The sequence below is a fragment of the Gopherus flavomarginatus genome, chromosome 22 (genome assembly GCF_025201925.1).
Source record: "Gopherus flavomarginatus isolate rGopFla2 chromosome 22, rGopFla2.mat.asm, whole genome shotgun sequence".
Classification (NCBI taxonomy): domain Eukaryota; kingdom Metazoa; phylum Chordata; order Testudines; family Testudinidae; genus Gopherus; species Gopherus flavomarginatus.
In genome coordinates this window covers 10,029,349-10,100,813 of record NC_066638.1, presented here as the reverse complement: position 1 = coordinate 10,100,813, position 71,465 = coordinate 10,029,349, and the positions used below count along the sequence as shown (strand labels likewise).

Genomic DNA, 71,465 nt, shown 5'->3' with positions numbered 1-71,465 from the left:
TCCTGTTTCAGGGCTGTCATGTTGTATAGGACACACCTCCAGCGTCACCACTGCAGTACACACAACCCTCCCAGCATTTAGTAGCTTCTCCAGAATGTCTGATCCATTTCTTGGCCACTTCCTCCCATTCTCCAATGTAGACTAGAAGTTGAACAAACTCATTTTACCAGCGCAGATACATGGCCTAAAGGTATTTGTCAGACATATATTTTTGAGTGACAGCTGTTGTGCCCTTCTCTGTGTTGCCATTCAGGCTGTTGTAGGTCTACATTACAGGACCACAATATGAGGAGAAGCAAGAATGAAGAAAAGCAGGGATTCAACTCGTCAGAACCTCCACCTCTAATATTATTACAAACTGCTATTGTGGAAACTGTGCTGATGAAGAACTCCATTTATAGCAAGTGCTATAGGAACGTACATTTCCCACTAACGCCCTGTCAAGTTGGCTCAGATGCTACCTAGAGGGACCCTTAATTACATAGTTCATTCTTCAAGGCCATTAACCATTTACCTCACTGGTGAGTTAATGAATGAAATTAGTGAGAGCAACATTCGCTTATGATGTTCATATCTGCTCAGAGTACATATGTACCCCAAACTTTTGGAGGGGAAGGGCAGGACATTTTAGAAGCAAGTCACAACTCAGATTAGAGAATATCTGCAAACTTGTCATCTGCAGAGCTGGTAACTGAGACATGATCAGAGGTTGTTTAAAGGCAGCAGGTAGTTTAGGGTCCAAACAAGTTTATTATTTTTTTTTTTTCAAATTTAACTGAAAAGCAGTTTGATTCCAACATGTTTCTACATTGTTTGCAGCCCAAACTTTACAGCGCTGCCCTAGCGCACAAGAAATAGAAAAGGAAATAAACAGGAAACTGATTGAATTTTGTTAATGCTGAATAAAGTGCATATTGACAAGCTAATCTTAAATTTATTTAAAACCTGACAATGTCCTTTTAAACCTTTCCCTCTGAATATTCACAGGTAAGATTGGATGCGCATCACACATTCCTTCCATCACATCCCAGGGGTATACGTTGCCAGATTGGTTAGTTCCCAGTTTCAGATAATCTAAAACTTGGACTGACATGAGTGAGAGAATGAACAAGGAAGGTACGCATCAGTCTCTTCACCAACTTGTGAACTAGACTAGACTGTGATTTCTTATTTTAAAGTGTTTTCAGGACAATTAAAATCTCCAGTTTGTTGCACTGGAGTGCATTAGAGCACCATGAAGTCAGAAGAGATGGAAAAAATCTCATATTGAGATTTCCCCTGGGATTTATACCATCCAGCAAATTGCTGGTGCCAAGGCATGACTGGCTTCTGAAGAGCTTCTCTCACTTCAGCTGACTCCTGGGCTCAGAAGAAAGGCCTGTTATGCAAATATGGAATATTTTCAGGACAAGACAGAGGATTTACCTGCCAGAGCAAGAAGTCACTAAGCCGGACCTCTCCAGAGGTTCGTATCAGGAGGTCTGGGTTGGGGGAGTTGTTGGTGTAGAGACATTTATCGAGCAATGACTCTGACACATCGCTGGGAGAAAGAGACAGACAGACAGAGAGACCTCCCATTAATAAGATCACTTTCATAACCTGACAGTGACGACACCATGAAATCAGAGTTACTAGGCCTACTTACAAAGGTATGAGTTTGTGGTTCTGGACAGAGAACACCAGAGATTGAAGAGATCCACAGCACAGACAGTGGCAGTGCAAGCTCCTTCCCCTCTCCTGACCATCTCAACTCTACCCCCTGCTCCAGCATGGAGAGGGGAGTTCAGTCTCTATAATCCATTTGTGACTTGACCTCGCAACTGAGACTGCCAGCAAGGAAGCCAACTGTCAAGGCATCTTTTATGCCATAAACACTGGAACTGAATTGAGACCCTCCAGCTCACTTTTGTTCTGTTCAGGTTCTTGTACCGTACTCATCACCATGTTACCTAAGGCCACATAGTAATTTTCATTCACTGTAAACCAGTCTGATTGGAATCAGTGAATGCCTAAGGGCCAGTAGGGAAAATATGACAAAGTAGCAGGTGATATTTGCAAGGAATCATTCTATTTTTACAATATATTAACTGATGGACTACACCACTTACCAAATCAAGGCGCTGTGGTGTTATTGTCCCTTTAAAATGGCATTTATGGGTGTATTGGGACCAAAAACAAATTTTTGTGTAGCTATCAAAACCTGTAAAGTAAGGGCCTATATACCCTACAGGTTACCACATTTGCTCCCTAAACTAGTTACAACACAGTTCAAATTTATGGCGTAGGTGAGCTCTTAGAATTCCTGCTTGGTGTATCCAAGGCTTTAGCTTCGTTAAGAGACATAGTTAAGATCCCAGACACTACAATTGGAAGTGGGATGGAATCAGTTTAGGACAGCTGCATTGTAACATGGTCTCCTACATGTCTGTAGTCGGAGCATGGACGGGTTATCTGAAACAAGGACTCAGTTCGAGACTGGACATTGCAAAGCAAACTGCTGAATATCCAGGGGAAGGTATTGGCCTTGTCACTTCACAGCACCGGTGTGTCCTGGGTGCACCTCCTCTCTAGTCCTCATGCCAGGAAATTGTAGAGAAGGCAGTGTAGGACAGCTGTTGGGACTTCTCCATGATGGAGGATCCCCTTACAAAAGGACTAGGGCCTTTGCACAAAGGGCATGGAAAGGGGCAGAGAATCTGTCTCAATGTTAAGGTATTTGATATAATTGTGGTTGTTTTTTTTAATGCAGTCCAGCAGCTGAAAATAAGAAGAGGCCAGCATCATATGACTAACCAGCTCTCTGTGAGCCACAAGCAAGCACTCCAGGGACCAGTTTTGGAATCACATCCAGCACCCTTTTAAAGAGCAACTCATTATCCTGTCAAGTGTGGCTAGCAGTGGTGGAGAGAGAGGACTGACTATTTGCTGAAAGACCTTGTAAACCTATCACCCCTGAATTCTTTATCACCATATATAGAACATTCCACAATGAAGTCTTTTGATCAAAAGCAGTCTTGCTTTCCCTGGTACCTTTTTCCAGGGTGGATAAAAATAAATGATTAAAAAAATCCGATTTTTTTAAATTTAAAGTTTTGGTTTTTTTTTATAAAATGCTTTGACGAAAACACCTAAAGATAGTTTTAATTAAGATATATAATAGCTCAACGCTATTTCATCATGGAATAGGGCCTATAAATTCTATAGTATGAGACAATATATTCATGTAATGTTTAAGAAAAGTTTAATAAACGAGTTCCAAAAATTCATGGATTAGGGACCTAATCTTGTGAGGTTCCAGGGGCTTTGTTATAGATTAACCTAAATAATCTTTATCTACCCAAAGGGACTCAATGCTCAGTCTAGATGATACTATCAGAGATGCTTAGTTTTGCAGTTCTCAAACTGTGGATTTGTGTCTAGAGATAACATGCTTGTTAACAGCAAAAATGTTTTAAAATAAATAATATATTGAGGTGAGAAATAACAGACCTCAACCTTATTGTCCCTCTGCAAATCTGTGTTCACACAGTCAATCCCATACCTCTCTCTCAAAGTGCAAAGTTTCAAAAAGTTCAAATGAATAGAAGATTGTTGGGGAGCAGAATAGATCTGGACAAGGAGAAGTCGTCTGGAGATAAATGTGAGAAGGAAGGGACAGGCAGTAGAAACAAAAGTGAAACTGTTAGAACACCATATTCCAGAAGTTTTGAGGTCTTTCTGAGTGTAGCCTTCATTGATTTGAAATCTATCATACCATTCTCTCACCAGAAGGGAAAACCTATAATGGCAGCAGGCCATAAAAGAGACCCAGTTTGGGAATATTTTAATTAAGTTCCTCTACCTGTGGGTAAGAGAGGCATGCATGCAAAATGCAAACAGTGCAACAAAGAAATGCAAGGCCCGGTTGCCCAAATGAAACAACATCATGAGAAGTGTTCCTTCTCAGGAGGAAGCTGCATTGAAGATGTTGAAAGGAACATGTCTGAAGATGCAGGATCTTCAGGTTGGTAAGCTTTCTTATTTCATGCTTCTTTCTTAAGGACTGCCTGTCTTCCTTCTGGACTATTCTTGAATTCTCATGTTTGAGCAAAAAATATAGTTGTTACTCTATGGTACTATCATTTTAAATGCAGCTGTGATAAAAAATATATAGCTGAAATAGGCAGATCTTCCTTTTACAATTTCACCTTTAAAGTAGTACTGAGTATCAGTGAATACGAGTAATACTAAATGAGCAGTATGGTAATAATTAAATAACTGCATTGACTTATTTTGTTTAGGAGAATCCATCCTCAACATACAGCATTCTGAGGACTATCCACTTTCAAGATCACCATCATTTTCTATAGTTTCAGAGTTATGTGCCAATGATAGTGTTTCAGTCACATCATGTATGTCACATAGCCATAGTGTATCGCCTGTAGCAAAAAGAAAAAAAAATCTGCATCGTCTAGAAACAACTATAGATAAATTTGCGATAAGAACCAGATTACAAAAAGAGGAAATTGATGAAAAAATGGTCGTTTGCTTATGCAACAAACTCTCCTTTCCGTATGATCGAGAACTCATATTTAATTAACACAGTTCAGTCATTAAGACCTGGATACAGTCCACCCACCAGAGCAGATGTCGCAGGCAAATTGCTGGATAAAGTGTAGGAAAGAGAAATTGAGCAGTGTGCAAAAGGTCTAGAGGGTAAAATTGTTAACCTAAGTCTCGATGGTGGAGCAATGTCCACAATGATCCTGTTGTATGTGCTTGTGTGACAACATAAGAAGAGAATGTTTTCCTTACAGAAACACTTGATACTTCAGGAAATGCACACACAGCAGGATACTTACAAGAAGTAGCAGTAAAAGCTACAACAAACCGTGAAAAAAAAAATAATGTCTGTTACACAGCTTGGTCACAGACAATGCTGCAAATGAATCCAAGATGAGAGGAAATTTAGAAGAGAGTCCCAAGCTAATAACATATGGTTGCAGTGCTCATTTGATGCACATCCTAGCCAAAGACTTCAGTGTTCCAGAAATAAAGGCTACTGTTGTTGAAATTGCAAAATACTTCCATAACAACCACTTTGCAGCAGCTGCTTTGAAAAAAGTGGGAGAAACCAAGCTAACTCTCCCACAAGACATGCAATGGAACTCAGTAGTGGACTGTTCTGAGCACTATATCAAGAATTGGCCTAATCTGATGACAGTGTGTGAACAAAATCGTGAAAAAAATAGATGGCACTGTCACAGCGAAAGTTCTTAACATTGGGCTTAAGAGAAATGTTGAACACATGCTGAGTACCCTGAAGCCTATTTCTGCAGCCTTGAACAAAATACAAGGAAATAGCTGTTTTATTGCTGATGCTGTTGAAATTTGAAAGGAACTGAGTGAGATCTTAAAAAGAGAAATATGCAATGACAGAGTTAAATTACAAGCATTAAAAAATGAATGGGACAAGCACTACCTCTAGCTCATTTTCTTGCAAGTATTCTCAATATTGGTATCATGGTCAAACCTTAACTGCTGAAGAAGAGGAGTTGGCTATGACATGGACATCCAGCAATCATTCCCCCATAATGCCAACTATAACAAACTTCTGAGCGAAGGGTGAACCATTCAAGAAATATACGTTTGCTGATGATGTTTTAAAGAAAGTCACACCAGTGAACTGGTGAAAGTCATTTAAGCACTTGGATTTAGACGGTTGAAGTAATAATCTCACTTAACAGCAGTACTTTCTTCTGCCAGTGTAGAAAGAATATATTCTTACTTTGGACTAATTCATTCCAAATTGAGAAATTGTTTGGGACCTGAAAAAGCAGTAAAGCTTGTTTTTCTTTTCCAGATTATGAACAAACAGGAAAATGAAGGTGAAGATGACTGAGCTAGCTGCAGAAGCCAATATTTTAAGTTTCTCATGTTGACCTGGCTGACAATCGATTTTTTTTTTTAATTTTTCATTTAACTATTTTAGTTAAAACAATTTTAACAAAACCAAACCTGATTTTAAAAAGCCTGAATGTTTAACAATTCAAAAATTAATATGCTTGTTTTGTTAAAATATTATATGTCTGCTGTTGAAGAAAACAATCCAGAATACATAACGTTGTTGTTTTAGTTAAATAAAACAATTTAAATGTCTGTCTGGTGATGTTCCCCTCCCAATACAGCATGGCAAGAAAATCCTCCAAATATTAATGATTAACCTGTTGAATTGGAGATAGTTCACCTCGCAATGACTTCATAAATATCTGCTTCAATTACCTTTGGTAAATGAAATAACCAAACAATCATTCATTTTCTGATATAGCTGTAAAACTAATCTGAAAAGTTTTCAAAATAAATCACTTTAAAAATGTAAAAATGTAATCACTTTTAAAATGAAACCTACATCTGAGAGTTGTGACAAATATGTATTAAGGTTATAAAAACCAACAAGAATGCACTTTTTTGTAGAAATCCATGATTAAATCGAGTCTTCTTGACTAGTGATTTAAATCAGTTTGATTTACAATCAAATCCACCCTGCTTTATTTCATGCCAACATCCTAATGGTGACATCCAGAAACGGACTGGATTTTAAAGCAATGGCTTTTATGTTGTTGCACCTATGGAAGACTGTACAGTAATCCCAGAAGCTGTGAGGGGAACGTGGGTAGACTAGGCTCATTAAAGCAAGACACATGAGTTACCTAGGTTCAAGTAGTCCTTCTTCCACACCCCAGGCCATCTCTCTCACTGCATTGCTGATTTCATGTCTTGACGTGTATGCAAAGCAGACATTCAGAAAACATCTGAAAAATGTGAAAGAAACTAACTCAAGGAAGGACCCAGCAGGTAACACAGAGAAGAATCTATCTAGAACACTGATGCATGCTTATGGGGAAAAAGGCAGAAAAGGACAATGTGCAGTGTCTGTTGAACCTCCTCTTCCAAGGGCATGGGATGGATACAGTATCTCTGCAACTTTGAATTGTGTACTACTCACTTGTTGTAGTTCCTGGTTGCCAGCACAGCCTCGGCAATCAATTCCTGAATATCCAGTGGCAGAAGTGGCAGGTCCCCAAGGACACGGATACGCACACCATGCTTCTTCAGATTCTCCCTAAACAGAACAACAAAGGCTGAGGAGAGCAGCTGGGCTCTGCGCAACAGCAGGCATTCCATAGCCCTACCAAATTCACAGTCCATTGTCATTAAGTTTCATAGTCATAGCATTTTAAAAATCTTAAATTTCAGTGTTGTGCACGAATATGTATTTAAAATCAGCAATATAAACATGTAAAGTCTACAACAACTTTCCCCAAAGAGTGATGACCGCCCCCCCCATACCATGCCACCCTTACTTTTCTGCTGCTGCTGCTGTCACTGCCTTCAGAGCTGGAGACTCAGCCAGCAGCTGCAGCTCTCTGGCTGCCCAGCTCCAAAGGCAGTGCAGAAGTAAAGGCTGCAATACCATGACCCCCACCCACCTAATAGCCTTGCAACCCTCTTCTGGGGCAGGACTCTCAGTTTGAGAAATGCTGCTATAGGATGAAAGTATACAAGAGACCAGTTTTCATGGTTTGTGATGCGTTTTTCATGGCTGTGAATTTGATAGGGCCTACCTATTGCCTATAAATTACATCTGGCATTCCTAACATCTATTATGGAAGAGGATCATGACATCACAGGTGAAATTAAGACCTGATATAACTGGCAGTGAGGACAGTAGTGTTGAAATTGTTTACAGGCAGCCCGAATTTGACCATCACTAAAGTTCTAGCCATTTCGTCAAGGGAAATTTAAAAATAAAAATAATCCCCAGTTTCCCGACACACAGAAATAGTTCAGTAATTGTCCAAAAAGGAACTAAGATAAGGATCATAGTTGTGGGACTGTGCATTCTTTGCCATACTTAGAGGATATGAAATTTATCACAAGAAAGATTTTTATACAAGTGATCATCTTCCTGCATTTTACTAATCAGAAATTAAGAGGGGTACGGGCAACTAGAATTAGTAGTGGCTATTCACCTATCACTAATTTCCAATTGGAGGGGAGACTACTGCATCAACAAGGGAAAAACAATGCCAACAGGAAACATGCTCACTATATAGTTATTTTGGACAGAAGAGACACTCTCCTAGTAGCGCTATACTGAAATCAACAACCACCTTTGTATTCCGGTACCAGCTCCTGCGTGGAGAATGACAACGCTGGCTCAAGTCCAGTACAGTGCAAACCAGTGCTATAGGCAAGTTTTCAGTCTACCTCAGTCCTGACCTACAGCACCACTCCAATATTCCAGCCCCTCTCTACCTTTACCAATTCACCTAAAAACTGAACTACGCTATCCCAGCCCTCTTTATTCTAACTCTGCCCCCGACAGTTCTTCTGATGTCACAAAAGCCAGGGCTTTCATTTTTTTTGCCCCACGTTGCACGCAGACACAAATAAACGTACCAAGTTGGTGAACATTAAAATGCTTCTCTGTGGCCATCTAAACCCACACTGAATCCAGGTCTCCAGCTGGAGACATACAGCTGCTTTCATTGAGTTAATGCAGATTAACACATCACGACATCACTTTAACACCCCTTACTGCCGTTTCTCCCTTTGCCCCATATTTATTTCACTCTCTCAGCATGGGCTTGAGACGATCTTACTGTTCTTCCAGCAGGCGGCTAAATTTTTGCCTCGCCAGCTCCATCAGCCCATCTACCTCCTCCTTGGAGCGTTTAAAGTTCTCAATGCTAAATGCGTAGACCGTGACCTCCCGGATATCCAGATTCAAGCACCACCGCAGCGTCTGCAAGAGGAAAAACATAGTCACTCAGAGCAGTGACTCAAAATCTTTAGAGACTACTGTACCCCTTTCAGAGTCTGATTTGTCTAGTGTATCCCCAAGTTTCAACTCAATTAAAAACTACTTGCTTACAAAAAGAGACATAAAAATACAAGTGTCACAGCCACAGTGTTACGGAAAAACTCCCAATTTTCTCATTTCTACCATACAATTATAAAATAAGTCAATTGGAATAGAAATATTGTACTTGCATTTCAGTGTATAATATATAGCGCAGTATAATCAAGTCATTGTCGGTGTGAAATTTTAGTTTGTATTGACTTCAGTAGTGCTTTTTATGCAGCGTGTTGTAAAACTAGGCAAAATATCTAAATGAGCTGATGTACCGCCGGAAGACCTCTGTGTACCCCACTGACTCAGAGCCCCAGATCTCAGCAAGTGTGTGAACTTCATGGAAGTTCATCACTACACTAACAGTGACTGGGACAAAAAAGAAAAAAAAAAGTCTACCATGGCCCTAGTTCTATAAAGATTCCGGATTCACCTCGAAGGACCCCGGAAAATAATCTTGGCTTGAACAAATATACCCTTTCTTTACCCTAACTCAGAACCTAAATGCTGAGTGTAACTGAGGGTCTGTTACAGGATAGATTACAGTGTGTTCTAAGAACAGCCAGTAAAACAGGAGTATTTAGGAATATAGGAATTGCCGTAACGGCTCAGACCAGAGATTCATCTAGTCCAGCGTCCTGTCTCCAAAAGTGTCCAGCAACAGATGCTTCAGAAGAAACTTACATTAGGCAGATGCGGGATAGCCCAACTTCCATGAAAGTCTCATCCTAACCCCTAATAGTTAGAGATTGGCATAAACCCTGACTCATGAGGTTTTATATCCCTTCCAGAACCTTAAAAAACACACATTGCCAAAAAAAACCCAAACCAAAAACAACCTCCCCTTCCCCCTACTCTCCAAACTATCAGCTGTTAGAACTCTGGATATTCTTGTTATCCATATAAATGTCCAAATCTTATTTGAATCTCGCAAAGTCCCTGGCCTCAACAACGTCATATGGCAATGAGTTTCACAGTCTAATTATGCACTAGAGTTCTCCAGGTGAAGGAGGAGCACATACAGCATCTGTGGGGTAAGTGGCTGTCTGCAGTGTGTGTGTTTGTGTTTGGGGGTTACTTGCTGTGTGCTGAGCTTGTGTTTGTCAGTCTGTTTGGTTTGTTTGAAGGACCATGTGCTGTAGCTATTCGAGGAAGGACTGCTAGGCACAGATGGCGTTCACCTTTCGAAGAGGGGAAAGGCCTTATTTGCGCACAGACTGGCTAACCTAGTAAGGAGGGCTTTAAACTAGGTTCGACGGGGACAGGTGAGCAAACCCCACAGGTAAGTGGGGAACAAGACCTGGGAGATGGGTTGGAAACAGGAGGGAGCACGGGCTATAATGGCAGTGAGGAAGGAGGATCAGGGCAAAGCTGGGAGGCAAGATCAAACCAGTATCTTAGATGCCTATATACAAATGCAAGAAGTATGGGTAATAAGCAGGAAGAACTGGAAGTGCTAATAAATAAATACAACTATGACATTGTTGGCATTACTGAAACTTGGTGGGATAATACACACGACTGGAATGTTGGTGTGGATGGGTATAGTTTGCTCAGGAAGGATAGACAGGGGAAAAAGGGAGGAGGTGTTGCCTTATATATTAAAAATGTACACACTTGGACTGAGGTGGAGATGGACATAGGAGACGGAAGTGTTGAGAGTCTCTGGGTTAGGCTAAAAGGGGTAAAAAACATGGGTGATGTCGTGCTGGGAGTCTACTACAGGCCACCTAATCAGGTGGAAGAGGTGGATGAGGCTTTTTTCAAACAACTAACAAAATCATCCAAAGCCCAAGATTTGGTGGTGATGGGGGACTTCAACTATCCAGATATATGTTGGGAAAATAACACTGCGGGGCACAGACTCTCCAATAAGTTCCTGGACTGCATTGCAGACAACTTTTTATTTCAGAAAGTTGAAAAATCTACTAGGGGGGAAGCTGTTCTAGACTTGATTTCAACAAATAGGGAGGAACTTGTTGAGAATTTGAAAGTAGAAGGAAGCTTGGGTGAAAGTGATCATGAAATCATAGAGTTTGCAATTCTAAGGAAGGGTAGAAGGGAGTACAGCAGAATAGAGACAATGGATTTCAGGAAGGCAGATTTTGGGAAGCTCAGAGAGCTGATAGGTAAGGTCCCATGGGAATCAAGACTGAGGGGAAAAACAACTGAGGAGAGTTGGCAGTTTTTCAAAGGAACACTTAAGGGCCCAAAAGCAAGCTATTCCGATGGTTAGGAAAGATAGAAAATGTGGCAAAAGACCACCTTGGCTTAACCACGAGATCTTGCGTGACCTACAAAATAAAAAGGCGTCATATAAAAAATGGAAACTAGGTCAGATTACAAAGGATGAATATAGGCAAACAACACAGGACTGCAGAGGCAAGATTAGAAAGGCAAAGGCACAAAATGAACTCAAACTAGCTATGGGAATAAAGGGAAACAAGAAGACTTTTTATCAATACATTAGAAGCAAGAGGAAGACCAAGGACAGGGTACGCCCACTGCTCAGTGAGGAGGGGGAAACAGTAACGGGAAACTTGGAAATGGCAGAGATGCTTAATGACTTCTTTGTTTCGGTCTTCACTGAGAAGTCTGAAGGAATGTCTAATATAGTGAATGCTTACGGGAAGAGGGTAGGTTTAGAAGATAAAATAAAAAAAGAGCAAGTAAAAAATCACTTAGAAAAGTTAGATGCCTGCAAGTCACCAGGGCCTGATGAAATGCATCCTAGAATACTCAAGGAGTTAATAGAAGAGGTATCTGAGCCTCTAGCTATTATCTTTGGGAAATCATGGGAGACGGGGGATATTCCAGAAGACTGGAAGGGGGCAAATATAGTGCCCATCTATAAAAAGGGAAATAAAAACAACCCAGGAAACTATAGACCAGTTAGTTTAACTTCTGTGCCAGGGAAAATAATGGAGCAGGTAATTAAAGAAATCATCTGCAAACACTTGGAAGGTGGTAAGGTGATAGGGAATAGCCAGCATGGATTTGTAAAGAACAAATCGTGTCAAACTAATCTGATAGCGTTCTTTGATAGGATAACGAGCCTTGTGGATAAGGGAGAAGCAGTGGATGTGATATACCTAGACTTTAGTAAGGCATTTGATACGGTCTCGCATGATATTCTTATAGATAAACTAGGAAAGTACAATTTAGATGGGGCTACTATAAGGTGGGTGCATAACTGGCTGGATAACCGTACTCAGAGAGCAGTTGTTAATGGCTCCCAATCCTGCTGGAAAGGTATAACAAGTGGGGTTCCGCAGGGGTCTGTTTTGGGACCGGTTCTGTTCAATATCTTCATCAACGATTTAGATGCTGGCATAGAAAGTACGCTTATTCAGTTTGCGGACGATACCAAACTGGGAGGGATTGCAACTGCTTTGGAGGACAGGGTCAAAATTCAAAATGATCTGGACAAATTGGAGAAATGGTCTGAGGTAAACAGGATGAAGTTCAATAAAGATAAATGCAAAGTGCTCCACTTAGGAAGGAACAATCAGTTTCACACATACAGAATGGGAAGAGACTGTCTAGGAAGGAGTATGGCAGAAAGAGATCTAGGGGTCATAGTAGACCACAAGCTTAATATGAGTCAACAGTGTGATACTGTTGCAAAAAAAAGCAAACGTGATTCTGGGATGCATTAACAGGTGTGTTGTAAACAAGACACGAGAAGTCATTCTTCCGCTTTACTCTGTGCTGGTTAGGCCTCAGCTGGAGTATTGTGTCCAGTTCTGGGCACTGCATTTCAAGAAAGATGTGGAGAAATTGGAGAGGGTCCAGAGAAGAGCAACAAGAATGATTAAAGGTCTTGAGAACATGACCTATGAAGGAAGGCTGAAGGAATTGGGTTTGTTTAGTTTGGAAAAGAGAAGACAGAGGGGACATGATAGCAGTTTTCAGGTATCTAAAAGGGTGTCATCAGGAGGAGGGAGAAAACTTGTTCACCTTAGCCTCCAATGATAGAACAAGAAGCAACGGGCTTAAACTGCAGCAAGGGAGATTTAGGTTGGACATTAGGAAAAAGTTTCTAACTGTCAGGGTAGTTAAACACTGGAATAGATTGCCTAGGGAAGTTGTGGAATCTCCATCTCTGGAGATATTTAAGAGTAGGTTAGATAAATGTCTATTAGGGATGGTCTAGACAATATTTGGTCCTGCCATGAGGGCAGGGGACTGGACTCGATGACCTCTCGAGGTCCCTTCCAGTCCTAGAGTCTATGAATCTATGAAAAAGTATTTCTTTGCATCAGTTTTGAATTTGTCACCTTTCAATTTCATTAACATTCCAATCTGAGCACCCTCAGTGCAGAGTTACACCAACACTTCCTACAGTCGCTTATTATTGGCCAGGAACTCTTAGAAGCCACAGAAGTTATAATAATGCAGAGAACATTGGAAGCCTAGGTAGAGGGAGTACGGATGAGCTACCTTCATGAAATAAACATCTAGCAAAAGGCTCACAGAGGGCTGAAAACATTTACAGTATTTAAGTCAGAGAAGTCAATCCCAGAACAGACCGAGTACTAACCCACCCAAGGAAACCACTTCTTGTAGCACACAAGAGAAAAGATTAATACATAATATAAAACTGCATGTGTCAGTTCATGGCAAGTACACCTGTACTTCCTCTTAGTGGTCCAGCTAGGGCACTGACTTTCAGGCTTCCAGCCTCTCCACCCATCTCTCTCCCTTCTGACCAGGATTTCTAAGCTAAACAGTTCCCTGCCTTCACTGTGTTATTCCCAGCAAAAAAGACAGATTGCCTAAATGAGCCTGCTTGCTTTCTCCTCACAGAGGAAATGTATTCCAAACAATAAAATAACCTAAATGCTTGTTAATAACCTTATCAGAGATTATCCCCCTCCACAAATCTCCACAAGTCTGGTCAGTGTCAGTCCTTCCAACCCTTCCTTAAGGACTGGGGGTCTTGTCTGTTTGCTCAGAATCAAAAGCTCTGAGCCTGTTTAAAAAACAGGATATTTATCCCAAAAACCTTTTTTTGGATGTTGGTCCCTAGAGAACACAGTTTGAACTAGTATATAGGAGCTTTGCTGGAGGTGACTTAAAAGAGCTGATAACTGGAGGAATTACATTAGTCCCCCCACCCCTGAGAAGTTACATACAATCTCACAATAACTCAAACAATTGCATATTTAATCCAATGGATCCCAAAGGTATTGGACTCAATTCAGTAAGGTTTGTCCAGGATATTGTCATATCTATCACACTGTGTATTATGGAATCTTTCACTAAAGGATCTGAAAGTGCTTTATAAACATTATGCCTCACAATCTGTGAGGTAGGTATTATTTCCCTGTTTTACAGATGAGTAAATAGAGATTAAGTGACTTTCCCAAGGCCACAGGGGTCAATGGTAGATCTGAGAACAGAACCCTGGAATCCTGACTCCTAGCCCCTAGGTCTAAATACCAGATTCCACTCCCTTTAAGAAAGGGGACAACTGTCCATGCACTAAGAAAGAAAATGCTGAGGGAAACCGGAACGAAGGATCCAACATCCAAACTGCTTTCACCCAGAAGCACCTATACAGAAGGTCCTCCCCACCTGTGCCAGTTTGTCGAAGCCCTCTGAATGCCCCTGCTGCCTCTTCACGTGGCACTTCTGAGCATAACGGCGGTTCCCATCCATGATGAATGCGACATGCTTGGGCATTGGACCTGCCTAGATGGCAAGAAAAAAAAAAAAAAAGGCTAAACAGACAAGAAAGCTAACAACCAACTTGGATTCCCACCTCAATTAGCTTAACCCATTCAGCTCCTGGCAGTGCCTCTCCTTTAGTATAGAATCCATGGACTCCCTGTAAAGTTTGGAGATGAAGGGGAGACAAGATAGCGACAGACAAAAGAACACAGGCTACTAGATGTACATATGGCTCTTTGGTAACCCAGCTTAGAGTCCATTTGAAGCACTATGACAGTAGCACACACCATTAACTGCCTCTGGCTCTCCTTTACTCTGTTGTGTGACAGAGAACTGAACATATTTAGGATACACGAGAGCCTGGAACAGCACTATGAAGTGATTACCACCTTCTGTCAGTGAAGATTCAGCAGGTATTCTAAGTCCCACAGTGCCAGTATTGTAAGCATTTATAATTTCAGCATTTAAGAGAAACTACTGACCCAACTCATTTACATGGAGAAAAGTTTGACTTTCACCCCTAAAATAGATATTTCCTCCCCTTAATTTCATGAGGCAGCTATAGCTCTTTTTGAGCATGGAAACAGAGATGCTTATGTCAGCAACAGCATAAGTTTCTCGAGACTTGCTTGCAGAGGGTATGGCAGATAGTTTTCATGAACTATTGGGATGTATTATATTCAATATTTTTTTTAAAAAAGAATTGGAATTGTATGAATCTAAAATATTCTGTCTGCAGCCTTCCCACCCCCTCTTCAATTCTCATATGATTTTAGCAGCCATTATTTCTCAAACCACTAGACAGACATGAACACGTAATGCCATTTGAAAACTAGGGTTTCCATCTGCTTTTAGATGGTAAAATAATTTCCAGCTCTAGTGATTCTTACAATGCTGGCTATCAGAAATGAAATGAGAGAAAGGGAAAAAGGATGACAAGATACATTATTTTAAGATTCATTATCTCTTGATCAGACAGCACAACAAATATTAGAAATATGGGAATCTCAGCTTGCTACTGACAAGCATCAATTATGGCTCTGCTCATCCACAAGATTCAAGCCAGTGTAATTTTCCATCCCTGAATACAATTTAGGAATGTACATTCAGTACTAGCATTAACATGTGATCCTGTACAATGGCATTGATTTTATTTATTTATTTATTTTACACACAGAAGCAGTCACAGTGATAGTTCTTTTCTCTAATATGGAGAAGCAATCTTGAAAATGCTTGGTTGTCACAGGTAGCACTGAGGTTTATGTCTTACCTTTATAATGTTGGCACAAAATCTCTCAATGATGGTCAACTCTCCTTCTTTGATCCATGACATGGCCTTACCCACAGCCTCTTTTTGAGGGGTAAGATGAAAAGAGGGACAAATGAATCACAGGAGGATCTGTTTGGGCCCAAAGCAGTAAGAACAGTCACTTTGGAAAAGTAAGCTTTAGTCAGTCACCTTCTAAGAGCCTTCTTTTAAAAAAATTAACTTATACTAAAATTAGAAAAACACAGTATGCAAACCCAGGGCTGGATAGATTAGAAATGGGATATGGAGTCTGTCAGCTTCATACTGCCAGCACTGGATGGAAATAAGAAAAAATGGATACCACCTGACAACTGTTCAATGGCCTGCGTGAAAAGACTTGTTGGGTCTCAGCACAGTTTTCAGAGAATAAGGACACACATTACAAAAGTCACCACCCTGGTTATCATTAATTGGTCATCAGCGAAGACAAGGGCTAACTGATCTTGGAGACTGCACTCCTCTTTTACCCACAGAAGTGCTTACTCCAATTTAGGGGCAATATGCACTGGCAGGAGCCGAGAGCCTGTCCTGCTGCCGCTCATGCTATTTCTGTTCTGTAGAAAGAGGACTTCAGCCACCAGTCATCAAGGCAGAATCTTTCACCAGCACTAAACTCACATCAAATGTTGATAGGTCCCATGTACGTTTGGCTCGTTGATCATGCCTGTGGCAATTTGCTGAGCTCCCAGAGAATCCTTAATTTTTTCCAACTAGGGTTCTGAGCTAGTCACCTTCAGCTAAGGGCAGGCAAAGCAATGATGGAGAGAGAGCCTAAGGGTGGGGGAGGATGGTCCACCTCTAGCTGTTTAATACACACCAATCCAGGCCTTGTTTTGAACCTATCATGGGCCCTAGGTGAATAGATGGGATAGTTTCTTCACCCACTCTCACTTAGATTCCCTCCCCTCTCTGGAGGAGAAAGGAAGTCTGGCCAGGGACTCAGGGCGGCTCAGCCACCTCCCAGAACTTGGGCTTTATTACCAGAACTTTCCCACCCCCTCTCAATAAGAGACCCTGGCTCCCGAGACCTTGGCCTTCCTCCCCAGCCACTAACAATACGACCCAGCTCTCACACAGCCCATGTCAAGGCGCTTTACCAAGGATCGTTATCACTGTGCGACAGATGGGGAAACTGAGGCACGTGGCAGGGACGTGACTGGTCCAAGGCCACCCAGCGGGCTCGTGGCAGAGCCGAGAGTACAGCCCCGTTCTCCTGAGTCCCAGCCTGGTGCTCTGCCCACTAGACCAGGCTGCCTCAGCACCCCGGGGCTTTCCCCAGGCGCGTCAGGCCCCCCCTCCCACCCCAGGCTCTCCCCTAGCTGGGAGTGGGGGGAACACCCCCTCTCGCAACGGGAGCACCCCCAGCGCCTCTCCCCGCTCCCGGCAGTACCTCTCCGCCGCCCAGCCGCTTCTCGAGCAGGGTGACGTGTCCTTCCGCATACGTCATCACTAGGCGCGGATGGCGACTCCCCGCGCATGCGCCATGTGCGCGCTGAAGCTGCGGCCTTTAAGTGTCCCGCCCTTTCATCTTCCTGCCAACGCGGCCCGGGGGTGGGGGCACCCGGCTGAGGGGCACCGGGGGGCGGGGTTAACGGGAGATGGGAACAGCCTACCCCAGCCCCACCTTCCCAGCATGGACACAGCTGTAGTGGTGCGGGGGTGGAGTGGGTCCGTTAGCACAGCCCCCCCAGGAGGGGTGCGCTGTGCCCCTGTCCTGGGTGAGCTGACTGGCTCCACGTTCAAGGGCAGCTCACTCCTTGGTAACAGGGCACCAAGGCCCACCCTGCTGGGCTGGGACAGGACGTTTATGGGCACGGCCCCCATTTCTCCCTCTCTTCACGTGCAAGCTTCGTAACGGGCCTTCAAAATCCTACCTGTGGCCACCCAAATGGCATGCAGGCCTGTCAGTTCCTGCCCCACCTCCATGGGTGTAGTTTAGGGAGATGGGGGCACAGTACCCCCAACACTGCAAGCTTCAGCCAAGTGCAGAATTTGCCCATCCCCCCACATAGTCCCATTGGCCTGATTAGAGCTTCCGCCCCCAAATACAGAAATCAGACTAGGCCTATGCCCACATCCCCAGGCTCAGCACCAAGTGTCAGCTGTTGCAATTCACACACCACTCAGGTGACATTTTAAAATGGGGCCTGATTGTTACTCTGATTTTTTTGGCCACGGCCACATAGGGTGACCAGATGTCCCGATTTTATAGGGACAGTCCCAATATTTGGGGCTTTTTTTTTATATAGGCTCCTATTACTCCCCACCCTTTCTCAGTTTTTCACACTTGCTGTCTGGTTGCCCTACAGCCACACAAATAGAGAGAATACCATTTTCACACACACTGTCCTTTTGTCAGCTCCTCACTGCAGGTAGCTCCTGTCTCTCTTTGCTTCCAGCTAAGGGTGAAACAGGTAACAACTAGCTAGGTTAGGATGCCTAGCAGGCTTTGCTGCTCCAGGTGCCACTGAGCAGCAAAAATGGTTGAAGAACATAGTCCAATTATGTGGTAACAGCCATTAGAGTTTATTAGTAGAGCTCCCTTACAAAGCAAGATCATCACTTATAAAACACTTACAGGACCAGGAAGATAGGGCTTAAGAGCTTAAATCTGATAATAGTGAGAGGAAGCTCACAAAGGGGTGGGGGTTAGCGACAAGAGAAGGGTTTAGTAGCAATATTTTGGACAGGCTGGGAGAGAAGGGAGGGGGTAACAGAAAGGGTACAACCCACTGGGGCTTTATGAGATGGTTTTGGGGGGGGAGCAAGCAATGGTGGGTACAAGCATAAGATGTTCGCTGCTAGAAGGTACGGACTGGGAAGCAAGGTGTTGTGTGTGGAAGACTGCTGCTTCCAGTGGAACAGGGAAGACCACCTCCTCTGCACAGATCTTGACAGATGAGCTTTCCTTACACAGAGGGGCTCAAAAGGAGCACTGCTTGGCTCACCAGAGGAACTCTCATGGGACAACAAACTGAAGTCCCCTACCTATGCATGCTACTGGTTGATGTGCTTCTGTGTGAAGTTTGATGGAGTTGGACCTGAGTTTCCCTCTGTACACAGGGCTATCCTCCTCCACTTTGCAAGTAGCAAGGTTACTAGCTTCTGATTGCTCTTGCCTTGAAGGGTTATATTTGCAGGCACATTTGCTCACCTTACTTCTGAAAACAGTATGAGCCTTTGCTTTCTAATAGCTGCTGCCACCAACCCCTCTCAACCTTTTTGCACAGTACAGAACCTTGGGACCTTTACAGTGGAAGATGACCTCTATGTGATTAGACTGTGGTACCATTAAGGCTGGGGGTCAGGGCAAAAAATATGTATTTAAAAAAGGGGGAAAATTGCAAACAGATTAGGTTCCCCACATTAAATAGCAATTGAGAATAGTCTAAGATAGCAAACAGTTAAAAAGGGCCCTGTGTATTGAAATTAAGAGTCTTGCTTAGTTTGCAGCAGACCAGGTTGAAAACGGTCCCTACCCAACTAAGTTACCAATGGTGCAATCAAAATTATGCTACAAATAGTCAAACTCTGATGGAATCTGTGGGCAGATTGCTGCACCCACATGCAGCCCCATTGACTTCTTGATTAGGTCCTTACCAACTATAAGAAACATTATAGTGGTCTGAGAACACTATAAAGGGAAAATCTCTTTTCATGGACTATTTCCCTCCTAGCTGCTCCAAGCATTTAATCTGCAAACCACTGGGGGTGGGGTGTGTGTGTGTCTATGGATGGTAATGAGACCACTGTTATAGCACCTTTCATCCAAAAACACTTCACACAGCCTCCGATTAGTGCGTTAAAATGCAGCCATCTCTGGAGTGGAGGGCAGCAGACAGTACTGAGACCAGGAACTTATTCTTACCAAACCTACCAGGCAGGGTAGATAGGCCCTTGAATATTTTTTAAAACTCTGATAGGAAAGAGACATAATTTAAAGTTCTGTGCTGCATAATGGAAAGAGAAAGGCTGAGTTGATGCTGTTAGGACTCAAACCTGTGGGTAAAGAGTCTACTTTGTGCCCGGTGGCTGTCTACATTACATGCAAGGAGCAATGGAGGATCACATCCTGATGCAAGTGGATGATTAGTACATGAGAATTAAAAGCCCTTGTACTTTCTCAATGTAACTGCACATCATACTTTTATTTAAAAGATTTAGATACAAAGTTTAGTGGGCAGTAAAGTTAATTGGAAAATAATTAAAATGATTAAGACCAAACCAAAATCTCTGTGCTGGGAATTATTCAGATTTGGAGTCAGTCAATTTGTGGATGGGAGTGATGCTTAGAGCTTGTGCAAGAAGGATGATTAGTGGACAAGGCAGACCTGAGTTCCGTTCCTGGCTCACATTTTCTGTGCTGCTTTGGGAAAGTCACTTAATCTACTGTGCCCTTCTGTTTCTTATCTGTAAAATGGGTTAACGTTTCCTTCCTTCAGAGGGCATTGGGAGGATAAGAGCAATTAGGCTTTGTCTACACTAGCACTTTTGTTGGCAAAACTTTTGTTGGTCAAGGGCGTGGGGGAAAAAAAAACACCTGACCGACAAAAGTTTTGCTGACAAAAGTGCCAGTGTGAGCAGCACTATGTTGGTGGGAGATGCTCTCCTGCTGGCATGGAGTGGCTTCATGGGAGATGCAGCTCCTGCAGACATAGCCTTAGTGCTCAAATATGACAGTGATGAGGGCCAAGTAATTAAGTCACTGTGGAACAGAAACAAGAATTCCTGAGTCCCAGACCTCTGCTTCTGGACTCTTGGAGCCAGTTATCATTCAGGTAGTGTCTGTAGCTTTGGGAACATGCTTCTCAACATGACAGATCTCTGGTAATGAAAGGAAAAGCATCAGCTGCCATTACTCATATTCTTTATTTTGCAGAAAAGAATCAAACATTTTGCATGATTGGTACAAAAATGAAAAGGAGAAAAAAAATGCAATGAGAATTTTTGATCCCACTGCAGACATTTCAGCAGGAAATCTGCTCTCCAGAAAGCACAGTCCTGCAGTTCAGACAATCCCAAAAATCATACACATTCACCCTCTTACTCCCTCCCACCCACCCCTTCCCACTTCATAAAAATTCAAGAGTTTGACACAAACAAGCTTTGGTTGCTAGCAGTAAACATGGAGTTACATTCTTCCGTCTGACAGTAGACAATCTTGTAGCCACTTTACTCCCAAGTTTTTGCACCAGGGGAGAATCGTCCCTCCAGGGATATTTTATCCTCCTAACATTCAAATGCTCCTATATTTTTGGATAGGACTAATACTTAGAGCTTCCATAAAAAGGATGATTAGTGAACAGGGCAGACCTGGGTTAAGTTCCTAGCTCAAAGAGAGCCTGGCAGAGTCTACCTGCTGTCCCATAATGCATAGCATCCATCGCCTGCAAACCGTGCACAAGCAGAGGAGGTGAAGTGTCTTGCAGCAATTTATCTGCAAGATCATCAAGGAATGGAAAAAGCCACAGCAAAGGTCTTCAGTCTGCAGATGGAGGTACATAGAGTACTGTAGTGTACATGGAAAAGGATACTGCAAACCATGGAAAAAAGGTGGCAAGATGCAATTAAATACTGAAAAATTCCATCTTCTCTAGCGTGGCTTCCCCTTACAAATCAATCACTGTTTTCTTGGGAGGCAATTTGCTCTATTGACATCAGAAAACCTGAGGGCTTTATGATTCACTTTCTCACCAGAGCCCAGGGTGGGGCTGGTGACCCAAGTCACCTCCCTGCACAGGCAGAGCATACAGAGAGGATCCCATCTCCCTGGTCCAAAAACCCATCAGATGCTTTGGCTATTTTTTTTTTAAGTTTGTAAACAATAATCAAGGAGAATATTGAAAGAAAGTGGAGAGATTTACATAGATATTTACACATACTAGACATCTAGCAAATCACCAAACGGATTACTTGGAAAAGTTCTACACAATTCTTCAAGACAGATACAAAACTAGAAGGGGCAGCATTTACCCATTGGCACACGTAAGGTGCCAAAGGATGGTCAACAGTTCCCTCTGTGGGTGGCACGGGGGTACTGGAACCCAGGGTTAGAGGCACACAACCCAATGCATTCTATTGCATTTACCCCGTTCAGATAGAGAAGTTAGCCTGAGGTAGATTTGTATAGATCCCATAACTATTTAAAAAACAAACTTCCTTTTTTTTCCCCTCAAAAGGGCCATCACCACTTCACCATACTCACTACTGCAGCAGGGCAGAAAGCCAGCATGAGAACTTCCCTCCACCCAGCAAGCCTAGCTACAGGCAACATTGGAGACTGTGGAATCTCTCATGGGTGGCTCTTGTGTGTACCAGGGTTATAACAGTGTGTGTTAAGGAGCCTTGTGAGGCTAACTGTTCATTATCACAATAAATATCTGACTTGCTAAAGGCAGGCAAGTACGTTTTGTGACCAGCCCAGTCACTTTTCACAATGATTTAGCAGGGCAGTGTGTTACAAACACAATGCTTCCTAGCCCCCCTTTTTCATTTGGGCCATGATTCATCTCCCATAGAAGGGAAGTTTTGCCATCAACTTAAATGGGAGCTGGATCTGCTCTGAGAAGTGAACATTTCACTCCAACTGTTTTAAGCGCTCCTGCTCTCCAAATTCATATCCCAGCGGCAGAGGGAAGCCTTGGAGGGGGAAAAACTTAAGCAGTGCCTCTGATTCCCCCTAATCTCCACGTGGTGCCTGTTTGAAAGATTAGAGATCTCTCTTTCTCGACATTTCCTGCCCTGATCTAATTCTATTCTATTACTACCTAAAACTTATAGTGGAAACTGTACACACATTCTGAAACATACCACCATGTCAGCATTATCCTGTACCGGGGAGGGCCAGGCCCTGTGGCTGAATGTAACAGCTCCTGGCTCGAGGACAGGACTCCATAGTCCCACCCAGAAGTTGTTGGCTAGCATTTGAGGAAAGTGGAAAGGGGAGAAGCAGGGGTGCCAGGCAAGAGAAAAGGGGAGCAATCGTATCTGAATCTGCTACAAATTTGGATGATAGGGCTGGCTTTGGGAACTCTTGCAGCATACATTACGTGCCCAGCTCCATTCACATCCCCCAAGGAGGTGCTGGAGTCAAAGCACATTACACTAGGTAGAGATGGTTGGACCAGAATGGCTTCCTCTTGTGGAGAGTTGTTATTGTAACATTTATTCTGATTACATTGCATGTTTCCTAGAAATGCAAACAGTCCAGGTGGGGGTAAGGAGGCAAGAACCTCACAGCCATGCAGAGAAAAAGGAGTTTTTAAAAGAAGGTATTTATGTTATAGCTTGTTTAGGACCTTAATATATGCACTGAAAGGCTTTTGCTCTCTCAGAGAGAGGAATAACCAGAAGCAAGGGCAGCAGGCTTCCTTATGCCTCCAATCCCCCAACTCCCAGGGCTGGAGTGACATCCAGTCAGTCATTGCCCCCTATTTCTGATGTGAAGTCGGGCACTGAGCTAGGTCACTGGGGATCTATACAGGAGAAAGTCACCAGCAGAACAATGAGTGATAGTAGTCATCAAAAATTGGATTGGGGCAAAAACTAGGGAGACAGGAATGTTTCCAGCCAGTAAGCGGAATTGAGAACGGACAGGAGTGGGGAGAGGAGATGGGAACATGGCCAGGCTGGGAGGGAATTTGGAGTTCGGTACCAAAATACAGATACAGGCTGCTGTACCCTCCTCTGCAACATTGACTGACTTCTCTTTAACCACCCGTGGACACAAAGTCCCAAATTCCATGTAAATACAGAGAGAGGGAGAAGAGAATCTATTAAAAATACAGTTTTAAAAATAATCAGTCCACCTGACGAACATCCAGCGAGGTAGACCTACAGTTTAAAATACAACCTTTGTTCTATCTTTGTGCTGTTAAAAAACAAAAAAACAAAATTCCACTCCGTCCAGCACTGGAGCTGCAGAGGCTGTTCATCCCTGAGATTGCTCAAATACCTGAGAATAAGTTGCAGTAGTTATGTCCTCTCTCTCTCTCTTTAAGATTAAAATATACAAAAATACAAAAAAAATATTTATATTAAAAAAAACAAAGACGACAAACAAACCCAAAGATACGTCATACGCGCACATCCTAGTGCAGGTTTCACATCACATCAGCTTCAGCATGGATGGGGTGCGGGGGGGGGCCTTGCATTGAAAGGGCAGCTTTCCATGGGAACAAATAAATAAAGGCAGAATAGAGGGGTGGAGGAAGGCAAAGTGGGGAGAGAAGGCAGCAGTTTTTAACTGACAGAAGGTCACCCTGTTCCTACAGGAAAGCAAAGGACCGAGCCTGCAGCCCTTATGCTCTAAAAAGGGCATTACAGGTGCATATGGACTGGAAGATTGGGCCCTAATAAAGAGAGGAACAGAAGCAAATTGTATACAATATAGGTCTGATTCAAAGTCCATTGAAGTCAATGGGAAGACTCACATTTTTTCACTGTGCTCTAGATCGGCCCCTATAGGCACAGGGCGACATTAAATATATTCCACTGTTGGTGCTCTCCACTGTAACGGCTTTAAAAACAGTGTGTGCGTGGGGGAGGAAATATGGCTTCTTCCTCTGTCGGACCCTGAATTGCAGCCCCTGGGCAATGAGGACCCACCATGATCGATTCCAAGACACGTGCTTCCGTGCCTCCTGCCACTGAGGCAATGCCGCCGCTCGCGTGCCAGCCTGCACGCTGACAGACAGCGAGTGGCAGATTCTGGCAGGGCTGGAAGACCACCTCCCCCAAATTTTGCATCTGCCCCATTTGTTACAGTTTTGGTGTCGCCATGATTTCCTTCCAAGTAGGCCACGAGTTGCTTTGATCTGTCTCTTGCTAATATAGCCAGACATTTAAAAAAAAAATCAGCATTGCATTACAATGGCTCAGGAAACCCTGAATCTAATTAAATGCTGGGAGCCGAGGTCCGAGCTCACTGACATCATTTTAGAAGGCCCAGGATTGGCCTCTAGAAAAAGGCCTTTTCATGCTGACTTCTATCAACTCCTTCCCCTCCCCCACAAACTGGGAGAGGAAAGGGATATAGATGAAATCTGGGTGGCTCTGAAACGAAGGGCCTTCAGAGGGGAGCAGGTCCCAGCAAGGCTACAAACCCCTCAGTCCAGCCTGGAAAACCTTAAATAAAGTAAGAGGCTCTTCCCAATTATTTCAGGGCCAGCTAACACTTAATCGAGAGGTGTGCTGTTCCACCATTCCTCTGCAGGGGGCGTGCTATTCCACCATTCCCCTGCAGGTCTCAAAAACCCCGGACAGTGGATATTCCTGGGCAAGCAGCAATCCTGGGTGAGATCCATTTGGCTCGCCTGTGTCTAGAAAGAACAGATTGCTCACTAGTTTCTAGCTTGCCATGGAGAACCGGTCTCTGTTCTCCTGCTAGGATGGAGACACTGGTCCTGCTCCACCCAAAATGACCCCAGGGGTTCACAAACACTACTGGGAGTTTGTTTAAAAATGTAAAAATCACCAAACACAGAGACAGAAACTAGAGCAGCACGTGACTTTTGGTTGGAGGAAGCGGTTAGGTACAGGGTTACGGGGCTGCTCCTTCTCCCAATTTTGGAGCTGGGCATCTGGACAGAGGGGTAACTGGGTTCTTCCCACTCAAAGTGGGTGTAGGGAGGATGAGATCTGTGCTGGGATTTTGTAACCAACATACAACCATCCCAGTCCCTCTGTCCGGATACCAGCGCTATAGCCTGGCAGGTTGTATCCTATAGTTTGAGCTGCTACCCTCCCTCCCATCCCTTCTTTATACCAACCCCCCTACATCATGACGGCAGAAACTGCTCGCTGCTCCCCCTTCGCTGACCGATCCCTTGCTGAAGCCTTTTGATCCTGATGGAAATCTCCCCCCCCCCCATCCCCCAATCCCCCACCATCATTCTCTGGTTTCAGGAAGAAGGGATGAGCTGTGCATTTCTTCTTCCTCCCGGAAGTAGGCGGGCTTTCCCTGAGAGCTGGGTGATTGCTGTGCTTTGATGGGGCAGTTGGCAACCATGTGGGTGATGCTTTGGCAGAAGTGGCATTTCTTTGGCTGCGGCGGCAGCTTGCATTCTTTGGCATGATGGTCCAGCCCACCACAGTTGTAGCATCTAGGAAGAGGAAGGGGAGAGACGGAGATCCGGGGAGAGAAGTTAGTGTGTCAGGGTATGGTCATTCCAGCTGCCAGTGCTGCTTAAAGCTTTCCCAGTTGCCTCACCTTGTTATGCCCTGAGCATAAGCTGCAGCACATGGGACCCTCGTGGGTGGGGAGAACCAGGTGGTTTCCCAGCCCTGACTGGTGTCCCCATGACGGCAGTAATCAATGTATGGAGATGTTGTGGTCATCAGACTGGGACAGAACTCACATCCTCCTGCTCCAAAAGTGGAGGAAAATCTCCATAGAGTCTGTGAGAGACAGCTGACTAGTCTGGATTCCATCCAGGAGAGTTAATGGGGGCGGGGGTTTTCTAAGTGATTGCCCACCTGCAGAAAATGGCTAAGTCACTGGGGGGAGGGGGGAAGAAACCAGGGGTCCAGTTTGGGGGATTGCCCCCCCCAAGCAGAGGTGGGGCATGGGGGCACAGTGTTTCATGCTGCTGGGCCCCCCCATTTCTACAAGTGCTCACTGAAGCTGAACACTGCCTCGTGGGTCCTAGTGCCAGTCGTTCTCCCCTTGTGTGTGCTGGGAGACTTCCTGTTTTTTGTGTAAAGGGGTGTGGGGGAAATGAGGGAAGGGGAGGTGAGGGAGTGGGGAGGGGGGAAGAGGCAATGCGGAAGGAAGGGAGTATATAGGAGTGAGGGGACAGAGATGGAGAAGAAGAGGACGGGGGAATTACAGGGGGAAGCGGGAACCTGGCATGTGGAGTCCCCTTGGCAGCAGCTGGGGCTCCCCCGTTAAGCAGGCCCATCGAACCCTCACCCTGAGAAGCCCAACCCCCCTACATCTGGACCCCTCCAATGAGTCCCGTAAACACAGACCCCCATCCCACTGATCCCCAAGCAGCTGCACCTAGACCCTCACCCTATCAATCCCACTCCCCCAGAACCCAGAGCCCCCCACACCCAGACCCCTCCTGCCGATATGGTCCACTGAAATCATAAAAAGATACTAATCAAATTCTGCCAAGCCTACTTTCAGTGTATTTTTCTGACTTTTGTTCACATTTTCATTTTAAGTCCTGCATCTCTATGATCAAATTACCGAAGCCGAGAAAAAAAAAATCACAACAAAACCAAACCAAAAAAAGACCCCAAATGGATTTAAATCCCCTTGCAGAAGCCAGCCACTCATCAGAAATGGATGGCTGCAAACAGGCTGTGCTTTTCACAGCCTGTGAAATAGACTTCACACCACCACCAGGGGGCAGCACTTTCAAGCAGCCGTGCTGATGCCAGCCTAGGATGTAAGGGAAGTCCCTGAGGAACCCCCTTGCAGACTCAGGGTGGGAGGGGAACCTCGCCTCTGGGCTGCAAAGCTGCTGTGGGAGACTTCGCTCGGCTGTCTGGCCATTTCCTGAGCAGTCATGGATCTCACAACGCTGGGCTTTTACGAGAGAAAATTACCCCTTCCCTCCCCCAATTTGCTGTGTGGCTACAGCTCCATCCTGAACACATGCAAACAGAAAGGGAGCATTGGTCCATACCATTCAGCCCTGGGTGTTTTTGACCTCTGGCCTTTCACTTCTGGTTTTCTGCCCTCTCCCAGAAATCTGCATCTGACACTCATTAAAAACTGAAGGAAGCCTCTTTCAGGGGAAGGCCACTGCCCCTCCTACCCCCAGGAGCCCTGTGGCAGGAACCCTCCTGTTCCCAGTGGCGCTGTGATATTCAGCCTCATGCCTTCCCAGCTGTGTCCCAAAGGCCCAGCAGCCAGATGGGGACTCCCCAGCCCAGCTCCTTTTTTTTTAATCAGCCCCTTTAATATCAGTAACCCCCAGCTCCACTAACAGTTCTGTGTTTGTCCTGCAGAACTCCCCCGCAGAGTCACAGACGACACACATATGAGGTGTCTGTCCATTGGGGCCTCGTGTAGAAGCTATACCGGTGGTCTCTGCTGGTTGCCACCAGTATAGAACCGGGGTTACCTTGGTGACCTCCTCAAAAGCAGAGTGGCAACGACCTGCCCTTCTCCAACAGGGAAATTTCCTTGCAGAAGTGGATGCCTTTGGGTCTTGGATAAACTGCAGAATCTTAGCCCGGGCCCCAAAGGAGGCAGAAGATTCTGGGGCATGTTTGGAAATGAAGAGGTGCCAAGTGACCAGACGCAGAACAAGTGTTTCAGAGGATGCAATGATACAAACAGAGGGGTGGGTGGACGGCAGATGAGTGGGGAGGGTGTTACCACATCAGAACATAGTCCACAAACCAGTCTTGACTATGTGTCTCCTACCACCCTGCCCTCTGCCATGAAGCTCTCCTCCATATGGCTCAGGTCAGGTGCTAGGCTGATCACAAAGCCCTTGGAGATCAGGTGCTGCTGTCTGATCACTGTGCATCCCTTGCCCTGCTGCCCTTACCTGTCTCCTTTCGATCTGCGTTTCTGGAGGTTCTTCCCCTTTGGTCTCCTCTCGCTCCCAATGCAGAACACGCCTCCTGGGCCAGTCACTCGGATGGACTCCAAGCCTTTGGATGACTTCTTGAAGGTGAACTCGACTGCCTCGCCTTCTTTCAGGCTGCGGAATCCCTCCATGTGGAGCTTGCTCTAGGAGGCCAGAGAAGGGAAAAAAGAGTTAGACACTGTGAGAAGACCCAGTTTCCTGTGGCATGGCGAGAAAAGAACCACATTCCCCAGGTTGCAGTCCCATTGGAACAAGGGTGTTCTCTTTCCACCGTGGAGCTTGACAAAGGATGGACAGACACAAGGATGCCCGAGTGCTTACTTCCCCAGAGACACTTCTGGAAGATACGCTGACCTGAAAGGGTTGCTTCATAGACCAGTGGCTCTCAACCTTTCCAGACTACTGTACTCTTTTCAGAGTCTCATTTGTCTTATGTACCCCCAAGTTTAATCTCAACTAAAAAATTACTTGCTTACAAAGTCAGACATAAAAATACAAACCTGTCACAGCACATTACTGAAAAAAAATCGTTGACTCATTTTTACCATATAATCATAAAATAAATCTATTAGAATATTAATATTGTACTTACATTTCAGTGTATAGTACATAGAGCACTGTAAAGAAGTCATTGTCTGTATGAAAGTTTAGCCTGCACTGACATCGCTAGTGCTTTTTATGTAGCCTGTTGTAAAACTAGGCAAAGATCTAGATGAGTCGATGTACCCCCTGGGTCAGAACCAGGGCTGTCAAGCGATTAAAAAAATTAATCGTGATTAATTGCACTGTTAAACAATAATAGATTACCATTTATTTAAAGATTTTTGGATGTTTTCTACAATTCAAATATATTCATTTCAATTACAACATAGAGTGCAAAGTGTACAGTGCTGGCTTTATGTTTATTTTTTATTACAAATATTTGCTCTGTAAAAACAAAAGAAATCATATATTTCAATTCACCTCATACAAGAACTGTAGTGCAATCTCTATCCTGAAAGTTGACTTTGGAAATGTAGAATTATATACAACCCCCTCCCCCGCATTGAAAAATAAAACAATGTAAAACTTTAGGGCCTACAAGTCCAATTAGTCCTACTTCTTGTTTAATCAATCGCTGAGACAAACAGGTTTGTTTTTATTTGCAGGAGATAACGCTGCCTGCTTCTAGTTCACGTCACCCGAAAGCGAGAACAGGCATTTGCATGGCACTGTTGTAGCCAGGGCTGGTGCTACTGTTTAGGCAGCCTAGGCAATTGCCTAGGGCGCCACGATTATTTGGGGGGAGGCATTTTGCCAGGGGGGCGGCAGGCAGTTCTGGTGGAGCTGCCGCAGGCGTGCCTGCGGACAGTCGGCTGCTCACGCGGCTCCGGTGGACAGCCCGCAGGCATGACTGCGGCAGCTCCACCGGAGCCACAGACCAACGGACCCTCCGCAGGAATGACTGCGGCAGCTCCACCGGAGCTGCGGGATCAGCGCGGGGGCCAGCGAAATGGCCGTGCGCCTAGGGCACAAGAAACCCAAGCTCCGGTCCTGGCTGTAGCCAGCATTGCAAGGTATTTACATGCCAGATACGCTAGAGGTTCATATGTGCATGGGCAGCGGGTATAATAGGCCCGTGGCCGCTGGACTTCTGGTTGCAGGGTTTGGGAGGGCATGGGCAGAAGGGGCACAGCTGGGGACTAACCTCCCCAGAGTGGGGCTCCACTCGCCACCCATATGTCCCTTGATGCTTCAACCTCCATCCCAGAGGGCATGCATCCATGCTGATGACTGGTTCTGCTCGATAATGATCCAAACCAGTGTGGACCGACGCATATTCATTTTCATCATCAGAGTCAGATGCCACCAGCAGAAGGTTGATTTTATTTTTTGGGTTCTGTAGTTTCTGCATCAGAGTGTTGCTCTTTTAAGACTTCTGAAAGCATGCTCCACACCTCGTCCCTCTCAGTTTTTGGAGGGCACTTTAGGGTCTTAAATCTTGGGTTGAGTGCTGTAGCTTTCTTTAGAAATTTCACATGGGTATCTTCTTTGCATTTTGTCAGATTTGCAGTGAAAGTATTCTTAAAATGAACAACATGTGCTGGGTCATCATCTGAGACTTCTATAACATAAAATATATGGCAGAACACAGGTAAAACAGAGCAGGGGACATATAATTCTCCCCTAAGGAGTTCAGTCACAAATTTAATTAACTAATGCATTTTTTTTTTAACAAGTACTATCAGCGTGGAAGCATGTCCTTAGGAACAACGGCGGAAGCTTGAAGAGGCATATGACTCTTTAGCACATTTGGCATGTAAATATCTTGTGACACCAGCTACAATAGCACCCTGCGAATGCCTATTCTCACTTTCAGGTGACCCTGTAAATAAGAAGCAGGCAGTGGTATCTCCCGTAAATGTAAACAAACTTGTTTCTCTTAGTGAGTGGCTGAACAAGAAGTAGGACTGAGTGGACTTGTAGGCGCTAAAGTTTTACATTGTTTTGTTTTTGAATGCAGTTATGTAACCAAACAATATTTGTAAGTAGCACTTATGAAAGATTGCATTACAGTACTTGTATGAGGTGAATTGAAAAATACTCGTTTATCATTTTTACAGTGCAAATATTTGTAATCAAAATAAAGTGATCACTGTACACTTTGTATTTGGTGTTGCAATTGAAATTGATATATTTGAAAATGTAGAAAAACATCCAGAAATATTTAGTAAATTGCAATTGTTTTTCTATTGTTTAACAGTGCGATTAATCACAATTATTTTTTGAGATAATCGCCTGAGTTAACTGTGATTAATCGACAACCCTATTAAGAACCACTGTCATAGACAGCTAAGAATACACAGTTCATCAGATGGTGAGTTTATGCTCCAATACGTCTGTTAGTCTATAAGGTACCACAGGACTCTTTGCTGCTTTTACAGATCCAGACTAACGCGGCCACCCCTCTGATACTTAAGAACACACAGTTCGTTGGATGGCTCCCCCTGCTGGCAGTCTCAAGTCAATAGGTCAGGTAGACTGAACAGCTTTTACTCCCAGAGGGGGTCCCTTTAGGATCCGAACTGAGACACAGACATCATGACGGGAGACCGGCACTGCCCAATCTATACCTGTTCTTGGGTTTTAGTTTCCGCAGCTCTCTGTTTAATAACCTGGAGCCTTTGATGAATGCAGATACACACAGAGCCACAGAGGAGATCCATACCAAAGACAAGATTTTGGCAACAAATCTATCGTGCCATGAAAGTGATTACAGACCCCTTCCCCCAGACCCTTGCTTGATTTCACCTGCTGCTTTCCATTTGGGGAATTAAGGTTGCAATCCTGCAAGCTTCCAAGGGCCCCAGATGTTAGCTAGAATCATGGGTTTCCAGCAGCTTCCAGGATCAGAAAGTTGCAGCGCTGGTGAGGGAGTTATAGCGCTGCAACTTAGAAGGTGTACACATCTGCAGGGCATCACCAGCCCTGCAACTCCCTGCATACCAGAGGAAGCCTCTCTGGTAATCAAGCAGGTGTCCTTCCCCGCGGTTTGCTCTCGCGTTCCCCTAACCCCCGTGCAAGCAGATCTCCTTCCCCGCGGTTTGCAGGGGGGTTCGGGGAACGCGACAGCACACTGCGGGGAAGCAGGTCTCCTTCCCCGCGGTTTGCTCTCGCGTTCCCCTAACCCCCGTGCAAGCAGATCTCCTTCCCCGCGGTTTGCAGGGGGGTTCGGGGAACGCGACAGCACACCGCGGGGAAGGAGATCTGCTTGCACGGGGGTTCAAAAAACACCGGAGCAAACCGCTGGGAAGGAGACCTGCTTGGGGGGGGTGTTCGGGGAACACTGGAGCAAACCGCGGGGAAGGAGACCTGCTTCCCCGCGGTTTGCTCTCGCGTTCCCCTAACCCCCCTTGAAGCCGCCCAACAGCGCTGCAGTGTGGCCACATCTAACACCACTTGCAGCGCTGGTTGCTGTAAGTGTGACCACTCTGCAGCGCTGGCCCTATACAGCTGTACTAATACAGCTGTAACAACCAGCGCTGCAAAATTGTAGATGTAGACATACCCTGAGACACAGACATCGTGATGGGAGACCGGCACTGCCCAATCTATACCTGTTCTTGGGTTTTAGTTTCCGCAGCTCTCTGTTTAATAACCTGGAGCCTTTGATGAATGCAGATACACACAGAGCCACAGAGGAGATCCATACCAAAGACAAGATTTTGGCAACAAATCTATCGTGCCATGAAAATGATTACAGACCCCTTCCCCCAGACCCTTGCTTGATTTCACCTGCTGCTTTCCATTTGGGGAATTAAGGTTGCAATCCTGCAAGCTTCCAAGGGCCCCAGATGTTAGCTAGAATCATGGGTTTCCAGCAGCTTCCAGGATCAGACCCTCCATTGTAAAACAGAGTCCTGCACCGAACTGCCCAATTGCAGGTTTCGAAGGAGTGAACTTGCTAATGTTTTCACGAGCAGTTTCTCAGCGGAAAGGAGCAATAAAAGGAAACTTTCCCTGGGGCTGTTTTCCAATATGACATGACAGAGATGATGCAAAAGGAATTTTATTTATGAATTCAGCTTGTCCCAGTTCTGCGATGCTTTTCATCCATGCGTTTTACAGAAAGATGCTCCACTGGAGTGAGATTGCTGGCCAGGAGCACAGCTGAATCCAAATTATACATGTCATTTTCACCACAGTTCTGTAGTCAGTGAAACAAGTAGCCCACAATAAATACACAACTGTTAGGATGAGGATGGTCTATGCTAGTTGATAATCTCTGCTATCAGTCAGACAAGACTGGTTTCATTGTCAGCTCAGTGAAACCAAATTCAAGAATCTGATAGACTTAAATTTCAGCTGTTCACATAATGGAGAAGAAAACCATTAATGGTATGAAAATAATTCATCCTACTAGATTTCATCCATTCTAGGAAGCAAGATCATGAGGAGTTCTAGTGGAAGGAATTCAGGCATTTGTACTGCTTTCACTATTATAATATCTGAGTCCCTTGGACAAGACTGACACCCTCAGCCATACCCCTGCCCCCCCTCCAGCTGGTCCATGCCAGAGGGGCCACCAGATGATGCAAGGCTGTTGATACCAGTCTGTATGGGCCAAGGAGATATTTACCAGCTCATATGGAAATGTCTGCTTTTGGGAAGGGGGAAGGGTGAGTAAAGAGTTAATTTGCAATTTGTTTGGAGGAAGTGTGTGTGTGTGTGTGTGTGTGGGGGGGGGGGGTGTTAAAATAACCTTCCCAGCATTTTAGCAACTCCACCTATCCTGCAACAGCCCTGTGGCTGTTAAATGTCCAAGCTGAAATTAAATGTCCAAGCTGAAATTTTTTTATTGAAAACTACCTTGTAATTATGAAAATAATACATACTAAAATGAGAATGCAAGGTAAAACAGGGAAAAAATAAAAGATGCTACACTTGATTAAGTCCTCATGAATTTAATTAAAGTACTGTTTTTATATTCCTAACAAAAAAAACAAAAAAAACCAAAAACAGCCCTGTGGCTGGCGATCCCCAAGCCCTGCTCAGGCAGTTCCCCTCTCCCTCCAGCAGCCTTGCTTTCAGCTCCCTGCCCATCTGGTCCTCACGCTGCTCTTTGCGATCAGGATTTAAATGAATGGAGCATTCCCACCATTCATGTGTTACTCAGTAACCCAGGTCATGTGATCTCCCACAGCCCATTCTTTGCAGATGGTAGGAAAATACCCCACATTTAGACTTACACACACCCTAAGGGAAGAGAATTCACATCTTTTCCTCTCCCTCTCCTCACAGGGAAACACCGCGCCCTCCCATCCATCCCCCTACTCTCTCTGCACACGACGGCAAGGACTTGAATGTGGAAAAAAATACTAAAATCAGGAAGGAGAGAGATTTTTTAAAGATAGATCTTTACTGCTATTCAGGCCAGGATGAGAGGGTTTGTGGGGGGCAATGGGAAAGGGAAGGTGGGGGGTGGACAAAACTGGAGGAAGGACCCTCCAAGTTCAAAGGAAAATTTACTCTTTTCTTCTGGGCTTTTTATTTCCCCAACTCCAGCCCTGCCACTCCTTCCACAAGGGTTTTTCCCATCTTGCCTGCCCTCCAGACTCCCCTGCCACTGCACCATTCCGGGGCTGACTCTGGGAAACCCTCATGGTAATAAACAAGGCCCTATACATGAACAGACCCATCCTCACAGCCACAGAAACAGGCTTTAGGAGGGAAAGAGAACCACTTGTGGCCTCAGGCTGGCTCACCAGGACAGGAAGTCACAGCAGCCTGTGTGTTGGGGCAAGGGGTTTCACAAGTGGGTGAGGTCCCCTTTAAATGGAATAAAGGTATCTCGCCAGATCCAATTCATGGTGTCACCATCTTAAAGAGGTGATCAGGGACCAGAACTGCAAGCCACTCAGGGTCACTTGTTACTCCAGGAAGGGGCGCACAGTTTGCTGATCCCAGCCAGCATCTGTACGCTTAATGCTTAGCTGGAAAAGGAAATTAACGTCCCTCCCTGGTGGCACCGAGCGAACCCCAAGTCAGCTTTCCCTGCAGCATAAAGAAGCTTCCAAGCTGCACTCGTACAGACTCAGAGTCCACAGTAAAGTAAAATTCCCTCCCACGAACTTGGAACACTTTTTATATTGGGGAACTGTACCCCCGCTTACCCCTGTCCACACCCCCAGCCATCCCCTAGAGCTGGGGCTGAAAGCAGGGCCATGGCTCGGGGAGAGTGAGGGAATGTGGGCAGGGATAAGGGGGCTGAGGCTGGAGCCACAGCTGGGGTGGGCACGGGGCCAGTGGCTGGGACCGGAGCCCACAGCCAGGATCCCACATGCGGGGCCAGCAGCTGGAGCCCCACGTAAAACCTGGGGGTGCTGCAGCACCCCCTGCAACCCTCGTTCCCATGCTTATGCATCCAGCTCCTTCTGAGCATACTGCTCACTGAGCCTGGCTTGGAAGACTTGTGACCCTCACCTCATGGTGTCAGGAGCTGGAGCGAGCTCCTGCTCTCCCATTCCCTCCCTATGCTGCCAGCTCCAGGCTGCTGAGGAAGAGGAGTGCAGGCTGCTATGGGCAGATTGTGCCTTGCCTTCATGGCAGGGCTCAAAGCAGCTCATTTAAGCCTGACAGGGTTTCATTTTCCCCCTACCAGGCAATCCTCCTCCCCCTTCTTAAAATGCCTCCTCACAAGGCACTGCCTTTTCCCTTTGGATGAACAGGCAGCAGCTTCTCAGAGCACAGACTCAAACAAGATGATGAATCAGCAAGACTTCACTTCAGGGCATTCTTAGGGCCAAGAAGGTGCCTAGCGAGTAACCCGCCAGTCCAGACAATCATTCACGCCTCCCGCCTGTGCAGTGGGCCTCTCACAGAGAATCACCTCCACAAGGTTAAAGATCATTCTAGATTCCACCTCCTTCTTTGTGAGAGTTGGGATGTTCCCCCCAGACTCTAATTAGGGCAATTGCATCCTGCCTTCCTAAATTCCTCTTGAAGCATCATTGAGGAAATGATGCCCTTCACTTCCTGCCCCAAAATGCATGTGTCTCTGTTGAACAGATGCCGTGTTTCACTTGAGAAGTGGATGTGTTTCAGTAATTGGTGAAGGGAACCTTTGCCTATCAGGACCCTTTGAGATGAAAGCTGATGCAAATACAAGATCTTTATCATTAGATGTTTATATGAATAGGAGCAGCAGCTGTGTTTACGCTGGCAAAGACAAAAATCCTCAGGACTCTGAATCTTCATGCTTCTGGGCAGAAACCGATCAACAGCTGGGGTCAGGAAGGAACTTCACGACACAGTGAGTTGCATTGTTTATTTGTGTACATTGCCCTGTTCTTTGGATGCCTTCCACCTGAAGGCAAAGTCCATCATAATTATCAATTTTGGCATCATAGCACCCTTTGGAGCTGGGTTTTATCCCCTTTTTACAGGTGGGGAAACCGAGGCACAGAGGCAAAGTAACTTGCACAAGGCTACACAGCAAGCACTGGCAGAGCTGGGAACCCAGGTCTCCCCACAACTTGCTGCATTGCAGATCCTTCAGCTAGACCTTTAGAAAACCAGCTGCTCTGTCTCCATCACTTTTCTTGTAACGAGGGCTTGCCTCTGTGTCCTTGGGCACAATGGCTCTCCTCTGCTGTGTTGTACTGGGCACTGCCCTCCACGTCCCAGAGATGGCTGCATTTCACCAGCACGGAGCGGGTGCAGAACGAGGAGGAAGAGCCACCCAAAACATGACATAGCCCTGTTTATTTTCCAGGAGAGCTACAGATAAACCCCCAACAAAAGGCAAAGGAAACCCCCTCTCCCTGGGGAGGGGACAGAAACAACAGGGCAGGCGGGCATGGACTCACCCTCTCCACCCCCTCCCCGCTTGGGCCTTTTGAAGTGAGCTGCTGAGAAGCTGGTGGTCCTCAGAGCATCCTCCCCTCCCCCCTTCCCAAAACACACACATTGTTCAAATTCCTCTGTTATCAGATAGGTAATCAAAGTGAAGCCCATTGAATTAGCTGCATACCTCCTGCATCTGAAAGGAAGGGGCCCAAAGCCCCCTCCTCCTCCTCTCAGCCTGTCCCACACCACACACAAAGCAGGAACATTCCCAGGCCTCGTCCACTCCCCCCCCACCCCCAAAAAAGGGTGGAGGGGGAGGAGTAGGAGCCTAGAGAGATACTGGAAGGGGGGAGGGGACGGGCTCTGCTTTTAGTCACCAAGGCTGGACCCAGAGAACAAAGAGCTGTCCCTGTCCACTGCTCCCGCTGGTCAAATTCCAGGACTTCCAGGGTCTCCATGGGGGGAGGGAAGCTGAAGTGGACACTGAGAATCCGCAGGCTAAAGGCAGAGCTCTGTGTGTGCGAGCGTGAGCGAGCATGTGTGAGCGTGTGTGCAAGCGTCAGCTTGAGACCATGAGCCCTTCCACTTCCTCTCCAAGAACCCCATATTCACTGCTCTCTCCTCCTTGCCGGCTCCCCACCTCTATCTGCCCCCTCACCCCCCACATACACAGCCCAGCCCAGCCCGGAACGGTTTCACATTCGTAGACGATGCACTCGCTGGAACACGGCCTGTGCTATGAACTAGGACTGTACAGACAACTCTCTGCTCCCCTGGTTTTCCCAGCAGAGCCCCAGAGCCACAGCTGACAGACCCTACCCTGCCTCCCCATACCCCACAGCAGCCTCCTGTCCTGGGTCTTTTGGAAAATGGGTCACTAGGCAAACAAGGAACCCAAACAACACGGCTGCAGTACATCCTGCCAACAGCGAACCGGGTAGTTTCTCACTATGATGCCTGGGGCTAAGATTTCTTCTCCTACCCATGATGTGCTCTGTTCTTTTTATTGGCCTAGTGTCTTCAGAAGGTCATATTGGAAAAAAGATAAGTAATGGGGCTCTCCCAAACTCCACTCACTCGTGAGGTCAAAATGAGAGGTCATGCTCAGATTGCCCGGTCTCCCTGCGGGCAACAGGGTAATACCTCAATCTCACACTACGCTTCATTCCGGAGTCAAATAGGGAACGCTGACATTTAAAGAATCCTTGTTACACTTCAGAGTCAAAATGCAATGCAGTTAATAGGGGCAGCGGCTAATGCAGCTCAGAGCTGTTTTTCCAGGTTCTCTGAAGATGCATGTAGACATCCCTGCATCATTTTCCCAAAGCGCCATAAGGGTTAGAAAATTGGGGGTGGGGTGCTGTTTGTAATGACCACCATGATTCAAGGGTTCAAGACAGCTACCCGGACAGAGTATCAGCACCCTGATCTGGTGCAACTGGCCCAATCCAAAGCCTTGGTGCCTTCAGCAATATTGACTACTCTCCTCCTGGCTCTCCCTTCCTGGCTGACAGCATTCTCAGAGTGGCCTTTGCCCCACTCCTCCCTGTATCTGTTGGGGTCTTCTAAGCTTCTCTCCTCAGACTCCTCCCTCATCTGCTCCCACAATTTCAGCCATCACCTCCGTGCAGATAATTCCCAGATCTACCTGATCTCCTCCCCCATCCAACTCCTTGCTAAGACATAGCTCTACCTAGGCATCTGCTGCACTCACCCCACATGGGATCTGAGAACATTCTTGGGCAAGGTCACTGACATTTGGCCTTTCCTCACTATCCCACCCATCACATAGCCAATAACCTGCCCCCCACCTTTCCCCTTAGCATCAAGGTCAAGCACTTTACCCTTATCTCTATATTTCCCCCCGCCCCTTACATCTGTCCTCATCCTCCCTCCTCTTGCTCCTCAAACACCTCCCAATTCTCTCCTGGTGCCTCCAGTTCTTGTCCACCCAGGACCTGCCCTCTCCCCCTTAACAGGCCAGGAAACGGATTATCCTTGTAATCATGGCACATGCTCCCTTTCCTGAGCAATATGAGAGGCCAGGCCAAGAAGACCTTGTGCTCTGCAGGAGAGAGGACATGTCCTACTCATGTTTCGTAGAGTGCCGAGGACCGTTTCAGTGTTATAAAAGTTAATAATTTCAACAGCTGACACCAAGTCATTTTAAAGTCCTCCTCTTTTGAGAAGGAATTTCTACAGGTTCTGCTCATGTTGACATGCTAAGACTTTCTGGTTGGCTGAACACCCATCTCTGCTTTTCCTCCCCAACACCAGGGAGTTCCCTGTCCCTGAAGCTTCCTCACCTCCAAATGCCATCACCACCGTTCTTCCAAAGAGAGATGAACTCTGCTGGGAGGGAGGCCCTGCTACATGTCTACAAGTCGCTCCACTCTGTGTAACTTCCAGTGCAGGAAGATGATCACGCCCAGGTTTCCTACCGTGGCAGAGCGAGAAACAGGTGGGCCACCAGAATTACCCAACAACGACTGCTTTAAAATAACAGTTCAGAGGCATGGTAGAATCACTCTTAAGGATGAGAAGAGGGAGCATCAGTGGAAGAGAACATTGCCCTGCTGTTCCACAAAGCACTGAGGTTCTCATCCAAGGAGGAGACCGTTTATCCTGTGACAATCCTCCATCACAATATTCACTGATTCACTCAGTGAGTTGCATACAGTTTACGGGAGGGAAAGTTACTTGGCCACTGCAGAAGGCCGAATTCTGATGGAACCTGTTTGGAGAGAGAACCACCTGAGTGCAGCTTAGAGTCTCAAAGAACATGCTGCACTCACACAATACAATGCACATCTTTACAGAGAGAAAACGTTTGCACGAATTCAGTGCTGCCTTGAACAGCAGCAGGATGCTATCCTTAGGCCATGTCTACTTGGAACTTCATGGATGCAGCAGGGATAGAAATCAAATCCTCGTGCTCCAAAAGCACAGGCCACTGCCACTTGAGCTAAAAGGAGAATCTCCACTAACTATTAGTGGTGCAGGGCCTATGACACATGGAATCGATCAGCTCTGAGTCCATCCAGGAGGACTCAGCAGCGTGTGCCGCTTGTTACAATACACAGAGTGAGAGCCTAAGAGGCACAGGCAAGCGAAGACGGGAGTTTCAGGGAAACCAGAGACACTCAGGGAAGCTGTTCTACACAGCAGGAGCATCTCCTCCAGGAGGGTGGGACTGCGTGAAGGAGTGGTCAGTGCTAGGATGAACAGGGAAGGGAAGGCAAAGAGGGCCATGAGGCCATCTGGAGAAAAGGTCACTTCAGGTTTAAAAAGCCAAAGATGGCAAATTTTGAAGTGGATCCTGAAATGAACAGGGAATCAGTGCAACTATGTGGCTATCAAAGGGTTTAATAATCAACTCAGTAGGAGTCCTCCCAACCCTCTGATGGGCATCACAGTGTTATACAAAGACGTATCATGGAATTAAAACCGATATCTTAACAGGGATTAAGGGGCTCAGTCAACTCTCCCCCTTGTCCTGCCCTCCCCCTGCCAACTCCCCCCAGCTGCATGGGAAGTCTGAGCGTTCCCTTACTATTGGATGCATTGGCTGGCGATCAAGAGCCCTCAACTCACAGAAGCACTTCCTATTATACTGGATCAGCACTCAGTGATGTGTCAGGGCCCCGTGGCGCTAGGTGCTGTACAAACGCAAAACAAAAAGACAGCCCCTGCCCTGAAGAGTTCACAGTTTAATCTACAAAAGCAGCTCTCTGCTCACTGTTGATTTCCAACTGGCCACTAAGGAGAGGTCATTTCCCCTCCATTGAAACCAAGGTGCTTTCTTCATTTAAAACACAAAACAAAAACTTTTAAAAATTACTTTAGAGAGTCCCGCTGCAGTGGAAACAAACAGCAGCCTGTGCTTCTTTGACTGGGGGATCTCAGAGCACCTTACAAACACTAATTCTCACAGCATCCCTCAGAGGCAAGGTTTGTTCCCACTTCACAGATGAGGTGCAGAAAGGTAAGTGACTTGCCCCAGACTGCAGAGCATGGCAGAGGCAGAGGTGGCAATTTGACTCTGAAGTCCAGTCTGGTGCTCTAATCCAACCATTTATCATGAATTGACATGCATTCAAGAGGTGCCTTTTAATGCTAGAGGGTCATCTTTGTTCACCGCCTTACAACAGTACAGTCATCCCCCAAGGGCACGGAGTCAACTCGACACAAGGAGACATTCTTGGGAGCACAGCGCTGAGAACCTTTCAGCTAATCAAGACATCATTAGCCCGGCCATGTGGGGGCCTCGAGCAATAAAGTCAATTGCATGACTTATCTACACAAGAAAATTGCATCAGTTCAACTTAAGTTAGGCTAAACCCATGCAAAACCCGTTCTAGACACTTGGACCACATCTATATGTACAGCGCTGCACAGTGGTGAGGATGCTTTCCTATGTTAGCGGGAGAAGCTCTCCTGCCGAGATAGCGCTTCTGTCAGTGTAACTTATTAGGGGGTAGCGTGTTAGTCTGTATCCAGTCTCTCCTGCTTCCCCTTCCTGCTGAGGTGGCGTACGGGGGCCGATTAGCAGATCGATTTATCGCATCCAGACGAGACATGATAAATCAATCCCCCATACATCGAACACTACCGGCCAATCCGGGGGGTAGTATAGATGTACCCTAATACTGCAAGGCAGGCATATATTAAACCAACTGACAGTCAAAGTGTAGTACTGGGAATCAGCCAGTGGGGCTCTGTTCTTGGGTTTCCACCGACTTGCTGCATGACACAGGGCCCTCAGTTTACCGATTGAAGATGATCCTTCCCTATTTCACGTGGAAGGGTGCTTTGCAGAGGGCTGACAGGCTTCGGGATTAAATGGGCCTGTGTAAATCCAAGTTATAGATACAATCAACCCGTTAAAATCCTTAAATTAAAAAAATAAATATGGAGCGAGCGAGAGCGCGCGCATGCACGCAAAGTGGGTCTCTATCTAGCACAGGTATGTCTAAGGCTACGTGAAAGCTTATGGCATGCAATTTTTTGATGCCATTTTGCTCCCGCCCCATTGGAAAATGCCAATTTCAGAACCTGGCCCATAGGAGAGGTTGGTTTTGGTGATTTTTTTCAACTCAAAAAAATTTTTTGGAAAAAAACCCTGAAATTGTCAAAATGTTTTGCTTTGCTGTCGTCAGAATAAAAAAATCCAGTTTTCTGGTTCAAAAGAACTTTTCATTTCAAAATGAGCTAATTATAGAAAGAAAAAAAAGATCAAAATGTAAACAAAACATTTTGATTGACCCAACCTGAGGGATTTTTCCCCTACATTTTTGGTTGGTGACAGTTTGCAATTGACTCTTTGGCCCCATTTAAAACATAAAAATTTTTGGAATCTTGAAAGTTTTCATGTAACAAGGAAAGTCCTTCCCTGTCCTCAACTCTACATCAGCATTGTCCTCCTTCTGTCCCCCATCACAACTGGTGGTCATGTTCTGTCCAAATTTCTATCAGAAACTCTGCAGGGACCCATTCTTAATTGTCTATCAAGGGCCAAGCATTCTTACAGCGCTCTGTACACAGTGTCAATCATTTACTGAACGCTCTTATGGGGACAGGAGGGAGAGAAATGAGCAGAGAACCTCTTGACGTAGCCCCTCTGTTCAATGGCCTACAGAACCAAGACAGCTTTGGTAAGCTCCACCGGCTTGGCCAGAATCCCAGAGCCTGGTCTTAGCCCTCCTTATTCCTTTTAAAACAGGGTTCCAGAATCAGTGTAGACAGGGTCCCACCACTGCCTCTGAGCCCCAGCTTGGAGCACAATGATGTGAGCTAGAGGCAGCATGCACAGTCCTGCAGATGGAGGCAGAAGGGGAGCTACACTCAGGGTAAATACAATTCAGTCTTGGCAGGCTCCCACGGGAGCTTTTCAATGGCTTTCCCCCCCCCCCCCTGCCAGGAAGTGTGGGTGAGCAGATGTCATGCAGGGTATCTGTAGGTAGTCAGCAGAGCCTCTGATTACCCAATCCCATTCCCAGGGAGGGGAGAGAGATAGGAAGAGACCTAGGAGAGGAAGGAGGCTTTCATAAGAATTGTGCCAGTTGTGAACCCTAAATGCCTTCCCATCTCCTGCTGCTCAGTCACCAGGGTAAGAAACAGAGACAGGTGAAGGACAGCACTCCAGCTGTCCTGGACAGCCAGGATTCCTACCTACTTCTCCCCATTTCTTACAAGGCGCACAAAGCCTGGTTGGGGGTGGGGGGCGGGGAAAGGCAGAAAGACTCTTCAATCTGGGGCTAAGGCAGGGCTATTTCCCCTACGCAGCCCTGGTTCATGCTCGAGGGAAACATACACAAAAGCTGTGTCAGATCAGGGTTCAGGCTGGTTTGGAACAGCATGGCCCTGCCCACGCTGGTGCCCAGACTGTACCAAGACCAGTTCAGGGAGGGAGGCAGGCCGTGCTTGTATGGCATTTAGAAGAGGAGATGGGCTCAGACTAATGATCCAGCTCTAAACACCCCCTTCCCCCTTAACCATGCTTAAAGTTCAGATCAAAGATCCCCCTTTGAGACAAAGGACAGCGGATAAATGATGATAAATACCAGAAATGGCTTTCAGACATGCCTCCTTTCTAGTGTCAGCAGCAACTCAGGGTGCAGCCGATTTTCTGACAAGGACATTCAGAAAGCCACAGGAGAGACCTATGGGGCCACAGCTGGCCCAGCTTCGTCACTCAGTGCAGGATTATTCCCTGCAGTGGGGAAAATGCTAGCCCAAGCCTGCTCGAGTCAGAGTGGCAAAGCCCCTCGAAAGATTGCTTTCTTACGACACCTGGGCACACATCACATTCTTGGTCTCAGAACCAGAAAGTAGTGCCTCCTTTCCTTGAACGTGTTCATCACCTCGCTTGGGGTGGGTAAACTGAAGAGGGGCTTGTTTCTTTACCACATCCTCTGTTGTAACTTATTCCACTTATCCAGTGATTCTCAAACTTTTGTACTTGTGACCCTTTCACATAGCAAGCCTCTGAGTGTGATCCCCCTTAAGTGCTGGAGGCAAAGTGGGGTTTGGGGTGGAGGCTGACAGCTCATGACCCCCCATGTAATAACCTCATGACCCTCTGAGGCGTCCTGACCCCCGGTTTGAGAACCCCTGCACTTATGACATATTTGTGGAGTTCATGCTTTGCACTAAGAGCTTGCCCGGGTGCCCCTCCACTGCAATAAAACATCTGGCCCATGTCAGCTGACTTGGGCTGCTGGGCTATAAAATTGCAGCTTAGATGTTCAGGCTCGGGCTGGAGCCAGGCTCTGGGTCCCTCCCCCATCACGAGCCAGAATGTCTATACTGCAGTTGCGTAGCCGTGCAGCCCGTGTCAGCTGACCCGAGTCAGCTGTGGGTGTTTTATTGCAGCACAGACCTATCCTGTGAGTCCCAATCAACTCGCACAGGTTTGTTCATTTTAGGACCAAGGTGTCAGAATTAGTCACCTTGATGGTGGGCTCTGAAATTTGCACTGCTTGGGCTAGCAGGACAGTGACAGTAGTCCACACTGATCTGATTCCATGTTGCCAACTCACAGTTTTATCTCAAGTCTTGTGAAACATGTGTTTTTCTTAAAGCTCCAGCTCCTGGAGTCAGGAGATTACATAACAATTTCAGATTTAATTTATGTCAGGTAAGTTTCCCACCCTCCTGGCTGCGGAGAAACGTTTGAAAACGTGAGCCCTTCAGGCTAAAGAAACAGAAGGCAAATAAAAAGCATCCTAAATATATTTGAAAAATCATGACTATTTTGGGATCTGACTCATGATTTTCTATGAGGCCGGAGGTATGGTTAACCCTCTAACATAGCATAGGCTACATAGCACAACTGGTACCACCGACAGATGTGCTTGTGTGCATATAGAATCAAGTTATAGTCACACTAGGAAGAAAACAAGCAATGTTAACCACAGTCTGCCTAGCCTAGATCAGACCTGTGTGTAAGATCAATCCATTCAACACAACACACTTGTATTTTTGGCCCCGGCACTCGGTACTGAAGTGTTGCCACCGATTCTCTTCCATGGCTAAGGAATGATTTGGGTGTTTTCCTGCTACCCAAGTCAGTTTGTCAACCAGACTAATTGATTAGGGTATGGATCATAGAATATCAGGGTTGGAAGGGACCTCAGGAGGTCATCTAGTCTAACCCCCTGCTCAAAGCAGGACCAATCCCCAACTAAATCAAGCCTGACCTTAAACTTCTAAGGAAGGAGATTCCACCACCTCCCTAGGTAACCCATTCCAGTGCTTCACCACCCTCCTAGTCAAAAAGTTTCTCCTAATATCCCACCTAAACCTCCCCCACTGCAACTTGAGACCATTACTCCTTATTCTGTCATCTGGTACCACTGATAACAGTCTAGATCCATCTTCTTTGGAACCCTCTTTCAAGTAGTTAAAAGCAGCTATCAAATCCCCCCTCGTTCTTCTCTTCTGCAGATTAAACAATCAGTTTGGTCTGTTGGTTAGAAGTTGGAGGAGAGAAAACTTTGCATCTAGGATCTGGGTCTTGCTGGCAATGACTCTTGTAGAAAAAGGTTTGAATTTGCATGCATGCGGATGGAGGGATCATTTATGTGAATAGGATTTTTAACGTCTCTCCTGAATCCTTGGAAAATTTTCCATTGCCAGAGGGAATATAGAGCTAGAGAGAGAAGCAGCTTCTTTCTAAGGGCTTGTCTACACACAGACTGAGACAGAAATAAGTACACCACCACTTTCAGTTCACATCTTTAGCTATTTTGGTGGGAGTTGTGTGTCAAACACTTTTATTTTGGAGTAAGTACCTTACTTTGAGTAACCCAAGGGCTTGTCTGAATGGGAAAATTGTAATTGATATTCTGGTCAGAATAAGTGTCCACATGGGGAATTTTTCCCGAATAGTGACAACATTTAAATGCACATCTTTCCTTATTCTCAAATAATGCTCAAACCTCTAAGCTATCCCGCCCCCCAAACATGCTCCCAAACCCTGCCTTAAAAGTCAGCCCTACACCAAATTTTTTTTTAAACGGATTCAAGTTAAATGAAGGTAGGGCATCCTTGTTTCAAAATAAGAACATCCACACAAATACATACTTGTACCTATGTTGGTGCATGTTACCACTGATCTACTTATTTCTGTTCCAGCTTGGGTGCCGACCTGGCTGACTTTTAAGGCAGGGTTTGGGGGCAGGTTAGCTCAGTGGTTTGAGCATTGGCCTGCTAAATCCAGGGTTGTGAGCTCAATCCTTAAGGGAGCCATCTAGGGAACAGGGGTAAAAATCTGTCTGGAGATTGGTCCTGCTTTCAGCAGGGGGGTTGTATTAGATGACCACCTGATGGCCCTTCCAACCCTATGATTCTATGATAATGGAGGTATTAGCATAGGGCAGAGGTTCTCAGACTGTAGGTCAGGACCCCAAAGTGGATCACAAACCTGTTTTTAATGGGATTGCCAAGGCCAGCTTAGAATTTCTGGGGCCCAGATCCAAAGCTCAAGCCCCATTGCCAAAAAAAACCCAAACCCTTGGGTTTCAGCCCTGGGCAGCGGGGCTCAGGTTACAGGCCCCCTGGCTGGGGCTGAAGCCCTTGGGATTGCACCCCCACCAGGGATGGTGAGGCTCGAGTTTTGGTCCCTCCTCATGGGGCAGCAGGGTTTGGGTGGGCTCAGGCTTCAGTCCCCACTCCTAGGGTTGTGCTGTAAGTTTTGTCGCCAGAAGGGGATAACGGTGCAATGAAGTTTGAGGATCCCTGGCATAGGGGTACCTGGACTTTATGACCCAACAAGTCCATTCCAGATCTCAAACACATCAAACCTAGAAAAGTCTGGATTTGAGCCTTGGTCTTAAAAAAAAAAAAAAAAAAAAAAAAAAAAAAAAGGTGTAAAGAGATTCCATTTGCTTGGAGTCATTTTATCTTGGAGAACATTTAAGGGCGTTTTCTCTCCCCACCCCCTGGGGGGTTGAGAGTTTGTGGTGGGGGAAGGGAGATGCCTCTAGTGATCAATTTAAAATTTAGACAAAGACAGGAGCTCAGAGCTCCTTTAGAAATGGGACAAGGCTGCTCTTTTTGGATAGTAAATATCAGACGCTGTATTTCACTGGACCCAAATTGGAGCCCGGGTATATGAATCACACACTACATTGCCTTATTAATCCCAGCAATACTTTGGGATGCATTTTCCCATTTGAATAGCTTGGCTATCAGCAGATTCCCTTACAAGGACTCCAAGGCTAATTCGGCACATTGCAGGATTAGCCTCCAAGATGCCACCAAACACCCAGTTCACTCCCTTGCAGAGTCCCATTGTGCTCAGTGGCAATCTCTACACCCCATAATTCCCAGTGGATGCAGCTTCAACAGTGGCAAAGTTTGGACAAGCACATCACTGCGTTCTCTAACCCTGCTCAGGTTGAGAACCACTGCCCTAAATGTTCACGGCAGGGGAACACCAAAGGGTCACAATACAGCCAAATGCAAATTCATGTCAGAATTCGAATGCCTATTTGGGAATCATTTCTCCCTATTAGCGAGTTATAACCACGAGTTAAGATCACGAGCTGTTCTTTACCGTTCGCCAGACATTAGCAATTTCCAGATCTTTTTCAAGCACCAGGAGACTGTAGAGTCAGTAGCTGGGGCCACCAAAACACAAAATCAGCTGTTGAAAAATCCGTCTTGGTAAGATGCCCCTTGTTAATTCTGGGCATGATCTCTGCCAGGTTATTTACACTGAATAGTGTAGGTGTGGGCAAAATATGGCCCGCGAGCTAGATCCGACCCATCTAACATTTCTGTCCAGCCTGCCAGGTTCTTTGGCTGCCCCCTAGCAATCTCTGGACCACTAAAAGTCTCACAGTGCAGTGAAGAGCTCAGGCAGGCTGCCTGCCTGCCTGCCATGGCCCCTAGCTACTCCTGGAAGCGACCGGCTGCTGCTGGCATGTCTCTGCACGCCCCTGGTGAGGGGTGCGGGGTTGGGGGGATTTCAATCCCTTGCTCTTCCAAGGGTCCCTGAGGGACCATGAGTGAGTCAATTTCTGTGCCTCATTTCCCCCGCATCTGTAAAATGGGAATAATAATATTCCTGTGTCTTGATGGTCTGTTTCAAGCCTGGCATAATGGGGCTCTGATCTCAGCTGCAGCTTTTAGGTGCTATTGTAATACAAACGATCTGAGCCTCACCTCCACTACAGCTTCCACTAGCAGAGCTGTATCTATTGGGAATGACAAAGCTAATAGGACTACTCACTGGAGTAAAGTTACTCAGGTGTTTAAGAGCTTGCATGGTCACTGGCTTCAGACTCATGGAAATTTAAGCACAGAGTAGCTGTAGGCTGAGCTTTATGTGAAATGCAGGGCCCCCCAGATGAGGGACCCAACATGCTAGGCGGTTCCTGCCCCACAGAGCTTGCTTGCCCTAGGACTGGTTTTACTCTTGGACCAACCTGGTGGCTTGCTAGAAAGTATGGAGGTTTTCCAAGCCAGCACACTAGGTAAGGGACCGTGCACATCACAACAGGAGCAACTTCGGCAGCAGGTTCTAACGGATGTGATCATGAGAATGGCTGGGACAGCATATTCCACAACTGGGTCAGGAAACGATGCTCCAGTCAAAGCGTAATAGAGTGGCATGGTTCTGTCCGATTCAGAGCAAGAATGGGCAATCCCATGGTAAAGACACCTGAACCCTGTCTACACTACAAGTGCCATTAATGGACCACTGCAGGCCTCAGTTTTCCGGCTACCAATGCACCCATCTACACCAAGGGTTATCAGGTCTATTGCACTTCCACTGGGGGTACCAATGGTGGAAGTGCCAGAGTAGACAGGACTTAAACATTTGTCTCACCGTGCTGTCTGGGAACGCATGGAGTAAGAGTATCAGCGGGGGAGCCGTGTTAGTCTGGATCTGTAAAAAGTGACAGAGTCCTGTGGCACCTTACAGACTAACAGATCTTATAGACTAACAGAGTGAGAGTAGATGACATGATTGTACAAGCCACGGCAGCTCATCTACACTAGCGCTCCATTGCTAGCACCGAGGAGCTCCTCTTGCGCAACGTCTTCATCAAAACGCTTACGTTAGACCCCACTGGTGTCTAGAGCAATACAGCTGTCCACAAGTAACACCAGCTGTAATTTAGAACAAAGACCAGAAAAGAAGACAGAGCTATTTGTTCAGTCTGAATAGTAGAAACCGCTCCTGTGTTGGTCTTGTGGTAAAGGCGCTGGGCTGGAACTCTGAACTGACAGCTCAGCCTTGGTCTCCAGTCACGGACTTCCCTTGAGAACGCGGACAATTTACAATCTTGCTGAGCCTCAATTCCCCCATCTGCAAAATGGGGATAACAGAGCTACCTTTCCCCCGCCATTTTATCTGTCTTGCCTGTATAGACTGCAAGCTGACTGGGGCAGGGAGTGTCTCTATGTGTCTGTACAGTGCCTCACACAAATGGACCCCAGGATCAGCAGGAGTCACCAGATGCTACCATACCATCCAGTTCTTTTTCAATTAATACTTTGCCCTCCTGTGGCACATCTTACACAGATCCTCAGTGCTCTCAGAGAGCGAGAAATTGGCAGAACGAAAAATGGAACCCAGAAGTCCCGACGCGCAGTTCCCCATTGCTCTAATTATTAGACAACCCTGCCTCCTTTCCAGAGGACATGCCTGTCTAACCCATGATCTGAACTGCAGGGGAAAAACTGCCATTCCTGGAACCACAGGAATGGGATTCAGATGCCCACATGATACAGTATCACAAGGCCCTGCCAGGAAGAATTCTCTGGAGGTAAAATTTTAAAAAACCACAACAAACTGGCCTAAGTGCAATCCTTATTAGATAGCAAGAACCAAAGTCTTTCTAAATTCTTATCACTTGAGTTTCTCTGGATATGCATTAGCATTCCCCTTTGATAAACATGCTGAGAGGTTCCTCCACTTCTCTGTAGCTTCTCAACACTTGTGTATCCTTGGCCAACAGACTCATTTTTCCACAGTAACGTTGCTAATCCAATGCATGTATTTTCCACTCTTCCCACAAGGGCAGTATTCAGGGGAGGGACTATTTTCCCTAGCAGTGGAAGAACATCTTTGGCACAAAGCTGTGATAAATCCAGCACTGATAACAATAGGCCCTGTGTTTAAGGGCCTGAACTTGTTCCCATAGTAAGTTATTTAGGTGGGGACCACATCTTCATGTGTATACGGTGCCCAGTACAACGGGCCCAGGATCCTGGCTGGGCCTCTGCACTCTACTATAATACCAGCATTAAATAAGTCAGACTGAGTTTCGCTATTGATTTTTCAGGACATATCCTGCTCCCATCCAAAGCTGATCTTTAGGAAGCCACGGTCAGCCTAGAAATTAGCAACCCGAAGAGGCTCTGGATTAATTCTCCATGGGATCCACCACCCTACCCCCCCCCCCCCCCCCCACACACACACTTGAGCTTTTAAATTAAAGTTCAGCCTCTACATGGAGCCTCAAGATCAGGGGAGGTGGGAATTGCTTTATATGGAGTACAACATCCTGCACTTCAAACCATGTTACCAGTCAAACAGTGTGCTGGAAAGCTGAGGGTCCCCAGAAAGCTGCAGAGTCGCGATTCTCTGGCTAATAGGGGCCCTGGTATCAGATCAGTAACAGTAAAGTACATAAAATACCAGGGGATTATTAATCCTTGTGATTTCCTTGGGAAACGTGACTCTGAGATTAGGGGGGATGGGGGGAGGGAAGATTTAGGGACCAGGATGATTTTCCCAAGGTGGCTGTTTTAAGGGACGTACAAAAAGTTAACCATTCGGGTTAGTTTAATTCCCCCCACCCCCGAGTTAACTATTCTCTTTCTGCTCTCTCCTTTTGGGAATTTAATTTGGGGCTTCCAGACATTCTTCAGGCTTTTCTCTGAGCCTGTTTTTTAAACACCTTTCTGTTTTAAGACTCGAGTGGGTTTGTTTTTATAGTACACTGAGCTTACTTTCACTAGTTTTATCAGAGGCTCTCAAAGCTCTTCCCAAATATCAACCTCATCGCATTCTAAGAGGCAGGCAGACAGTCAGACACCCTGGCAACAGATGGGATATAAAATCCTGCAAGAGAACAGTTCTGTTTTTACAGATGGGGAAACTGAGGCACAGAGAAGGGAAATGACTGGCCCGAGCTCACCGAGCCAGTCAGAGAAAGGCAGGAGAAGAGCTCGGGACTCCCAGTTCCCTATTGTGGCTAAGGCACCCCACTGACAGCCTGGAGACAAAAATCTTTAGCCTCTCACAAGAAGGGCAGCAGTGCCAGCCTCCTCGCAATGCCCCGCCAATGTGCCTCAGTCCCATGCTATGAGAACTATTTTGTGACTTGGGAAAGGAGTTCAGCCTCCATGGCCCATTCAGTCCTCAGCCAAGGCTGCGAACCATGGTACTTTAAAGGCAAACGCCCTAATTGGTGTTTCAATTCCCCTTCTGCTGGTAACTCTTGCTGCCTTGGGGGCTAGTGGGAACTACCCTGGGTGTACACCCACTTCAAGTGCCATGTGTCTGTGTTTTATTCTTTGCCCCAGGAGGCTATTTCATGGGTTCCTTTCTATTCTGGGCTTGAATGGTCTTGCCAGATGGATCCAACCCACCGCTTCTGGGGGGAGTGCTAGCTGCTGCTGGGGATGCACCACTCTAGTCGCCTTTCAAAATAAAACTCACAACTAAAACCTGCTGTTGAGACTCTACAGCTGGTCAGGCCCATGAGCAGCTCTCTCATCAGCGGGTGTAAATCAGTGCAGTTCTGTTGTCTTCAATGGAGTCTGCTGATTTGCACCAGCAGAGGAATGGACCCAGCATTTCAGTTCTTGGCATCCTGGTTGAAGACCAGCTTTGCTCCTATGTGCTTCATCCCCTCTGCCTCCTCAGAGGCCCCCAAATGAATCCATCTCCAGTGCCCGGGGAAGGCTCTGAGATTTAACCTGAATGCCTCATTTTAAGCTCACAAGGCAGCCCTGGAGGAGCCCTGTTAGTCTCCTGTCCTGCAGAGATTTTAATCTCTTTGTGATCAGATAAAGGGGGAGAGAGAGAGGGAGACTCACCCCCTGCCGGGAAGGGCCATTCAAACCTGGTTCCTGTAATAAAGTGATTTAATAGATCTAAAGAGGCCAATTCCCTTCTTTCTCCCACAGTTACTTCCTGTGGGTCATCATTCACATATGTAAATGAAGAGGGGAAGGAACGGGTTGTCAAGGACACTGCAGCCAGTTAAGCTGGTTTGGGGGCATTGTGCAAGTACCCCATGGCAGACTGATAGCACCCCTATTCTCAACACCTCCCCAGACACCTCATTGCTTGGATTTGTCCATTTGTCTATTCTCCTCTGGATACTTTGGATTGTGGCCCATCACTGACTTGACACCCACACCATTCCTTGGAGCGAAGGTCTTGAAATATACAGCTGTGTAGCACTCAAGAAGGGTGTTGGGTTGACAGCCCCAACGTCCTCTATTCATGGCACAGCATACACAGCGGAAGTAGGAGTTTTCTTTCTGCTTCTGAAATGTGCCTCAACCTTGTCCCAGGGGATGACTCCTGGGAATGAAAGGAGACATTAATTCTCCATGCAGCCCTTGGCTTCTCTGCTGGGGCCGCCAACGAGCGATCCCAATTTGTGCCATCCCAATTTTGGGATGTTTTGGGGGAAGCCAGACAACTGGACTGAGATCCAGATTAAATTAACAGGCCAAGCAGCCACTGGCTAGTAATGACCTTCAACCACCACCAACCTAGGGCTGGATTTGAACCAGTGACCTTGAGATGAACGGCTCTATAGACCTTCATCAGGCGGAAGCCATCTAGTTGCCCCACAGGCACAACTCCTTCACCTCAAAAGCTAACCTGGAAGTGCTAACACACAATTAAAGCAGGAAGCACATGAGCTGAGGAGTAGCTATTTGGGCATCAAAGTTACCTTTGAACCCATTTCTCCCTTCCACCCTCCCCCCCCCGAAATAATCCAGTCACTTACATCAGTTTCTTGAACATACCAGCTCTTCTCCAACTCCCTCTAAGTTTATGGCTACATTAGAGAACTTGCAGCTGCACCACTGTAAACTCTTCAGTATAGAAGAGAGCTCTCTCCTCACCTCAATTAATCCACTTCCATCAGAGGCAGTAGCTAGTCAGCGCCAGAAGCTTTCCCGCCGACTTAGCGCTGTCCACACCAGCACTTAGGTCGGTGTAACTTATGTCGCTCGGGGGGAGTGGCTTATTCACACTCAAGTGACATAAATTACACTGACATAAATGGTAGCGTAGACATAGCCTGAGTCTGCAAATGTCACAGGAACTGCTCAGATAAGAGGTTCTCAACCCACGACCCAATCAGCACACAGCTGCGGCCCATGTGACATCCTCAGGGCCAAACAGGTAGTATATATATTGTATGGATGTGGCCTGCATAACAAAGAGAGGGCCCACGGTGGTAAATAGGTTGAGAACCACTGGCTCAGATTCAGGGCCAGCTCCAGGCACCAGCACAGCTAATGTGGCCAATGAAGAGGGGCGGCACGCCTGGCTCTTTGGTGGCGGGTCCCTTAGTCCCTCTCAGAGGGAAGGACCTGCAGCCTAAGTGCCGCTGATCGCTACTTTTTTCTTTTCTTTTTTCTGTCACTTGGGGCGGCAAAAACCCTGGAGCCGGCCCTGCTCAGATTAAGTGCTCCCAAGATCCCATCCTGGGTGATTTAAGGAAGTTTGGTGGCCTTATCCTAGACAGTGGGTTGTGAGAGATACAACAGGCAGACACACCCGGCTAATTCTTTTTTGTGCAGGAATGTTAGTGACTGCAATCAGAAAACTAGACAGTCTGGGGGCAATAAATGCTGGGGAGAATAGAGCATTCCTACCCAGACTCCATTAGCCAGGGGTCACACTGAATATCTCTCTCTCTCACACACACACACACACACACACACACACACACACAAAAGATCCAGTCATTTCTTCTAACAGAGAACTTGGCACTGTCTTTTAGTGGATCCAGTGACCAGTCCCGGGAACCGGGTTTTCCCAGCCAATCTGAATCCATCTCCTCCAAACTCAAGGAAATTTTTATCATGCGTCTAAAGGCCTGCGTAATCAGAGCAAAAACCATTTCCTTTCTGTTCCACACCACGCCACATCCCTGATTGCATTTTCCCAGGCTAAGAGAATTCAGTTTTCCATATTCTTTCACTTTGGGATTTGCCATATCACTCCATCAGTCGTGACCACAGGAGCCATTCTCTCCTGGAACAGAAGGTGAAAGAGAATCCAGACCCCACCTCCATTCAGTCTTGTGGTTCCAACACACAGCTTGCTCAACAGCAGGGATAAGTTATAACCAAAACCCTGTATCTGAAACACTCCGAACTCTGCGAAAGCTCTGTTCTGAACTCTTTAAACAATGGCACTCCGCCTACCCCTGGAAGGAACTCTCTCTTCTGGGTGTGTGTGTCTCATGACATCCAGGATTAGGGTGACCAGATGTTCCGATTTTATAGGGACAGTCCCGATTTTTGGGTCTTTTTCTTAGATAGGCTCCTATTACTGACCCCTGATCCCGATTTTTCACATTTGCTGCCTGGTCACCCTATTCAGGAGCCATCAATATGTCCACTTCTAAGTCCTGCTCTTTCAGTGGTTTTCACATGATTGTTTAATGTACATTAAATGATCAACTCTATTGCAGGATATTACATTACAAGCACCACACCAACTTTTAAATGAAGAGATCAAGCATAAGTTTCGTTGCTGCTATCCAGGAATAAATAACAAACGTTGTTTACAACAACAATGAACAATCCATGTTCAACTACCCTTCAGCCCTACTATTAATCAGCTACACTATGTCCATACTGGCTGGGCAGACTGTGTTTAACCTGGGTCAGCCTGAATCCCAGGTTAAGGCCTTTGAAAGATGCAGAACCAGAACAGAAATCATGCAGACAGTCAACATCTCTAAGGATACGTCTACACTGCAAGTTAAGGTGGATTGTAGCATGGGTAGTTTTCCCTGTGCTAGCTTTAATCTAGCTGGCACAGTGTAATGTAGACATGATGGCATAGGCTAGCATCCAGAGTATAAACTGATTGAGAACCCTGGGTGTATACCCTGGTTGCTAGCCCATGTGCATTGTCTATACTACTACTGTTACCCATGATCGCTAGATTAAAGCTAGATGGGTGCACCTACCCGTGTAACAATCACACCTTCACTTGCAGTGTAGATGCACCTTAAGAAAAGCAGAATCAGCCCTCAGGGTGTTCCCCAGAGACCACCTATGCCACAGGGTAAGGCACAGATTCAGCAAAGCATTTGAGTCCCATTGGCTTCAATGGGATTTAAGTACATGCTTTAAAATGCTCCCCTGGATCAGGGCTTAAGCCATGCTAGCTGCAACAAGGCTCAGAAATGGTTGCGGACCTGGGGGCTGGAACAATTTGTATAGTGGGGGGTGCTGAGAGCCATTAAACCAAATTGGAAACCCTGGATATAATGAAAACCACTTCAAGCCAGGGGGTGCAGCAGCCCTTGTGGTTGAGATAGACTAGCAGAGTCCCTCCCCGTCAGACAGGGATATTTTAAAAGCTGGTTCCCCAGAAGATGCTCAGGAGGATTTCCCTAGGCTGGCATTCAACCAGATAGCAGGTTTCATAAGCCTGTCATATGCAGATGCAAACCGAGACCCAGCCTGCACTACAAACTGTTTCCACCCCATTCCCTCTGTAACATGGCTGAGGACTTTTTTGGGGCTGGGGGGCTGTTAGTTTTTTCTTCCTCTTTAGACCAAAGAGGAAGGAGAACCCACTACATTGTGCAAAGAAACTGTCTCAGCCTAGGTAGTGCCAGAGTTAGAACGTGTCTCTGACAAACCCCTTTTACAGCACATTAAGGACACAGCTGGGTTACACCAGAGGGATCAAAAGGTGGATTATTTGTAGCACCTGTGTGGACACCGTCAATGGGCATCACCCATTGTTAACAGCCACAGCGTGGGGGCTGGGTTGAACCAGGTTCTCTCCTGGATGGGACCTAATCATACCTACGTGTGTGTGTAAAAATCATTTTCGAATTGGGTGGGAAGCCTATTCTAACACACTGTATTGCCCCCCGCCCCCCATAGCTCAACTCACTTCTTCCTCCATCCGCTGCTCCTCCTCCCACAATCCTTGCAGGTCCCGGGACATTATTTCTACTGCCAGTACCCGAGGGTAGCACTTTTCACCCCACTTCAAGCAGGAGGGTGCCTGCCTACAAACCCCTCTCCATCCATCCATCCATCTCCCACCCCAGCTTCTCACGCCTAGAGCAGCTCCCTGCCCAGCTTTGTGGGCTCTCACATGAGCCACGGTGGACAGAAAAGGGAAGCGAGCAGGTATCCCTTTCTACCCAGGCTGCAGGAGGGTCCTCCGGAGGGGAACCTCGCCCTGGCTCACCAGGCGCCCGGTCCCCATGGGGCTGGGGAAGTGGGAAGGGAGAGAGGAGGCGAAAACAATCACAAGGAACAAGCGCTAATCCCAAAGCTCCCGGGGAAAGGCCGCAAGCCCTGCAGGCCCAGCGTGGTATAGGGAGCCCCTTCCCCGCCTCCCACTCGTGGAGCTGATGAAACTGGCCTGAGATGGGGAGGGCTGCTCAGAAACAGGCTAGAGCCACCCCCTCCCCAAGAGGCTTCACAAAGCAGGAGCCCAATGCAGGGGGTTCCCCCGTGTCCAAACGCACCTCCCCGACCGCTGCATTTCTCCCCTCCCCAGCACAGGGGGCCGGAATGCCCCCTGCCGCCCCACTCAGGGCGGGCTGCCCCCAGGGCTCTGCCTGGGCTGAAATCTCTGCTAGTGCCTCCTGCCCCCCCAGCACCAGCGTCCTAGGCCTTAAACCGCCCAGCCTCACCGCCCTGCCTTGGGACCAGCGGAGGAGGCTGAAAAGCCCCTGGACCCACGTCGGCCTCGGAGAAGCCTCCTCCCCCCGCTCCCCAGTTTTACCTGGTGCACAAAGACATCCACGGGGGAGTCCAGGGCCATGCCCTCCTTGCTGGTCATGGAGAGGAAACCGAAGCCCATCCTGACGTTGAACCATTTGCAGATCCCGGAGCCGTGGAGGGGCTGGGGTTCCTCGTCTGGCTTGGGGGAGCCTCCTGCGGGCTCCTCGCCCGTCTTCGCACAGCCACCTGGAAACATACAAGCCAGACCCACTGAGCTAAGGGCGAAGGAACGAGGAGAGCCGCCTTCGCCATAGTGCGGAGTTGGGGACCAGCCTCCGGGGCGCCCAAGGGAGCATGATCGAGCTTCCCTCTGCAGCCCCTGCCCTTCCTTCCCCCCCGGAGAGACCCCAGCACCACTGAGACCCCTGATTCCCTGGGAATCTCCCTGGCTGTTGCTGCTGCCTCCAACCCAGCTGCGCGCACCAAGCCAGGCAGCTCCACTCTAGCCTCGGAGAAACCGCCAGAGCCTTTGGGGGCGGGGAGCCTCTCTCACCCCAATTCTAAAGCAAATGCACCGCAGTAGAGTGTAAATAAGACACCGAACCCCCACCCCGACATGAAGTACGGGACACCCACGTCTGATGGCAAAGCGGGCCTGCCGCAATCAATCTCCCATCTCAAGGGGGATGATTTTGTTATGCTGATCGAAGCCAGTTGCAATTAACCTCGATTAGATCCAAGAGACAGAGGGACCGAACCCCCAAATTCCCGTCCCCTCCTCCCCCGAATGGTGCGAAATCAAAGAGAAATCCCCCCCGAAAAGTTTTTGCCTCTCGAATCCAGCTGATTGCACATTTTAAAAGCCACTCGTTCCACTCCCGCCCCCCATCCCCAGCTGCTTAGATTCGCCCAGTCTTCACAAAATCCAAAAAAATGCCCACAACTTCTCAACTCTCACCCAAGAGGAAAGCACATGGTGCAGCAACGCACTGATTTCATTTAATTCCCCCCCCCCAACGCTGGAAAAAAAGGGGGGGGGGAGAAAGCCACCATTCGTTTAGTGAGTTGCTAAATCCAATGCACCCAGGGGTAGATTCTTTCCACAAAGCTGAAACAAACGAACCACCACCGATCGTTCGGGGTAGCTGTGAATTCCACCCCTCTACCAATCAGCCCATCTGGAATAAAGCAGCACCGAACCTGCAAACTGCTGGTTGGAGACAGAACCCATCCTGCACCCCCTTGGCAAAATCCCGAGCTGCGTCCGGAATCCCCTCCACTCCTCCTCGCTGCAGCCAGCCTGGAGGGTGTCACCACAGCCCAGCCCCCAAAAAAAGATTCAAACCCGAGAGGAGGGGGGAGAGAAAGGTTTGCTACATCTTCACTCCAACAATAGAGGTGGGAGGGCCCCAGGGCTTTCAAAGGATCCCAAATTCTAAGAGACAATAGCAACCCCTAGAGCCATGCCCCCTCCTTCTCTCCCGCCTCGACAACACCCCTGAGCTCGCCCCCCCCTCCCAGAGGTGGGGAGGGGAGGAGAGGGGGAGTCACCTTCTGCCATGCTGCCTGCCGTGGGACAGCCCTGGTTAATTTCACTTTCCCCCTTTCCTACTTCATCGAGCCTGCTGAATCCGGGGGGTGGAGGGGAAGGAGGCCGCCTTGCCTAGCATCCCCGGCTCTGTTTTATCATAGTGTGGGTTTCACATGTCCCCTTCCTTCCCCTCCCCCACATGACTCAGTTACTTTCCCCCCTTGCTAATAATTATACATTCCAAGAGGGATTTTTGTTTTAAGGGAGGAGGAGGCTGCCTGCGAGTGCAAACCCCACAGCGGGCCAATCACGGATAGAAACCACCTGTCAAGACAAAAAAAATGGATGACCCCCTACCCCCCTGCCCAGACCTCGTTTGCACTCCACTCCACCCCCTTCAGGACACTATTAACTGCTGTACCCTCCCTCCCGCCGCCTCTCTGCCTATAGTCAGTTTGGCTGGGAGATGATCAGCAGGACTTTAGCTGACCTGTTTAAAATGAGAGCTCTCCCGCTTCATTCCTGCTTGGCATGTTAAACCTTTCTCGGACAATTCCCTCCCCCACGAAAGTAGAGAGCAGTTTGTCCTACTATTAGGGATAGAGGAAGGGAATCGCGAGAGACCCACTCCAGAAATACTCAGTCAGGGGCACTTGCTCCTAGGAGGATCTGAAATGAATGGGGTGTGTGTGGGGGGGGGTTGATTGGCCGTTTATTGCTCTCTGGTGGTGTATTAATTTTAAACCACCTGCGATTGGAGTCATCTGGCTTCCCAAACTTCGGATTCGAGCAAATTGAAATGACCCAACCCTGCTTTTGAACAACAACAACAACAACAACAACAACAAAAGTTATTAATTCAATGCTCGGCTTTAAGTTAAAAATTTCCCAGGAAGATTTCTTTAAAAACAAACAAACAAAGGCTTAAGGGGGGAGAAGAAAACACAAAGGGATGTTTTATGCGGGGGGGGGGCAAACATTTTTTTGTTCGATACATCACGTGGAAAACGAATGAAGAAATCCCGCCCCCTTAGTTCGTTGGTTTAAAATCAAAGGCTGGTGGGAACAATTTGGGGAGGACGGTTCACTTTTGTAAATTTCATTTGTGCCCACGGGCTATATTTCACCCTAATGAGAGGGTTATAACGCCAGTAGCTAGAAGCCACGTTCCCCAGCCGAAGAAAAACCACGGATGTTAAAATGAAAGTCCCCCCAGTCGAATCCCCTTGAAACGGTTCTTTTGGCCCCACTCGGAGTTGTAAAATTTTGAAACCGTTGCATAACAACCTGGGAATTAAATCTATTCCAATCACTCTTTAAATAAAGTATTTTCAGCTCTCATCCCTTCCAAAGAAGTTAGGTAGGGCACGAGTATTTTTGCCCCCCTCCATGTAAAGTTCAGTGATAAACACACAGTGATATAATTCCATCCCCACGGCAGCCGGGCCTCTGGGGTGGGCAGGGGGATTTGGAAGCGAAGCCCCAGAGCTGGTTAAAAGGCAATCAGATCAAATGAGATGCGATCAATGCTCCATTGGGGCTGATGGATGGGATTGGAGACCCCCGGGGGTGGGGGGTTCGGGGTTCCCGGGCGCACAGCAGAGGAGAGACCCCTAAGGAAGCGGGTTCTTGGCTGGGAAATCCACTTGCTCCCCGGGAAATGCTGGATCCCGGGTTCCATTCCCCCTGCCCCGGAAGGGGGGCGCGTTCTCTAGCTCTTTGAACTCTAGGCTCTCCCTGGCCAGCGTATTTCGCATTACATATTTGGAGCGGAAATGACCCATTTGGCTATTCAGGGAGGGGGGGGCGCGCTTTCTTCACTCCACTGATATTGGCTTGGGGGAGGGGCTAGGTAGAGGGGGTCTGCATTTGGAACCGAGGGTCCCGATTTGCATGGCCTGAAGGGGTCGGGGCTGGAGGGAGCTGAGCTTTCGCAGGGGTGGGTGACTCCAAGCTCCCGCTCCTCCTCTGGGAGAGAGATTTCATGGCTGGCCCAGGACAATGGCTGAGTGACCAGTGCAGGCTCCCAGGCTCCATTTCCGGCGCTCAGTTCAAACTGGACAATGCCAGCGAGCTATTCCCCCGGAGCAAGGCTGAACTTTTAAAGGGACAGCGCCTCATATCCCAGCTCCGGCCAAACCCACCCCAGCCGTCCTGTCCGCGCCTCTTTTATTTGTAAAGGGACTCCTCGTTCCTGGAGACAATGTAGGTGATCTCCTAGCAGTTCCTTCCAAGACCTCGTCCTGATTTCCTGGGGGGCACCCCCAGACCGCGGAAACTGGTGTCTCTCTCTACCCCCCCATAACAAACCTGCCATACCCGGCTCTAAAATGGGGTCCCTTCGGCTGCAGGCTGCTTCCAATGCACAGAGGTGCCCGTGGAACACGGTACGGTCTACATAGGGACTGCTCAGAGAAAACACTGGATCTTTCCATCCATCCCCAGCGCTCCCTCTGGTTCAACCCACGCTCCGTCCCTCTGGTTTCTCTGACCCCAAAGCGCCCAGAAAGGGCCCTTTCTCTTGCTTGTTTTGGGGGTAGGAAGAGGGACTCCCAAACTAGAATTAGCGTTTTCCCTTCCCCCAATAAATAGTAATGAATTGTAAATTACAAACGATTGGCACCGAGGAGTGGTCGTTCCTGGCGGCCAGGAAACCCAAACTCTCACCAGGTCACTTTTATGGGGATTGTTATTTTTAATTTTCAAACGGCGAGGAGCCGTGTTGGCTGGAGATTTCCCATCAGTTCGTTCACGCATGGGGAATGGGCGCTAAGCGGAGACTCGCAGAACAGCGAAGTGGCTCCGCTTTAGGGAAGCAGCGCTTAGCTGCGCGGTGTGTAAGAAAAGCCAGTCCCGCCCCGGGCACTGATCAGCTCAGAGCCATCGGCCTTTCCTCGCCCCGAACCGGCTGCGATCCGTGCAGGGAACGCGAGGAAGGGGATCGGGGGAACCTCCACCCGCCCTTCCCTCTCCGAAAGAGGCCCCCAAGCGCCGGCTGAGAAGAGGGATCAGACCCACAGCGGGAGCAGGCAGGAGGCCCAGCCGCCCACAGCAGCGGGGTTTGTAGGGACCGCGGAGACACTGACCGCGGGGGGGACCGCGGAGAGCGGGACAAGCTGCGAGAATTTCACTCCCGGTTCGGAGGGGCCGGGACACCCCGCAATTGAGAGCCTGGGGCTGAGTCTCCGAGGCTAGCGCCGAGCGCTCCCCGCTCCTCCCTCGGCCCAGGCTGGAGGGACTCCCCGGGGAGGGGGACTCTGAGAGCCCCGCTGACCCCTGCTGCCTTGAGTTACTCGCTCCATTGGGCAGCCCGGCCCCGCCACCCCGGTTCCTGGGGATTTCTCCTCTCCCCACGAACTCCTGGGTGAGGTGCTGCTCCTAAAGCTGCCCCCACTTTCCTTTCCTGAAGGGATCCTGCTGGCGAGTTTGGCCAAGACAACATCTGGCGGCTCTCTGGGCTCTGCAATCACTCACTCTGCCTCCGGTTCACATTCAACTTCACCGATTTGCCAATTGCTTTCTGAGCCGACGCTCACCCTGCTGGAAGGGAAAAGTGGGGAGGCTTTAAAACAGTGCTTCCGGCTCAGCACCGTATCTGTCTGTGGGCTACCAGCCAACCCCTCCGGTAGCCCCGTGCACCGGGCGGGCCAGCATCCTAGGCTAGGATGGGGGGAGACAGAGAATTCAGGCTCAAACTGGAAGCGCTAGGCTCTGTCCAGGGTGCTGACTTGGTGGGTATGGGAGGCCTGTCGCTGTCTCTGGTGCTGAAAGGCAGATCGGACTCACTCTGTCCAGGGTTCTGAGTGGGGATTTCATTTTCAAGACAAATCCAGAAACACACACGAAAAATTATTCAGTTTTTTTCCCTTAAACTGAATCTAACTTGTTAAACGTTCCATGCCCCGCCCCTCTTTTATCTGGCGTGTCCATAATTATGAGGGAAACCACAGTCCAGTTGCGTTGCCAGAATCTCACATTGAATCTATTTCCCCATGTTAAGTATTCTCACACCTTCTTGTCATTATCACTACAAAAGTTGTTTTTCTCCTGCTAATTCCTCATCTTAATTCATTAGCCTCTTGGAGTTGGTTGGGTAACTCCCACCTTTTCATGTTCTCTGTATGTGTATATATATCTCCTTACTATGTGTTCCATTCTGTGCATCCCATGGAGTGGGCTGTAGCCCACGAAAGCTTATGCTCAAATAAATTTGTAAGTCTCTAAGGTGCCACAAGTCCTCCTGTTCTTTAATCTCAACGTAGTTATCTTTAAATCTTGCCTTGATTGTTATTTCTAATACCATAGTTCCATTTTTGCAGCCAAGGCAAAGCTTTCTTTAGGTGTTAACTGGTGTCTTTGGTTTTAGGCAGTGGCTGGAGTCTGTGGAGTGTATTTTGATCATTGAAAAACTACTGGTACTGCTCAATATTTCTGAGACAATCTAAAATAATGGAAAAAAGGCCTGAATAATCCCCCCCCATTATCCCCTTATTTTCAATTTTTGGATGGAATATCATGTAATGTGACTCGAGATATTAGGACAGCTGAACAAGTGTTACGATTTTAAATAATTGTTCTGTTGCATCACTGTTATAATATTTTAATAATCTGGGTTATTAATAAATATTGCCCAATTAATGGATACCTATTTAGGCACTACTCGCAAAGTAAGAGGTGTATTTAATTTGCAGGATGCACAAGGCATGTTTATAAGAACCAGCAACACGTGTCTCACCTTGCAACCTTTCAGATGCATCTTCCCAGAGCAGATAAGCAGGTAGGGAAATGCTGTTCTAGGGAACTGATCAAACCTTCCCAGCAGTGATTCAGGAGGGTGCTTTTATGACAGTAGATTTGTGAGGCAATAAAACTTCCAGAGGGGAAAAATGCCCGTGACTCTTTTGATTTGTCCAGGGTCTAGTTAAGGGGGAAATATGCCCCTTGACACTATGATAAGAAGGACCCATTCTTCAGTATGAAAATGAAGGACCATTCAGAAACAGCTCTCGTGTAACTCAGTCAAAGTGAATGGATTTAGGCAGGGATGGTTCTGACCCTTATGTTCTCTTCTCTCATTCCCCCATCACTATCAGGAATAAGTGTATCCTAGGTACAGGGAGAGACTGACACCAGCTACTTAAGCTATAGAGTCGTTTTGCTCCCTGGCATGTTGTTGCATTTGTAACTTGTAGCTGACACTGTCATAAACAGATAGCTAAGGGTTAATGTCTCTTTCACCTGAAGCACCTGACCAGAGGACCAATCAGGAAACCGGATTTTTTCAACTTTGGGTGGAGGGAATTGAGTGTCTGAGTCTTTTGTCTTTGTTTTCAGTCTGCCTGCTTTCTCTGAGCTTTGGAGAAGTAGTTCTACTTTCTAGTCTTCTGTTTCTAAGTGTAAGAACAAAGAGATCAGCTAGTAAGTTATATGGTTTCTTTTCTTTGGTATTTGCATGAATATAAGTGCTGGAGTGCTTTGATTTGTATTCTTTTGGAATAAGGCTGTTTATTCAATATTCTTTTAAGCAATTGACCCTGTGTTGTATCATCTTAATACAGAGAGAACATTTGTACTTATTTTTCTTTCTTTTTATATAAAACTTTCTTTTAAGACCTGTTGGAGTTTTTCTTTACTTAGGGAAATTGAGTCTGTACTCACCAGGGAATTGGTGGGAGGAAGAAATCAAGGGGAGATTTGTGTGTTGGATTGCTAGCCTGACTTTGCATTCCCTCTGGGGGAATAGGAAAGTACTTTTTGTTTTCAGGATTGGGAACAGAGAGGGGGAGTCTCTCTGTGTAGTTTCACAGAGCTTGTGTCTGTGTATCTCTCCAGGAGCACCTGGAGGGGGGAAGGGAAAAAGGATTATTTCCCTTGGTTGTGAGACTCAAGGGATTTGGGTCTTGGGGTCCCCAGGGAAGGTTTTTCAGAGGGACCAGAGTGCCCCAAAACACTCTAATTTTTTGGGTGGTGGCAGCAGGTACCAGGTCCAAGCTGGTAGCTAAGCTTGGAGGTTTTCATGCTAACCCCCATATTTTGGACGCTAAGGTCCAAATCTGGGACTAAGGTTATGACAGACACGGATCAAGGAACAATAGCTACAGTGATTGGGAGAGAAACTATAAAGTACAAGGGGACCTACTGACCTGCCATGGGGAGGCGACACCTGATGGTCAGAGCATTCATCCTCCTAGCATGGGGGAGATGGGCCAATCTGTGCCGGACAAAAATATATAAACATATCAGAGTGAAGGCTGGCTCAGGGACTGCCCAAGAAATCAGTGCTGGAGGCTGGGCAGGGCCTCAGGGAGCCCAGGAAGCCCCTGTAGTCATTCTTTACCAACAGCTTCCACTGCTCATCTTGGAAGCCACGCCAAGCCTTCTTGTGATGGGGCCAGGCAGGACAGCAACCTACTGCACTGGACCACAGAGCACAACTCAGCAGGAGGATTGCTGAAACCTTCCAGGCAGTGCTTAATTTGTGTCAGGGCTGAGCCCTGGCACCTCTGGGCTTGGCAGTTCATAGCCCTGGCACCTCTGGGCTTGGCAGTTCATAGCCCTGGCACTGGGCGAAGGGGTCTGTACCTCTGATGGGTTGCCACTGAGTGGAGAACTCTTTGCTTGTCTGTCATATCCCTTTGTCTGTCAGTCTCTCTGCTTAGACTGTCACTAACTCTGTATCTGTACAGTGCCAACCCTGGGATCTAGGGTGGCCTCTAGACACTACTGTAATAAACGTCATCAATAATTAAATGAAGAGCAACTTAACCTGAACCTAAGCTTAGTGCTCACATTAGGGTGATGGACCTTAGCATAGGAACTTACATAGACAAGACAGAACTGGCTTTCTCAGAGCTCCTGAAGGAATGGCTCACTGGTACTGCATGCTGTCTGTGTAACCCCTTCCTTTTCACAGCCCCCTTTTGTCTCTAATAGAAAGCAACCTTGAATATAAATATGCATTCATTAAGCTTTCTAAATGATTAAACTCATTATTGCCTCCTATGGCTTAATCTTGCATAATGCCCAGTGCTCTGACTCATCTCCAAGAAAGTGCTTTAAGCATGTGCTTAACTTTAACCTTAACACTGATGTCCAGGGCCACTGGGGGCAGGAGAGGAGCAAGTGTGGCAATTTTCCCCAGGCCCCACAGGGGCCCCCACAAGAGTTTTTCAGGACCCCTGGAGCAGGGTCCTTCACTCGTTCTGGGGGCCCCGGAAAACTCTCACAGGGCCGGGGCCCCTGGAGCTTCTTCTGCACTGGGTCTTCAGTGGCAGTTCAGTGGTGGGGGGTCCTTCTGCCCCGGGACCCACTGCCAAAGTGCCCCGAAGACCCACGGCGGGGAAGTCTTTCTGCCCCGGGACCAGCCGCCAAAGTGCCCGGTCTTCGGCAGCAATTTGGCAGCAGGGGCCCCACCACCACCGAAGACCCCAGGCTCCCTGAATCCTCTGGGCGGCCCTGTTGACTTCAAAGGAAACACTCGCATGCTTAAGTGAAGGGCCGGTAAAGGGTCAGGGAGCTCAGCCCCTGGCAGGATCCAGCCTCTACATTCTAACCTTGGAACTTAATTTCCCCTTCCTTGGTGCCTTGTACATCATTATCCTTGTACCTGGCTTGACTCTATGTGTCTGTCTGCCTTGGAACTGTTAGTAAAGCCTTTGTAATGTCTTGAGAGAAACCTCTCTCTTGACAGTAAATATTTTTTAATTTGCTATTATGGTTTCATGTACATGATATACATTCAAAGTAACTCCACTGACATCAGCTGAGTGACACTTGATTTGTACAGGTGTTAATGAGATCAGAATATGGCTCAGCAGATTTCTGTGAGAGCTCTGAACATTAGCTTCTGTGACAAAGTTCCTCCTCTACCTTGGTGGGTCCTGTGCTTATTGGCAGATTTGCTCACCTCAGTGATCTTTCCCACAGTCTGGATCAACTTCTCCTGTGTCTGATCAGGAGTTGGGAGGTTTGGGGGGAACCCGGGCCCACCCTCTACTCCGGGTTCCAGCCCAGGGCCCTGTGGATTGCAGCTGTCTATAGTGCCTCCTGTAACAGCTGCATGACAGCTAGAACTCCCTGGACTAATTCCCCAAGGCCTCCTCCAAACACCTTCTTTATCCTCACTACAGGACCTTCCTTCTGGTGTCTGATAACGCTTGTACTCCGTAGTCCTCCAGCAGCACACCCTCTCACTCTCTGCTCCTTGCACCTCTTGCTCCCAGCTTCTCACACACACTTCCTTTCCTCTGACTCCCCCCTCCCTGACTGGAGTGAGCTCCTTTTTAAACCCAGGTGCCCTGATTAGCCTGCCGTGATTGGCTGCAGGTGTTCTAATCAGCCTGTCTGCCTTAATTGGTTCTAGCAGGTTCCTGATTACTCCAGTGCAGCCCCTGCTCTAGTCACTCAGGGAACAGAAAACTATTCACCCAGTGACCAGTATATTTGCCACCTACCAGACTCCTGTACCCCACTGTTTTGGGTCTGTCACACTTCCCAATGACACCTAAGCCACCCCCAAACAGCATGGTTTTACTGCTTGTGGAAAGTGGCAGATGAAAAGCCTTGGGAGATGAGGTCCCCTTTGTATCTATAAAATAGGCCCCACAAGCAGATGGGGCAATTTTCCTTTGCATCCCCTACTCCCTGTCCTATCCTCAACACGGAACCCAAGTGAGCAAAGCACACGCTGGAGGGTAAGCATATGCTTAAATGCTTTTGTTGAATCAGGGCCGTGAGGCACCATCTCTAGGAGCAAGAAGATTTGTCTCCACACCAATTCAATCCTCAGCCTCTCTGCTGTCATTACCAGCAAGGATAACAATTAGTGCCAATTGGGATGAGTATTGTTGTGTGTGTGATGTGCATGCTTGTCCACTGGGATCTCAAATGAGTCCCACAATTCATTTCACATAGTCCACTGAGCAGCTATCAGATGGTAATGACTTTTGGTTACTACTGACCTAGGCTCAGTATGAGCCTGCGACCTAGAGGTGAAAGGCTCCATCTCTCATTAGCAATCTCCTGAGCCAGGCTGTCCTGATGTGAATATTCCTGATGAATTCTTCACTTCCACCTAGGATACAGTAGAACAGGGGTAGGCATCCTATGGCACGCATGCCAAAGGTGGCACGTGAGCTGATTTTCAGTGGCACTCACAATGCCTGGGTCCTGGCCACCGCTCTGGGGGGCTCTGCATTTTAATTTATTTTTAAATGAAGCTTCTTAAACATTTTAAAAACCTTATCTACTTTACATACAGCAATAGTTTAGTTTAGTTATATATTACAGACTTATAGAAAGAGACCTTCTAAAAACATTAAAATTACCGGCACACAAAACCTTAAATCAGAGTGAATAAATGAAGACTCGGCACATTACTTCTGAAAGGTTGCCAACCCCTGCAGTAGAATGAACTATACCAACAATTTGCCTTTAAAAATATAAAAACTGCAAGAGAGCTCAACAACAATATAATCAGTTAGTTTCCTCTAATTAATTTCAGTTTAATTATCAAGCCATACCCCCCACAGCTTCAATTTAGCTCCTCAGCTGCTGGAATGATATGTGCGTTCAACAGCTACTGACCTTCTCAATATATAACCTAAGGTAATAAGTATGCTTAGCACCTAGGGCCAGATCTTGCAGCTGTTGAATTCAATCAATTCAAATTGTATAATTTACTTCAGTGGGAGAGGAATAGGACTCTATACAGCACTTCATTCCTTCAAAGCACCGATGGACATTATCTCACCAGTCACCATAAGTGATCCCCGTCATCCAGGTTAATATTATTTCCCTCATTTTATAGCTGGGGACAACCAAGGCACAGACACGTTAAACTATTTGCTTAAGTTCACACAGCGAGTCAGTGGAAGAACTGGAAAGAGAACACAAGAGTTCCTGGTTATCAGACCAGATCTCATTTGGGAGCTAAATTCTGCTCTTAGTTGCACTGGGGTAAATTCAGAATAAGTCCATTGACTTCAGTGGAGTCACCCATGATTTATACCTGAGAACAGAATTTGGAGAGAGAATTCTTTGCAGAACCATGTGAACAAACTGCTCTCTAAACTGCAGCTCTCTCCATGTAACTGTGGGGTGAGGACAAAGCTGATCATCTGTGAATTCTCACCACTGGCAATCTCTGCAGACAGAGAATTTCTATTCATCCATCAAAGTGAAACAAGCACAAGCAAATACTATGGCCACGTGGATTTAGTTTGCTATGTGATATACAGTTTGTGTGGTCCTCACACTCTTGCTGTTATGGTTTTTGGGGTCGTTAAGCTTGGCATCCTGATTAAAGGTGACGTGAGGACACGCAGCTTGGAGCTCACTTTCTTCGGTTCTGCTTCACTTCTCATGAGAGTCTCTCCAAGCATCTGGGTGACCCAAGGTCATTGTGCTCCGCCAGCCACTTACCTCTGTCAGAGAGGGACACCTCAGCTCAGCAAATCCAGCTGCAACATTGCAAGCTCTCTGTTTGGTCAAGCCATCAGGCATTCAAAGGGAAAGAGCCATTTCCTATTGTCTTCAAAGTGAACAATCCATTCCTCCTTCCATCATATTGAGAGGTGTCTCCAGTAGGTGCTTACCTGCATCTCCAATCCTCTGTGGGACACACGGCAAACTCTAGACTCTGAATACCAAACAATGCCTTATGTGTGTCGAGAACCACAGACAGCTTGTGATTGGTAGGAGACTTACTTGGTCTGGGGCTACCTTCCTTGCATGTTTCTGATCCCCTTGGCAGGAAGGTCCCTTATGTCTGGATCTCTCGTTCCACCCTGACCGATTTCAGACCAGGAAATACCTGGAAAGCAGGGACGGCTCTAGGGATTTTGCTGCCCCAGCAAGGCAGGCAGGCTGCCTCCGGCAGTTTGCCTGTGGAGGGTCTGCTGGTCCCGAGGCTTCGGCGGACCTGCCGCAGGCGTGCCTGTGGGAGGTCCTCCGAAGCTGTGGGACCAGCAAACCCTCTGCAGGCACGCCTGCGGGAGGTCCACAGAAGCTGCAGGACCTGCGGACCCTCCATAGGCAAACTGCCGGAGGCAGCCTGCCTGCCACCCTCACGGCAACCGGCAAAGCGCCCCGCACGGCTTGCCGCCCCAAACACGCGCTTGGTGTGCTGGGGCCTGGAGCCGCCCCTGCTGGAAAGTTGCATTCCTTAAACCTTCTCATGTAGAAAGAGGACTCTATAGATCTGAGTGTCTCACTCTTGCCTGATTGACTCCCCTGGCAGGAGAGTGCCTGGAGGCTATGGCTTATAGCAAGAGGTGCTTTGTCCTGGTGAAGCCAAATGGAAGAGCTTTGGCTGATTTGGTTATTATCCCTAGTTACTCTGATTTCTCAGAGGGGAAAGTTTCCTACGAAAGCCTCCCTTCCCCAGTCCCTGACTCTCTATTCTCCTAATAAGAGCCCCGGTGGCACATCTCTCCCTGCTGCCCCCTTGTTCGCTATGTTCGTCGAGGCCTATGGTACTCCCAGCAGCAGAAATGCCTGGATGAAGGTGCTGAGAGAAAGGTGGATCGTGATGCCGCCTCTCCAATGTAATGTACCTTTTCAGCACCCTAGCCTTTTCGCTTCTCTAGTTACCTAGGTGACCAGCCAGGCCAGAACACTGAAAGTAAACAAAGGATGATGCTCTACAAGCCTCACCCTTCAGCCCTTTCCCTCTCCTGCAGCCCTGGGCATATTTATACCCCATGAGCCAAACAAATTAACGTGGAATTGAAACAACTGTAAGAGGAGAATTTAGCCATATCCCTGAATCCCATTCCTGTCTCACTGTTCTGTCATTCTGAGCAGCAGGTGTCTTACCGAAGGCAGGAACTGCCCTGTCTCCTTGGACAATGGCTTGGATGAGGCTGGCATCTGCTTGGGGGAGGCCGGCTTGGGCATCACAGTAGAGAACCCGCTGCTTCCCTTTGTCACATCTAGCTCTGCGGTTAGTTGCCCTGCAGGATCTCAGCAGTTGGAGATGGGAATTAAATCCATGTGCACAGGCCACGCGGTGTGATTCAGGCGAACGTCACCTGGCATCTTTTCTGGTCTTGACAACTCAATTGGCCCAAGCTTCCAGGGCAGCGATAGGGATGTGGTATCTGGCCTGGCAGCCAAGGCCCTGTTCAGCAGCTGTTGTGGTCAAATCGCACTGCCCTGCAGGCCAGTCTTGCGGCTTCATTAAAGAGGAAGACAATAGACTTCAGCGGAGCCTGTTTTTCTGCAACATCCAGGCCATGCATGAAGTGCGCAGCAGAACTGTAAGAGCCGTCTTCGGACTGGCCAAGTGCCTGTCACAGCCTCCTGGGGCTGTGTGTTGCAAACCGTGTCCTGGAGTTACCTGATTCCACCTGCTCCAGCTTCTTCCCTGGTCCCGGAGCCCAGCAGACACCTCCACAGCTGACATTGTATCTTCTCTACGGCTGCTTTACAGGGTCTGCTAGGAAGTTCTTTTCTGGATCACCGCCCCCACCCAAGAGTCTTAAAAGGAGACTGCGGCTTAGTGGTTAGACCAATCATTTGGGAGTCCGGGTTCCTGCGTTCTGCTATTGTCTCTGACACTATTCACTGTGTGACCTTGGACATGTCACCTCTGGAAATCAGGCTTTTAACCAATCCGTGCCTCAGTTTCCAGCTCTGTTAAACAGGGCTGAGAAGGCCTCCTTTGCTGGGATGTTTCAAAGCTTCATTCACTGAGCTCTAAAGGGTGCTTCATACAGTCAAAGCATTATCATGAGGACCATGTTCTCCTCCCCTTCTGCATCAGGCGCCATGTTCAGCTTCCCTTCAGGAAGTAACTAACCTCAGAGCAGAGCAGTGGACTGTAGACATCCAGTGGGACGGGGTTTGGGGAGCTCTAGTGAGAACTTCCCCTTATGTTAAAGCAGAGAGAAACTGAAACCTGGCACCAGGCAGGGAATGAAACTCAGAACTCAGATTGAAATCCAGATTTAGCAAATAGTCCCTCTCTGGCTACACAGGCAGAAAAACAGCTCCCGATCAGAACATGCCAAACTAGAGATTGATCAGAATCCAGAGAGGGATCTGAATGCTGTGGCCTGGACCCATCGCAGCTGAACAGCTGTTGATGGCCTGATTGTGAGGTATGGAATGCTGGCATCTCCCATCGACTTCAGTGGTTGGGTACTCTACTCCTATACGTGTGTGCAACATATGTGTGGCTCCTAAACCTTAGGCCATAGGCAACCTCAGCTCAGTGATATGCAGCCCCAGCTGAGCAGATTCTTTGCA

General features: G+C 47.2%; 2 protein-coding genes across 4 annotated transcripts in view; both read right to left on the bottom strand.

Annotated features, from left to right (window-relative positions):
• Positions 1-17,133, bottom strand: part of DHDDS (dehydrodolichyl diphosphate synthase subunit) — a 22,628-nt gene extending 5,495 nt beyond the window's left edge. The window contains exons 1-7 of one of the 3 annotated variants that reach the window (XM_050932060.1): positions 16,979-17,133; positions 15,843-15,971; positions 14,477-14,593; positions 8,646-8,788; positions 6,986-7,102; positions 6,690-6,791; positions 1,426-1,540 (exon numbers count right to left, since the gene is read on the bottom strand). In XM_050932060.1, coding sequence (XP_050788017.1) covers positions 1,426-1,540; positions 6,690-6,791; positions 6,986-7,102; positions 8,646-8,788; positions 14,477-14,593; positions 15,843-15,905 — 657 coding nt within the window. In that variant the 5' untranslated portion in view covers positions 15,906-15,971; positions 16,979-17,133. The remainder of the gene's footprint in view (positions 1-1,425; positions 1,541-6,689; positions 6,792-6,985; positions 7,103-8,645; positions 8,789-14,476; positions 14,594-15,842; positions 15,972-16,978) is intronic. The other 2 variants (XM_050932058.1, XM_050932057.1) reach the window with 2 other exon arrangements.
• An 8,637-nt stretch (positions 17,134-25,770) lies between these two features.
• On the bottom strand, positions 25,771-57,914 carry LIN28A (lin-28 homolog A). The gene is made up of 4 exons (XM_050932072.1): positions 57,884-57,914; positions 56,745-56,929; positions 28,391-28,575; positions 25,771-25,984 (listed from the first exon to the last, which is right to left on the bottom strand). Exons 1-4 carry the CDS (start codon positions 57,912-57,914, stop codon positions 25,771-25,773), a joined length of 615 nt encoding a protein of 204 aa, XP_050788029.1.
• Positions 57,915-71,465: the final 13,551 nt, after the last annotated feature.

What these genes read in the sequence shown, in the direction of transcription:
- LIN28A (XM_050932072.1), bottom strand. Translation starts at nt 57,914, where the DNA reads ATGGGTTCTGTCTCCAACCAGCAGTTTGCAG. An exon ending in CTCCAACCAGCAGTTTGCAG is followed by an intron (nt 56,930 to 57,883) that starts GTTCGGTGCTGC and finishes GTATGTTTCCAG; the next exon opens with GTGGCTGTGCGAAGACGGGC. An exon ending in TGGATGTCTTTGTGCACCAG is followed by an intron (nt 28,576 to 56,744) that starts GTAAAACTGGGG and finishes CTGGCCTCCTAG; the next exon opens with AGCAAGCTCCACATGGAGGG.